General features: G+C 45.6%; 4 protein-coding genes across 8 annotated transcripts in view; 2 read left to right on the plus strand and 2 right to left on the minus strand.

The window, feature by feature from the left end:
* Window positions 1-8486: 8486 nt before the first annotated feature.
* Window positions 8487-13380, minus strand: oxsm (3-oxoacyl-ACP synthase, mitochondrial). The gene is made up of 2 exons (XM_056298865.1): window positions 12212-13380; window positions 8487-9439 (listed from the first exon to the last, which is right to left on the minus strand). The coding sequence occupies exons 1-2, from the start codon at window positions 13207-13209 to the stop codon at window positions 9034-9036; spliced, it is 1404 nt and encodes a 467-aa protein (XP_056154840.1). The 5' UTR covers window positions 13210-13380; the 3' UTR covers window positions 8487-9033.
* A 316-nt stretch (window positions 13381-13696) lies between these two features.
* ngly1 (N-glycanase 1) lies at window positions 13697-24982 on the plus strand. 2 transcript variants are annotated; one of them, XM_056298430.1, is made up of 12 exons: window positions 13697-13854; window positions 14094-14208; window positions 16628-16837; window positions 17052-17214; window positions 17414-17633; window positions 20498-20619; window positions 21637-21782; window positions 22986-23096; window positions 23194-23379; window positions 23639-23824; window positions 24012-24189; window positions 24465-24982. In XM_056298430.1, exons 1-12 carry the CDS (start codon window positions 13754-13756, stop codon window positions 24638-24640), a joined length of 1914 nt encoding a protein of 637 aa, XP_056154405.1. In that variant the 5' UTR covers window positions 13697-13753; the 3' UTR covers window positions 24641-24982. The 2 variants fall into 2 exon arrangements, with proteins under 2 accessions (XP_056154405.1, XP_056154406.1); XM_056298431.1 differs by having other exon boundaries at window positions 17181-17214.
* Window positions 24983-25628: 646 nt separating this feature from the next.
* top2b (DNA topoisomerase II beta) lies at window positions 25629-60572 on the plus strand. Of its 4 annotated transcripts, none has more exons than XM_056298251.1 (36): window positions 25629-25952; window positions 27766-27960; window positions 28204-28294; window positions 29809-29872; window positions 39417-39562; window positions 39660-39757; window positions 40174-40386; window positions 41032-41205; window positions 41292-41393; window positions 41503-41640; window positions 41793-41931; window positions 42659-42816; window positions 43671-43796; window positions 43913-44023; window positions 44146-44251; window positions 44358-44467; window positions 44943-45035; window positions 45439-45553; window positions 46167-46288; window positions 46588-46736; window positions 46916-47147; window positions 47821-47955; window positions 48086-48286; window positions 48469-48664; window positions 48767-48858; window positions 49057-49212; window positions 49323-49406; window positions 49701-49895; window positions 53496-53637; window positions 53812-53967; window positions 55862-56060; window positions 56198-56280; window positions 56809-56904; window positions 59660-59791; window positions 59891-59979; window positions 60100-60572. In XM_056298251.1, exons 1-36 carry the CDS (start codon window positions 25911-25913, stop codon window positions 60256-60258), a joined length of 4839 nt encoding a protein of 1612 aa, XP_056154226.1. In that variant the 5' UTR covers window positions 25629-25910; the 3' UTR covers window positions 60259-60572. The 4 variants fall into 4 exon arrangements, with proteins under 4 accessions (XP_056154226.1, XP_056154222.1, XP_056154224.1 ...); XM_056298247.1 differs by having other exon boundaries at window positions 25779-25952; window positions 59663-59791; XM_056298249.1 differs by having other exon boundaries at window positions 25779-25952; window positions 27802-27960.
* Window positions 60573-64965: 4393 nt separating this feature from the next.
* LOC130128303 (retinoic acid receptor beta-like) overlaps window positions 64966-65576 on the minus strand; it is an 81515-nt gene continuing 80904 nt past the window's right edge. Inside the window, exons 4-5 of the mRNA XM_056297944.1 lie at window positions 65396-65563; window positions 64966-65213 (exon numbers count right to left, since the gene is read on the minus strand). Of these exons, the coding sequence (XP_056153919.1) occupies window positions 64966-65213; window positions 65396-65563 (416 nt within the window). The remainder of the gene's footprint in view (window positions 65214-65395; window positions 65564-65576) is intronic.

The raw sequence follows: 65576 nt of genomic DNA on the forward strand, positions 1-65576 counted from the left end.
GAGTTTTTATTATGAATGCAACATAATCTCTCCGAAACGTTAAGACATCAACGCTCAAAAAATACATCTTTTTTTTTACAACCATTACTGACCACCTACAGCTTCACAACACATGCAGGAGTCATATTAAGCTGTCACACGCAGTCAAAGCGCATATTAAAATGTCACACAATAATCCCAAATAGAAAAAGCAAATCCATGAAAACCAATCGGCTGAAAGAGCCGGCGGCTTTGCAACACACAATCCTACACAGTAAATAAAGACGTGTGACTATCACTGCGGACGTAGTCCTGATGCCTATTGTACTATTTCACAAACATTAATTGTGGCTTCTTCAGATATACTCCGCTCCCGGTGTGGCAAGCTGGTGGCGAGAATTCACGTTTGCAGCGGCCTCGGCCAGGACCGTCCATGCAGGGTCTTTGTCCACGTCTGCGTCTGTTTGTTTTGTCTTGGTTTGATGGCTGGGAGAGCTGGCGCTGGATCGGCTGGGGGAGCTTGGTCTGCTGTGTCTCGTGGGCCCAGAGACCACGGCCCTGCCTGGAGCTGTGCCCGAAGAGGAAACACCGAGGGCGGTCTGACAGGATGTGGAAGCGGGGCAGGCTAAGCTAACTGCTAGCCCATGCAGACAGGCAGTTCCGATGGCACCAGGGGCGGTCTGGCAGCAGCCTCACCTAGCATTGACTGTGTTTCAGTGCCGTTGTGTGGAGTGTGGGGAGGTTATCGAGCGTGTCTGGGTGGGAGAGCTGGGATTGGATCGTCCGGGGGAGCTTGGTCTGCTGCATCCTGTGGGCCCAGAGACCACGGCCCTGCCTGGAGCTGTGCCCGAAGAGGAAACACTGAGGGTGGTCTGAGAGGATGTGGAAGCGGGGCAGGCTAAGCTAACTGCTAGCCCATGCAGACTGGCAGTTCTGACAGTCATCCTGGCTGGCGTTCGTTCTCCTGGACAGTGGCATTTTTGGACTGTGTTGCACCGAGTGGACTGTGTTGTTAACTGTTTGTGTGTTTTTGTTTTTTGCTTTGTTCTCTCTGTGTTTGTTTTTGGTGGTGTCGTTTTTGGGAAATTTGGGATGTGTGTTTTTGTCTTCTGTGTCGCACTGCCGTGGGCTGGGGGACACGGAATTTCGTTTCTTTTGTGTACACAAGTACATGAAAAAAATGACAATGACTTGATCCTGATCCCTGAAATGGGTTTATTCAAATGGGTGCCATGATCAGTAGTCGCAGTGTGGTTACCTCCTTCCCCAGAGTGAAAACGTTTGCTTGTGTTTCGCCAGTATTTGTACTGGGGATGCATCACGGTGCAAAACGCTGGGAACATCATCTCCAGCTGTACCTGGTGTGCGGTGCAGGTTTACTGCAGCTCTGCTTAATAATACACAGTTTATTTGTGCAGACGCTGCAGCCGCGCTGCTGCAGGTGGTTCAGAGCGCCGTCCCGTGAATATCTATGAACCGTCCAAATGCCGGTCTTATTCCTATGCGTCGCTGTTTCAGGAAAAACGCCTCTTCTCCTCTCCTGTGAAATGAGCACATTCAAGCCACCCGAGAGGATGGAAAAGATGAGTTTCCATACAAGCACATTGGATGAGACAGGAATAAGGACCGGCCAGCTGAGCTGGCATCTGAGAATCCTTCATCGCCTCATGAGACGTCGTACTTCCTCACATGAAAAAAAAAAGCAGACGTTGGAGGCCTCTCTGGTGGCTCTCACTCCTCCCTTCAAATGCTGCAACACTTCAAGGCAAATGAAGATGTGTTCTGATAGCTATCCCGACAAAAGGGTGTGCAGTAAAAAAAAAAGGTACTGCTATCCTCATTAGCGCTCATTGCCCTCAGAGGGAGTAGCTTTTAAGATGAATCAGACATATTTACTGGGCTACTCAGCTGATAATGAAACCCATTATTTAGCTGTGCACGGTTTTAACAGTGATGGGACACACATCGTGCTGCTAAGAGATGGAGGAGTATGTTAGGCGATCTATGAAGCGGCCCGATCAATAGTCCTGTCTCCACAGGGGAAGTGGTAGTGACCTCCGAGAGGAGTCGGAGCTGATTTTCACATCGCCTGTCACATCACAGCAGACAGACGGCAGCGGAAAATCCATCCGCTGCAGTGTTATGTTAGCTCACGTGAGATTACAAGGTTTAAGGACATATAATGTGGAAAGGGTTTCTGACGCCCAGATGTTTTGCAGCCTGCACACGAAGACAGATTGGTGGCCGGGCCTTAACTGCAACAGCATTACATTTAGAAGAGTACGGCGCATAGGCCACAATGCAGTCCCAACGCACAAAGAATGACATGTTTTAAAATCAGCTTTTAAATCAGCTGATTTACGTCTGTCAAAAATCACAACCGCAAATACAGTGAAGCGGTGTGGGAAGGCGGCGGCACGAACTTACGTTTGCGGCGGCCTCACCCCGCACCGTCCATGCAGTGTCTTTGTCCAGGTCTGTGTCTAAGTTTGTCTTCGTTTGATGGCCGGGAGAGCTGGTGCTGGATCGTCTGGGAGAGCCTGGTCTGCTGAGTCCGGTGGGCCCAGGGACCACGGCCCTGACCGGAGCTTATAATGAAAGCGTTTTAATACAGCATCTGCGTGTGGATATGCAGTCACCAGGAGTGGTTTATCCCGGATGTTCAGGCTAAGGAATGAGTCGGTGGTCTAAACATGGCTCGAAAACCCATGTATGAAAAAAGACGAGTCCCTGGGGATCGCTCCTCTTCCTCACCGATTACCGCTTTTCAGGGTCTTGTGTTCATATATGAGCCACATCTTTCTTCTCTTTTTTTTTATATTCCCTTGGTTGCCTTATTATTTTGATGCACAAGGCAGCTCAGCGGTCTCATGGTTACCTGTTAAATGGACGCCTCTGTTCATGCTGCAGTTTGTCTTTAGACGGACCGCTTTAGCAGTGGCGAATTCAGCTCGGCAAGGAGAGATGTTTGTTCCCCTAAGTTCACTGACCTACAAAATAATTCATTTTGTAGGGAGCTTGAGTCAATTATCATCTATTCTCCACCCCCCCCCACACACACTTACCGACAGTATAATAGCTGAGATAATGTATTCTTGTGTCCTTTATTGGAAGTACTGCTCATGTAGACCAGTAGCCCTACAGGCTGCTGCACTGAAAAATCCCACACCAGCCACTGAGGACAGTGTACACCAGGGGTGCCCAACTCCAGGCCTCGAGGGCCGCAGTGTCTGCGGGTATTTGTTCCAACCATGCACTACACCACCTAATTTAACTAATTCCTTTCCCTCCTTGGTCCAAGAGGTGAGCTAATTAGTTAAATCAGGTGGTGTAGTGCATGGTTGGAACAAATACCTGCAGACACTGCGGCCCTCAAGGCCTGGAGTTGGGCACCCCTGGTGTACAGGAAAGACTTACAAACTGATTTGCTGAAAAAGCCCAATAAACAGACACACACTGACAAACTCTTAAAAATCTCTCATGTCATCATCAGCCGCTCCTCCGGGGTCGGGTCGCGATGGCGGCAAGCTAAGCAGGGCCCTCCAGACCTCCCTCTCCCCAGCAACGCCCTCCAGCTCCTCCTGGGGGATCCCAGTGCGTTCCCAGGCCAGATTGGACATGTAGTCCCTCCAGCAAGTTCTGGGTCTACCCCGGGGTCTCCTCCCAGTTGGACGTGCCTGGTAAACCTCCACAGGAAGGCGCCCAGGAGGCATCCTAATCAGATGCCCGAACCACTCAACTGGCTCCTTTCGATGTGAAGGAGCAGCGGCTCTACTCCAAGCTCCCTCCAGATGTCTGAGCTCCTCACCCTATCTCTAAGGCTGAGCCCAGACACCCTATGGAGGAATCTCATTTCAGCCGCTTGTGTCCACGATCTCACCCTTTCGGTCACTACCCAAAGCTCATGACCATAGGTGAGGGTTGGAAGGAAGACTGACTGGTAAATTGAGAGCTTTGCCTTCCGGCTCAGCTCCCTCTTCACCACAACGGTCCGGTACAACGTCCACATTACTGCTGATGCTGCACCAATCTAAATTCTTAACAATGTGAGGGAAAATGTCTTTTCAACCAGAGCAGTGGTGCAAAACCGTTTTGGATGGACTGAACATGGACAGCAAGCTCATGCAAAATCGGTGAAGCTCCTGGAAGTCAACCTGGGAGCGCCGTAGGAAAGGGAAGTGCAACATATTCTAATATGAGTTTCTTAGCGACCTCAATTTAGGACAGTTTATATCAATACACTGAGTTCATGTACGACTATCTGCAAAGTCTTTGAAGGTGTCAACACAATTCGCAACTTGTCAGATTAATCTTGTGGAAATCTTCCATGACTAATAAAAGTTGTTGTAATCTGATTTCATCATCGGTTGATTAATAACCATGCCCTTTCCAACCTCTCTGAAGACTTGCTGATGTCAAACTCCTTTTATAGCTTCACAGTTGACTGACTACATTTGCCATCAACACCGATTGGACGTCCACATAAGAACCGGTGAAATTACCCTTTAAGACTCTTGTTTGTAGAGTGAGCTGGCTAATCATACATATATTAATCGACGATTAACCTACAGCCCCTCGTGTTAATTTACACATGAAAAAGACCGTCGAGGAGTAGCAACGACTGCTGCTGACACACATATCCCACTTTATTCCCTGCAATCACACAGTATTGGCAGACTGTCCTTGTCGTCCGGGGGGTGCGGGGTCCTGTTGCATGGCGGTACGTCACATCTCACCTGCTTCAGACGGGAAATGACCGCCTTTGGAACGAGAGCCACCACACGCCGGCCACATAGGGAACAAAACACGAGCTCTAATTTTAGAACGTGGTGATAAACCCTGTTCCCCTGTGGGGCTCGGGTGATATCAAAGGGAGCGCGTGCTGACTCTGTTGCCATGGTGAGCATAATTCAGCTTAGACGTCTCCTCGTTGGAAGGCATGAATGTAAAAAAAAAAAGAAAAAAGAAAAAAAGAAAGAGTAACTGTGAATCAAAGTCATCGTGATTAATGGGAATCCAGAGCCTCTGCTTGGCGGAGGTACTACTGATAGATGTGTGGGGAGGGGCAGGAGCAGGGAGGACGGGGGGGAGGGGGGGCTTTGGCGAAAAGGGCTGCACCAGAGGTGGGGAGGGAGTAGCTGATCAGCGAGTAGCCGTGGACTCATGCTAGCTGAGAGAAGAAACCACAGTGTAGTGTGACTGACTACACTGCCCATCGCCCCGTTGGTGACCGTCATGTTTCACATCTCACTACAGATGCCTGTCCCGGCATGTCTGCACCGTTCTAACAACACTTCTTCTTTTTTTTGCATGTGTGCAACCTTGCATACATGCCATTTCAGAAACCTTGCCATAACATTTATCAGAGAAAGCCATTTAGTAATGGCTTTTTCTGATAAATGGCCCGAGTCTGCATCAAATACAACCAACAAGATCACTGAAAACCCACAATGAGGGTGTGTTGTACCCCTTAGAGGTCCCAGACTGCAAGAGCGCTTTCATCAGCAGCAGAGCCGCCCTCGGTTTAGCCTCCCGTTGCCTAACATGATTCCATCCCGATGCCTGACGCCAGCTCTTTGGCCACTTCGTGTGGGCCGAGTGGCACCGACGGAAGACCTCACCCCTGGCACACAACTACAGTCAGTCTGGACATGATTCCCAAGAACTGGAAAGCAAATTCAACTCGCCACAAGAGAAACAGAGGCTGTCCACCTGCGTAAAGAAGTTTGCCAAATGTTCTTGATGGTTATGTCTGAGATGAGACGACAGCAAACCCCATCCTTGCGATCTTGAGCCAAGTAGCTCTGCTTTAGCTTTTCCCGAACCTAAGTCCCCGACCAGGGGCCTCATTCATCAGTCGTTCGTAGGTACGAATTTGTTCTTACACACCCATGGGATTTTTTAGCTCTCAAGATTGCCGGACAGGCGGCAGCAAAGCCTGATGGCTTATTTGTAATTGCATCCCCCCAACATCTATTGCCTACCTCTTGCAACGAGCAATCACCCAGGCCTGCGAAGACATCAGTGTTAGCCAGTCGGTGTCTAAATTCAGGGGCTACCCAGGCGCTACACTGGTCTCTGAGACAAAGTTCAGGGCAAAAAAAGCTCCATGGGTGCGTAAGAACACATTTGTACCTACGGACGATTGATGAATGAGGCCCCAGGTCATTGAATCCTGGCTGTGTGATCAGAAGAAGATAACCAGGCATAAAGGGTTCAACATCTGGCTCATGCGTTGTGGCATCTTCCTCTGCCTCATCTGGGCTCCATGTCTCTGATGGCTTCGGTGCTGGCAAACTGTCATCATGCGGCCCTGGTGTCACGGCTGAAGGCAGGTTGCGGTATTCAGTAGATTTCTCATTGTTAGTAGAGAAGCAGATACGCCGGTCAGACAGAAGTAACAGTCCGTCACATGGTCCTTCTGTTCTCGCCACATCATTGGGACTGCGCATGGCGTTGACGTCAGAGTACCTCCGAGCCAAGCTGTCAGGTTGACTGCACATGTTGCACAACAAATGTGAGGAGCCCAGATCATAAACTAATTAATGCATTACCATACATTAATTAGTTTATCATTAGTCTGCATGTGAACATGCTCAGGGCTAACACCTTATTTTCAAAGACTTAACTTCCAGCACCAGGTTCTAATGCCCGCTGGTGAGAAACCCCTAGCTCGTGACTGTCTTGATTTGGTTTGCGAGGCCCTTGAAGCTTAGGAAAACTCGATAACAACGCGGCTTAAAACGACATCCTTCTCTGACACACACACCGGCACATCTCGAGGTGGCCAGAGAAATGTTCCTGGGTAAAAATATTCCCTACTGAGATATGGGGGCATTCCTCTCTAACCTGGGAAGGGCTCCAGGACTCATTTATCCCTGTCAAGATGATTTCAAATTAAAAATGGATGAATAATTGATTTATTCATTAGCGGAACATGATATCTATAAGAAGTAATAAAACATTACCTCTAAAAATGGCTATGAGGAAGATATTCCCCAGTGCTTCATCATCTTCGTCTCGGTTGCATCTTCTGTTAAATTTAGTCATGTCGGTACAACTATTCATCACACGACACAGCGAGGAAGAGCCGGCTATGCATGTGCAGAGAAAGTTGCAGGTCTTTGAAGGAATGTCTGCACGGAGCGATTTGGAGCTACTGTGTGCAAATGGCCGACACCGTCACTATCTACAGAGAATAAAAAGCAGACATTAGAGTCATCAACAGACCTCGCGCTGTGTTCACACGGTCACCACACGCCTCCCGAAGAGGAGGAGGAGGAGGAGGAACCCGGCCCTCTTTCAGTATGGAAATTGACCCATCCCCTCACTAGACTGTTAATCCCATTACTTTCATCCCATATCTCAACACAGAGAAAACGTTTTCTTTCCAAATAACCTCCTCTTTTATTTGTCCCAGTGCTGTTGTTCCAAAGTTACCTTCCACATAGTATGTATGGTTCTCATTTATGACCCCACTTAAATAAGAGGTCAACAAATCTTAAAAAAGACAAAGATACATCCATCATCCATTATCCAAACCGCTTATCCTGCTCTGCTTATCGTGAGTGAACGTGTGGTTACAGCAAAATGAATTCTAAACAAATAAGCACATTAAAAAAGGGGAGGTTGATAACAACGGGCCAACATATGAAAAATAACCGGGCGGCACGTTGGCTTAGTGGTTAGCGTGGTCGCCTCAAAGCAAGAAGGTCCTGGGTTCGGGACCCGGGGTAGTCCAACCTTTGGGGTCGTCCCGGCTCATCCTCTATGTGGAGTTTGCATGTTCTCGCCGTGTCTGTGTGGGTTTCCTCCCACCGTCCAAAGACATCTAGGTCAGGTGAATCAGCCACACTACATTGTCCCTAGGTGTGTGTGTGTGTGCGTTGGCCCTGTGATGGCCGGGCGGCATGCAGGGAGACACCCTGGACAGGCCGCCAGGCCATCACAGGGCCCACACACACACACCTAGGGACAATTTAGTATGGCCGATTCACCTGACCTACAGGTCTTTGGACGGTGGGGGGAAACCGGAGCACCCGGAGGAAACCCACACAGACACGGGGAGAACATGCAAACTCCACACAGAGGACGACCCAGGCCGGGACGACCCCCAAGGTTGGACCACCCCGGGGCTCGAACCCAGGACCTTCTTGCTGTGAGGCAACCGCGCTAACCACTGTGCCACCGTGCCGCCCACAAAAGAAACAATTACTCTGAAATAGGAGACTACGGCACAATAAAGGAGATCAACTACATGAAATAATAAGCATCATAATGAAAAATAACAAGGAACCAGATTCTGTCTCTGGTAAAATATAACCCGTCTGAGGAAGTCAGCGATTGCGCTACAGTTGTGCAACACCTATCAGGCCTATCTTGTTTGCAATGACGTTCGACGTACAGACATGTATGACTCATTGTGAGCTAGCGCCACCTGCTGGTGCACTGTACTGCACACTGCACCATGGAGAGGTGAAAGTAAGCACGTTTTCATTCCAGCCTCGCGTTGCATCACCATTTCACCTTATTGGTAAAATCAGCAAGTAGTGTTTAGTTGGAATGAATACCTGCACATACACAGCACTCAGTGGCACAAGGTTTGGAGACGGTTGTTATGGAAACATATAACAGTGGTAACTCACCATTCTTATTAAGCATTATTTAACGACTGGTGAATGTGAGTTCAGTCGTGATGACAAAACGTTTCAATTTGGTATTTCCCAGGTATTTCAACTATGTTCATGCGCCTTTTCCGAGCTGTATTGGTTGATACATAAATCTGGAATTTCCATCGCCGTTTCCATCACAATGTCGAGTCTCTGTCGCGACGGTATTTACACATATAAACACAGACAGCCTATTCTTTTTCAACACAGAGGATTCCTGTTGAGCAGTCACACCCTGTCTTACATCGGGCATTAAGTCCATAATTTCTTGAAAACAGGGTGTGCAGGACGACAACAGACAGGCACATCTACTCCACCTCCGTACAAGGCTCGACACCTCACGTGTTACCACAGGGTTACCACCATGTACTTTCTTCGTACACTGTCATTCCATACTGCCGAGACACAGCGAGGCATTAGTGCCACCGAATCCAAACGAATTGGTGAGGGCGATCCGTCGGCCCGGCGACCTCCATTGCTGTGCTGTGTGGGGAACATAATTGAGGTCAAACTCCGGTTCGGTGTGGTCCAGGTTGAGAGTGGGCGGCAAGACCCCGTGGTAACAGGCTAGCGCAGTGAAGGCCGCCTCCAGGGCTCCTGCTGCCCCTAGCAAATGCCCCGTGGCTCCCTTGGTGGAAGACACAGCAAGATTCTGGGCATGTTCTCGGAAGAGTCTCTTGATGGCAGTGTTCTCGGCCGCGTCCCCTAATGGCGTGGACGTGGCGTGGGCGTTCACGTACGTCACGGTTTCTGGTGGCACGCCGGCATCTCGGAGAGCTGCTGACATACACCTGCATGAAAACAATGTGAAAATCCGTTATGATCATCACCACATATTTCAAGTTCAAGTTTCACGTTATTATCACACACGTTTCCTCCGGGTGCTCCGGTTTCCTCCCACAGTCCGAAGACATGTAGGTCAGGTGACTCGGCCGTACTAATTTGTCCCTAGGTGTGAATGTGTGTGTGTGTGTCGGCCCTGTGATGGCCTGGCGGTCTGTCCAGGGTGTCACCCTGCCTGCCGCCCAATGACTGCTGGGATAGTCTCCAGCATCCTGTGACCCTGAGAACAGGATAAGTGGTTTGGATAATGGATGGATGATGGATGTAAAAATGACCATGTACTTTCAAATGCAATGAAATGCATGTGCCCTGGCTCTCCCAGCCCTTACCACTACATATAAGGAAATAATAACAAAAATAAATAAGAAATTGGAAATCTCACAAAATAATAAATCACCGAATTTATGTAAGGCGCCTACTGTGCATTACTCTGACGGCCTGGGGTAAAAACTGTGTTTGAGGTGGCTGGCCCGAGCTCTGGTGCTCTGTAAGCGTTGTCCTGAGGGAAGGAGGGGAACAGACCATGTGCTGGGTGGATGGTGTCCTCCATCATACTTACGGCCTTCCTTCTGCAGCAGGGAGTGTACATGCCCTGAAGCTGTGGCAGTGCTGCTCCTGTGATCATCGAAGCCATTTTTACTATCCTTCCTAGTTGTTTGTGGTCCTCTTCAGTCAAGTTGCCAAACCACACCAGTATGCTTCCAGTAAGGATGCCCTCTCTGGTGGTCCGATAGAAACTGACCAGGGTTTTTGCAGACAGTCTGAATTTTTCAAGACAGCTCAGAAAGTATAGTCTGTGCTGTGCCTTCTTAATGAAACTGGTGTTCAGAGACCGGGAGAGGGAGTCTGAGATCTGAATGCCTAAAAATCTGAAGTTCTTCACAATTTCACCAGGGACATAATTGATGGAACCTGGTGTCTGGACGGTTTTGGCCTTCTGAAATAAACTACTTTCTCCGTTGTTTTCTCAACATTTAGCCCACATAGCAAAATTGCTGTGGCCCGGACCCAGGGCTCAAAATTAACTTTTTTCCTCAGTGTCCCACAACTGTCCCGAATTCTACTTTGTATTGTCCCGGATATAACCAACAGTGTCCAAATTTTAATTCTTGTCGTCGCCCCCTCAGTTATGCAGAATACATATAATTTGATCCTTTTTTGTCACTTAATCATCACATCATGGACTCTGGTCCACCATATAAGTTTAAAATACTTATTCTAAACATATGAATATTAGTTTCGGGGGTCGGCAGTATTGGGGCTTGCATCAGGGGGCTGTTTATTCAACCACCTCAGCATTTCTTTCTTCTTCTTCTTTTAACTGTGGTTGATGATGGTCTATCGCTCTGGCTCTATGAATGCAGCATTGGCGCGAGTCAAGCAGCAGCCACTGGCAGAGTGGATGACGTAGAATGCGTTCTATGATTTGCACGAACAGGCGATTGACTGCCCTATCGTGAGGTGCCGCAAGAACGTAAGCCTTCTGTAGTTTCGCCGTTCACATGTTTTTATTAAATTATTCAAACGACAAAGTAACGTCTAGATACTCATAATTAATGACTTTGCAAATAACACCTATTTCGAAGTTTACTTTGACATTTTTTTTCACTGTCCCGGAATTGTCCCCGACAAAATATATTTGTGTCCCAGTAGGATTTTTTATGGTCCCCGGGACATCGGGACATCGTTAATTTCGAGCCCTGCCCGGACCCGTCCCACATCCGACACTTCATCCGGCCCACATACTACGTGGAATGATGGCACTTGGGCTCCTGTTTGCCAGATCTGGGCCAGAACCAAGTCATAGCAGTGCTGCACGTGCCACATATTTGCCAAAGGTGGCCCATATTATTTGTTATATTTGGGCCATATTCATCATTTACCACATGGGCCACTTCAGGGTCACATCCAGATTACATGTTGCCGAGAGCACCGCATCTTTACCAAAAAAGGCCCACATTTGATTTGGCATATTTGGGCCATATTTGCTATTAGACATGTGGGCCACTTCAGGCTCACATCCATTTTGTCAGGGCCAGAGGAAGACCATCAGCGCCGCATCATTGCCTTAAGTGGTCCATATCCGGATGCTATCTGGGAGGGAGAGGTTATTATCTTGACACCATATGGTCCCTTCACCTCCTTCCTATAGGCATCTTCATTGTTGTCATTTATCAGTCCAATTACTGTGGTGTCATCTGCAAATTTCACAATGCTGTTATGATATTTGGCAACAGTCATGTGTGAACAGACTGTAGAGTAAGGGACCAAGGAAAAAAGACTGCGGCGCTCCTGTGTTGAGAACTATGGTAGATGAGTAGCTTGTACCTGCTCTCACTGTCTGAGGCCTGCCTGCCTGTCAGAAAGTCACACAACCACTTACAGATGGAATTACATAGCTCAAGGTCCCTAAGCTTTAACAGCAGTTTAGATGGTACAAGGGTAATAAATGCAGAGCTATAGTCAATAGACATTCTGACATAGGTTTTTTTCCCCCTTCAGGGTGTTTTAACACAGTATTCAGAGCCAATGACACAGCATCTTCCACAGATCTAATTGACCGATAAGCAAACTGTAGCATATTATGTATGTCTTAACTGATTTTTCAAAGCATTTCATTATCATATATTTTTCAACACAATTTCCAACTTGTCACTTTTAGACAACAGACTGTAGCATGTTAATTGGTTTTGGTTTCTGTGTTAGCGTGTATGAATTACCGAAATGCTCCATCTCCGTTTGCAGTGGGTGCAGTGATGTGACTAGCATCCCCAGAAAGTCCGTAGCCAAGGACTTCTGCATATATCCTGGCACCCCTCTTCACCGCATGGTTGAGCTCTTCTAACAAGACCACTGCAGCTCCCTCACCCATCACAAAGCCCTCTCTTTCTGGGTGAAAAGGCCTTGATGCCAGCTTGGGGCTGTCGTTCCATTTGGTGGCCAGGGCACGTGCCCTGGCAAAGCCAGCTATGGACAAAGGACTCACACAGGACTCTGTCCCCCCTGCAACCATAACAACTGCATCCCCATGAGCGATAAACCTGGCAGCATCACCAAGGGCATGAGCTCCTGTGGTGCAGGCTGTGGACACGGCATGGTTGGGGCCTTTCAGCTTGTGTTTTATGCTGATATGGCCAGCAGCCATGTTGACAAGGATGCGAGGTACAAAAAACGGGCTGACTTTGTTATACCCCTTGTCTCGGAAGGCAACAGATGTGCGAGCTATCTCATCTAGCGACACCATGCCCATACCCACAGCCACCCCTGTAGTCAGCTGTTCCTGTGGCGTTTCGGGGTACCACGCCGAGTCTTCCAGCGCCAGCTGAGTAGCTCCAATAGCCATCACTGTGGCTGGTGACATGGCATTGATCTCCCCACGAGAGGCAAACCGCTCCTCCTTATACCGACCCTCCTCGTCTCCCCTGGGCACTAGCGCTGCGACTTTGCAGGGGACGGTCTTGTACTCCTCTGGGTCAAGAGCAACGATCCCACTTTCCCCCTTGATCAAACGGTTCCAGGGAAGAGCTGTCCCTACGCCCAGAGGGCAGACAAGTCCTATGCCAGTCATCACAACCCTTCTCCTGGGCACCCCGGAGCAGTAGTGCCTGGATTCTCCGCTCTGGCACATACACGCGGTCTTGTGCAGAAGCGTCCAGGCGCACTGGATTCTCAACGGGACTTCTGTCCAGCGCGTTAGTGACCGACAGGATACGGTCATTTTGATACCACTTGTCGGGGTTAGAGTTCGCCTGACCTTTGTACTCAGCCTTCTTTTATTCAACAAGGGCTCGGTTGAGAGGGGGCGAGACGGAGCAATGCTGCGAGCGGAGACTAGTTCAAGTTCGTAACTTACACGGTAAACTTGCAGTCCGGTAATAAAGAACTAGTAACCGGGACTCTTCTGCTCGATTTACACGCACGCCCACCGTGAGCCCACCATGGCTCTCGCAGTAGGCAATACTCGCGAACGCCTGAGCTATTCAGTTTGTCGATGGCTTTAACCCCAATTAAATATACGTCGAAAACACGGGAAACACAACGCTGCTCTCGTGAAGCCAGAGTCTTACAGAGAACAAACTCACGACGGCTACGTCACGCGTTAAACCGCCAGGAATCGCTCAGGCTTCGGCGGGCCAGCTGAACGAAGGACCCCCGCTGACGACATTTAAACCCAAGCTCGTCAGAGGGAAGTCCGTTCTGTGAAGGCGACCGTACGCGACGCCAAGGCGAAGCGACTCGACAAGTTTGCCTCTCCGAGAGTCATGGTTGTTTCGCCGGGAGTTTCGACGTTGTGCGAAAACCCGGACGAAGTGTTCTTAGACGTCGCCAAGCTGTTGCTCACTTACGCGGACAACATTTTAAGGTAAACGCAACCGTGCTAACGTAGCATTAGCCGAGCTGTCGCGTTGGTAGCGTCGCGGCGCTCGAACACCATTATGCAGATGGCAGCAATTGTAATAAAGCATCAGTGACAAGCCATGCCGACCGAAGCTAATTATCTAGTGGAGGCCTCTCACCTCGCGAATCAGACCGTGATCCTATTGGGGATTTTTTTTTTTTAACCGGCATCGTTTGGTGTTTTTTTTTTTTTTTCCCCTCTAGATATCCAAATGAAGAAAAATACAGATCTATCCGTATAGGCAATCCTACGTTCTCCACCAAACTACTGCCGATCAAAGGTGCGGTGGAATGCCTCTTCGAGATGGGTTTCGAGGAGGTAATGAAGCTACACTTGTTCATTAGTCTGACTCGGTGGAAATGGCGCGTTCAGTCCAGCATTCATATGCAAGTCGTTGGTGACAAAAAGTACACACGCACTCACCGAAGCTTGCTCCCGGGAAGCTGTACCAGTTAAACGCTGTTACACCTCCCTGGCAGCAAGATTCAGCAGGTGACGTCACTTCCCCCCCAGTACTGTATAGACCAGTGGTTCTCAACCTTTTTGGGGTCCTGGACCCCCCTGCGTATTTTTGATCTACCCTGAGGACCCCTCCACCTCATCTTGGGGGAGGGGGGGTTGCAATTTGATAGAAACAGTAGAAACTGCATTTTAAATTGCATTATAGCATTTATTCACTCTTTGGGGCAAAAACAAGAGCTTTCAGTTGTAACTTAGATATAGTTAACAAAACAGAATTCTTATGCAGTAACTTTCAGATATATGTAACAAAACAGAATATGTATTCAGTAACTTTCAGATATATGTAACAAAACAGAATATGTATTCAGTAACTTTCAGATATATGTAACAAAACAGAATATGTATTCAGTAACTTTCAGATATATGTAACAAAACAGAATATGTATTCAGTAACTTTCAGATATACACTACCGTTCAAAAGTTTGGGATCACCCAAACAATTTTGTGTTTTCCATGAAAAGTCACACTTATTCACCACCATATGTTGTGAAATGAATAGAAAATAGAGTCAAGACATTGACAAGGTTAGAAACAATGATTTGTATTTGAAATAAGATTTTTTTTACATCAAACTTTGCTTTCGTCAAAGAATCCTCCATTTGCAGCAATTACAGCATTGCAGACCTTTGGCATTCTAGCTGTTAATTTGTTGAGGTAATCTGGAGAAATTGCACCCCACGCTTCCAGAAGCAGCTCCCACAAGTTGGATTGGTTGGATGGGCACTTCTTTGAGCAGATTGAGTTTCTGGAGCATCACATTTGTGGGGTCAATTAAACGCTCAAAATGGCCAGAAAAAGAGAACTTTCATCTGAAACTCGACAGTCTATTCTTGTTCTTAGAAATGAAGGCTATTCCATGCGAGAAATTGCTAAGAAATTGAAGATTTCCTACACCGGTGTGTACTACTCCCTTCAGAGGACAGCACAAACAGGCTCTAACCAGAGTAGAAAAAGAAGTGGGAGGCCGCGTTGCACAACTGAGCAAGAAGATAAGTACATTAGAGTCTCTAGTTTGAGAAACAGACGCCTCACAGGTCCCCAACTGGCATCTTCATTAAATAGTACCTGTTAGAGCCTGTTTGTGCTGTCCTCTGAAGGGAGTAGTACACACCGGTGTAGGAAATCTTCAATTTCTTAGCAATTTCTCACATGGAATAGCCTTCATTTCTAAGAACAAGAATAGACTGTCGAGTTTCAGATGAAAGTTCTCTTTTTCTGGCCATTTTGAGCGTTTAATTGACCCCACAAATGTGATGCTCCAGAAACTCAATCTGCTCAAAGAAGTGCCCATCCAACCAATCCAACTTGTGGGAGCTGCTTCTGGAAGCGTGGGGTGCAATTTCTCCAGATTACCTCAACAAATTAACAGCTAGAATGCCAAAGGTCTGCAATGCTGTAATTGCTGCAAATGGAGGATTCTTTGACGAAAGCAAAGTTTGATGTAAAAAAAATCTTATTTCAAATACAAATCCTTATTTCTAACCTTGTCAATGTCTTGACTCTATTTTCTATTCATTTCACAACATATGGTGGTGAATAAGTGTGACTTTTCATGGAAAACACGAAATTGTTTGGGTGATCCCAAACTTTTGAACGGTAGTGTATGTAACAGAATATGTATTCAGTAACTTTCAGATATATGTAACAAAACAATATGTATTCAGTAACTTTCAGATATATGTAACAAAACAGAATATGTATTCAGGAACTTTCAGATATATGTAACAACACAGAATATGTATTCAGTAACTTTCAGATATATGTAACAAAACAGAATATGTATTCAGTAACTTTCAGATATATGTAACAACAGAATTCTTATGCAGTAACTTTTAACAATGCAAACGGGAGCGAGATCTCTTATTAAAATACAATAAATTACACTTGTGAAACAGATGTAATTAGAGAAAAAAGTCCTGTTACCCTTTATAGTTTAGGTAGATAAAGGTCTCAGTCACATTTGAGTAAAATAATCCTATTTCTATAAATGTCGTAGGATCTTTTTTTTTAAAGATATTTTATTTTCACGGACCCCTTGCAATTACACCACGGACCACTAGGGATCCGCGAACCCCCGGTTGAGAAACACTGCTGTATAGCATAAGGATGATTTGTGGTCACGGTGTCTCCGAATCAAGTAACTTAATATTAAGTAAGTTGATGCCATAGCCGTGACAGAAAAACGTGAATCTACCTTCTTTTTTTTTTCTTCCAGGCTGAAACCCACCTGGTCTTTCCAGGATCTGCATCAGTAGAGCAACTGAAACTCATAAGAGAGTCTATTGCAGCAGAGAGGGACCAGAGACTCTGTGGTGGGCAGCCAGAACAGCTTCCTCAGCCAGCCAGTTCGTCAGTTTCACCCCAAGAACCTGCTGCTCCCGCAAGCCTACCAACTATGCCATCCCCTTCACAAGTATCATCATTGGTAAAGATGTCCTCATTCTGTTTTTGATGGATAGTAAAGTGAATAAGACCATATTTCTTGATTATTCTCTCTATAGTATTAAAGTATCGATATCTAACTTCCTTTTAATGTGCAGATACACTGACACATAACCAGTCGTCTTTTTCTGTTCCAGCTGGTCGTTTATTAAAGTCTGAAAGCATAGTGTTTAGCCGCTTTTTTCCCCTCTTATCAGGAGAGCAGCATGAGCTTCTTTGTGACTCTCCAAACCAATTTCCAACACGTCATGCTGTATGAAAACGCGGAACTGCAGGAGAAAGCCCGGGTCTTAATTCCTTACCAGGAACTCTCTTATGCTGCCCAGGTGAAGTTGAAGCAGGCGGAAGAGGTCGATCCAGGTACAACTTGTGCATGATACTCCACCAATCAGTCATGACAGTTAAGAAAAACTAACTTGCCAGTGAAGTATTGTCCCTTTGCTTGTGGAAATTTTTATTTAAATATAATTTTGCTACTTAACAGTGGAATAAACTAATGTACAATGCATTTAGGATCGCCAATGGTGGTGATTTAGTTGATTTTGTGTGTTATTTTTAGAATGCAAATTTGGAAAGGAGGATTTGCTGGTGCTTGAGTTGCTGAATTGGTTCAAAAAGGACTTCTTCTCATGGGTGGACTGCCTGCCCTGTAGCCACTGTGGAGGTCCAACCCAGACTTCTGGGGCTCTGAGCCCTACCGCTGATGACCTCCGTTGGGGAGCACAACGAGTGGAAAGCCACTATTGTCAAACCTGCCAGCTCTCTACCAGATTCCCCAGGTGTGTTTGCATGTGCTCGTGTGTGAGTGTGAGAATATTTTACCATACATACTAGAGATGTGTGTTGCACCCATTAAGTGGGGGTGGTACGCTCTTGTCCACTGATTATACATTCTGGTTTAAGTTATATATTTTAGATGCTTGGTGAACCAAATATATACATTTATTTTGTATTTTTGCTACCCTGTCAAACTTATTGGCTAGGTTGACGTTTTATTCATTTGAATTTACAAAGTGATCAGTAGAAAACAGGTGTAGTATAATGGCTGGCACATCTGTGGTACCCGGTGGGCTTATGTTTGGTTCGGTCTGTTAACGTGTATTTCCCCTCAACTCTGTTCATTGTGGTAAAATGGGGTCCCCTTTGACCCTGGGGATGCATGCAGTAAGGGGAGCTGATTAAAACGGCGGTCACAGGATGTTTGTTGCGGTGAACTGAATAAAAGTCTGTAAACTAAGTAAACATTGTGTTTATTAGTAATAACATTAATAGCAGAGGATGGTTGCTAGTTATAAAGTTCTGCCGAAGTCTGATGAAGCCCGGCGATACGAATGCTGGAAAAAGGAAGTTAATATCTGGATGCGGGTTACTGAACTCGACAAAAAGAAACCAAGGCCTTACCGTTGCTTTAGGGCTTGAAGAAGAGCCAGGGAAACGGCCATGGAAATATCCTCGGAAGAATTGGACAGTGATAACGGTACGGCAGCATCGTTAGTGAAACTGGATGGCGTGTTCCTGAAGGAGGAAAAAGATCGCGCATACGAAGCCTATTCTCATTTTGATGGCATCACAAAACACGGTTCTGTTTCCATGGCAGACTATATTATCGACTTTGAACAGCGATACAACTGGATGAAAATGTATAAAATGACACTTCCTGATACTGTGTTAGCTTTTAAGCTGTTAGACACAGGAATCAGGAATCGGGAACACTTTGTATTTTCACTTCATGTACTTGCGCACATGAAGTGAAACGAAACATCGTTCCCCCAGCCCACAGCAGTACAACATACAGAGAAAAAACACATTCAAGAACTACAAGGACACACATATTCAAACTAACACATATATCCAAACCAAAATAATAATAAAAAAAGTCGCTGTCCAAGTGAACAAACGCCAGCCAGGATGACTGTCGGAACTGCTGGCCTGCATGGGCTAGTAGTTAGCCTAGCCTGCCCTGATTACGCATCCTGTCAGACTGCCCTCCGTGTCTCCTCCTCGGCCGCAGCTCCAGGCAGGGGCCGTGGTCCCTGTGGCAACCGGACGAAGCAGACCAAGCTCTCCCAGCCAGACACCTTTGACACACCTCCCCGCACTCCACACGACATCAAAAACACCTGTCAATGCCAGGTGAGGCCGCCGCCAGATCACCCTCGGTGTTATCGGAACTACCGGTTTGCATGGGCTAGCAGTTAGCTTAGCCTGGCCCGCTTCTGCATCCTGTCAGACCGCACTTGGTGTTACCTCCTCGGGTGCAGCTCTGGGCCCACAGCGTAGCAGACCAAGCTTTCGCAGCCGATCCAGCGCCAGCTCTCCCAGCCAAAAATCGAAGACGAAAATTTCGACGCAGACGTGAACAAAGACACTGTGCTGACGGCACTGGGTGAGGCTGCCGCAAATGTGAATTCGTGCCGCCATCTTCCCACACCAGAAGCAGAAGACACTGCTTGTCAAGATGAGAAAAACAGGCAACTGGTATTGACAGCGTGCACAGAATTAATGTTCTCCTCTATGAAATCAACACTAAAAAGAATTTTCTGAGGAAAAACGTAAGGCTCGTCAAACAGAATACAAGTGAACCAGAACGTGGCGTTCACAGAACAAAGACCGCAAGGAGCAAACGGAATACAACGCCACAGAGTGGACAACAAAGGCAGCCATTACTGGGTACAAATCCATTGGATAAATTCGGTAAGAGGTGAAGATGTGCCGTTTGTCAGAGCACATTCCATTGGGCTAAAGACTGCCCCCACAGGAAGAGTGAACAAGTAAGGCTAACTGAAGATGTAAATGTAGTGGAGTGTAACGTCACGTTGTTTATAAAGGCCTCCATGTCTGACTCGAGAGGTTTTCCTGACTGAATCCTTGGGATCAGCTATCGCTGACACTGCTTGTACTCACACAGCGTGTGGAGAGAAGTGGCTGGAAAGCTACGTTAATGATCTCATCCAAGATCAAGTGAAACAGTTGTTGCAGACCAGTTCAGAGTTGGAAATTTAGTATAGTCCACCGGAAAAGTGAAACTACCCGCCAAAATAGGACAGACACGATCTTGGTTCCCATTTTATTTACCCTATATATGCTCCCTCTTGGGCATATAATTAGTAGTTTTGATGGTATCTCCTATCGTCGCAGTTCTGGCTCCAGTGGACTCATTACGAAATTTTAATTTCGATTCCACTTATCTGTCCCTAAACAAATTTAAATCGCGCTAGTTTCAGTAGCAGGACCTGGCTGTCTGTCTGCAGCTGCGTCTGTAGTCATGTGAGTTGAATGCATGCATGTCTTCGCGTCTCCTAAGCTACACACTGGTGCGCTTTCTGGACTGGACAACGCTAATTTGCCCCTACACGACATCCAGATCCCTGAGGTCCTCTGATAATATCTCCTACCAGGCTCCAAACCAAGGGGGGGGGGGCTTTCACAGTAGTTGCCCTATTGTTTATTTTACGTAATCTCTGTTTATCTTTTAAATATTTTTATTATTTTTTTCCCTTTTCTTTAATTATGAAGCACTCTGTGACTGTCTATAAAAGGTGCTCTATAAATTTATAAAAACTTACTTCCTTACTTATGTGTGTCAGTAACATTTCATGAACCCATCCTGTTTTTGTTTTCACCATGGTTACCGCCTCTTAAGGTACAACAATCCCGAAAAACTGCTGGAAACGAGGAGGGGGCGCTGTGGAGAGTGGGCAAATTGTTTTACCCTTTGCTGCAGAGCTCTCGGTCTGGAGGCAAGATATGTCTGGGACAGTACAGGTATGCATTTGTAAAATAGCTGTGGTCCGTGTATTTTTATTTTAGATCTCTGAGCAAATGACAAGTAGCATTTTATTTCCAATTATTATTATTACTACTATTACTACTACTACTTTCGGCTGCTCCCGTTAGAGGTCGCCACAGCAGATCATCGGTTTCCATCTCTTCCTGTCCTCTGCATCTTCCTCTGTCACACCAGCCACCTGCATGTCCTCCCTCACCACATCCATAAACCTCCTCTTTGGCCTTCCTCTTTTCCTCTTCCCTGGCAGCTCCATATTCAGCATCCTTCTCCCAATATACCCAGCATCTCTCCTCCACACATGTCCAAACCATTTCAATCTTGCCTCTCTTGCTTTGTCTCCAAACCGTCCAACCTGAGCTGTCCCTCTAATATACTCGCTCCCAATCCTATTCTTCTTCATCACTCCCAATGAAAATAGCATTTTATTTCCAATATCCAAACATATCAAAAGTATGCATTTGAAGGCGTCCGGGTAGTGTAGCGGTCTGTTCCGTTGCCAACCAACATGGGGTTCGCCGGTTCGAATCCCCATGTTACCTCCGGCTTGATCGGGTGTCCCCACAGACACAATTGGCCGTGTCTGCGGGTGGGAAGCCGGGTGTGGGTATGTGTCCTGGTTGCTGCACTAGCGCCTCCTCTGGTTGGTCAGGGCGCCTGTTCGGGGGGAGGGGGAACTGGGGGGGAATAGCGTGATCCTCCCACGCGCTACTTCCCCCAGGTGAAACTCCTGTCAGGTGAAAAGAAGCGGCTGGTGACTCCACATGTATGGGAGGAGGCATGTGGTAGTCTGCAGCCCTCCCCGGATCAGCAGAGGGGGTGGAGCAGCGACCGGGTCGGCTCGTAAGAGTGGGGTAATTGTCCAAGTACAACTGGGGAGAAAAGGGGTGGGGGGAGTATGTATTTGTATTTCTCACTTTGACATGAGTATCATTTGTGGAAAAATATTTTAAAGGCTTTCTGAAAAATTAAAGTCTGTTTCTGTGCTGTTTCAGACCATGTGTGGACAGAGGTTTACTCGGTCTCCCTGTGTCGCTGGATACACTGCGATTCGTGTGAGAACGCCTGTGATAAGCCGTTGATGTACGAGATTGGCTGGGAGAAGAAATTAGCCTATATTCTAGCTTTCTCCAAGGACCAGGTGAGGCATTACCTGTGTATACGTTGGTATGGAACAGTTGTGTTCAGCATGGAATATTTAAATGTCTACAGTAAATATTACACTCGCAAGCACTCATTCTTTAGACACAGTCATTAACACTACAACGACCAAGGCCGTCATTTTGGCGGTTTTGGATTTTCAAAGTGGCGGCACGGTGGTGCAGTGGTCACCTCACAGCAAGAAGGTTCTGGGTTCGAGCCCTGGGGTAGTTCAACCTTTGGGGTCGTCCCGGGTTGTCCTCTGTGTGGAGTTTGCATGTTCTCCCGGTGTCTGTGTGGGTTTCCTCCGGGTGCTCCGGTTTCCCCCCACAATCCAAAGACATGTAGGTCAGGTGAATCGGCCGTACTAAATTGTCCGTAGCTGTGTGTGTGTGTGTGTGTGTGTGTGAGCCCTGTGTGATGGCCTGGCGGCCTGTCCAGGGTGTCTCTCCACCTGTCGCCCAATGACTGCTGGGCTAGGCTCTAGCATCGCCGGTACCCTGAGAGCAGGATAAGTGGTTCGGATAATGGGTGGATGGATTTTCCAAGTTTAATAACTTTGCGGGGGGGATATGGGGGAAGAAAAAAAAAGATACAGACCTGCCGCTGCGTGAATGCTACTAAAATTGCATATATTTGCATTAAAATGAGTTTTAGATGAATTGAAAAAGAATAAAAAAGTTATGGTACAATCTACCTAAAACGACCATGAGCCGTCAACATGGTCTCGTAATTTGTGCGTGATTGTGCGTGTCATGTGACTATTTATAACATGTGTTGGTCGCATCATTTCCTTCGTGAAGTTCATTGCTGTGTCCTAGAAACACACTAGCGTCCTCCAGTGCAGAGAAATAGTCTAAACTTGGTTTTTGATTATGTCCAACATGTCTGGTTACAGACGCCGTTAGACGCACCATGACTACCACCGAGGCATTGCAGTATTTACAGACGTTGGACAGCCGCCATTTTAAGTTGTTTGAAAAATAGTATTAAAGTTGTTAAAATGTTAATTTTGGTGTCAGTTAATTTCCTAACAGACATAATAACATATGTAATGCATTAATATCTCAGTTGGGTATTTATCTTGACACAATATAGAGTTTAAAAACCAGCCGTCATTTTGACGGCCCATGGTCGTTTTAGGTAGGGGTGAAATCCTGGTCGTTCTGGTGTTAAGATGCTTTATTCTCTTTCAACGATGCAGGTGGTTGATGTGACCTGGAGGTATTCTTGTAAACATCCAGAGGTCTTGTCCAGACGGACCAGGGTCCAAGAGGCCTGGCTGCTACGCACCATTAATGGGCTCAATGCTGTGGTATGTTTCAGCCTTTTAGTCTTAGTGAGTCCGGCAAGTCTTTGTATCTATAGTGATGTAAATGTTCTCACGCTGCTGCATTGCTGTGTTTCTGAAGAGACAACAGTCCCTGAGCCCAGAGAGGAAAAACGAGTTGTTGGAAAGACTGCTAGTAGAGTTGGTGGAGTTTATATCTCCCAAAAAACCCAAACCAGGTGAGCTCGGCAGCCGCATCTCTGGATCCCTGGCGTGGAGGACAGTGAGGGGGGAGACTGGGGGGACTGTATCAGGGACCTTATCACAGGTACTACATTTCACCTACAAGGAGCTAAGGTTCCCCTCTCTAATTGTACCTCTTTACATTCTTTTGTAAGCGTTGGATGCATGCTTTTTTAGTCTTCCATATTCTGTCAGCAGCTTCAGTTTGAGTTGAATTATCCTCCCCTATATGCCTCCACTGATTTTCAAAGAGCAACTGATGCCCTTTTTAGCTGTGATAGGGCCAAGTACAGAACAGTAGAACTTGGCTGAAACAGTGTGTATTGTTTTTATTTTGTTCCCAGGCATCACAGTATGTCTTTACTCCCACTGAGAAAGAGAAAAGTGAAAGGTTATTTCATCTGCGATACATTGCCAACAAGGACCAGTACTGCCGAGTGTCGAACAATAATGAGGTTATTAAGGGCTGGGAGCTGTGTGTATGGAGGAAGGAGTCAGTCTGCAGGAAGGTGGAAAATGACTGGCAGATGGTTTGTATCACTGATATTTTGCTCAATTTTTTATATTAGTGAAAGTCAAAACTAAGTAAATGAATCAGTGCATCTGCAGTAGTAGTTGAATACATAAGAATAAAGTTCAGCAGTGCTCTCAGGATTATTCAGCCTTAGAGAATCTAATGACCATCAGCTGTCTTTTCTTTTTCTTTTTTGTGCTCAGGTGTACATAGCCCGAACAGAAGGATCCTCACTAGGAAGAGTCAGCTGGAAATTCAGCTTCGCTCCTGAGAAAATGAAGATAAAGGCCATGTCAGTCATGGCTAGTGGCCAGACGTTTCATTCTGGCAAAGTGTCCTGGTGTTTGAGATCAGGCCAGAATACTGCAGAGTTTTCTGGAGGTATGATTATGTGATAGTGAGTTATAAAACAAAACCATCTATGTAATTGTTGTTTGAACAATGCAGGGGAATTCTTCAGCTACCAGGAAGAATTGAAATTATTCCGCCTTAGCCAGTAATGTAACAATGGCATTTATGCATGGCACGCCATCTCCTAGTTCCCCTGTGCATGCAGAATTTAGCAACATAATATTCAACATGCCGATTCTCGTTGCTTTGTCATTTGATGCTTCCTGAGTGACGGTGTTTTTCCTCCCCTATATTTGAACACTCAGATGGGAGAATGCAGTCATTCCCAAGTCTTTCCGGCTCTTCAGAGATCATCATTGAAGCAGAACTGAGTGGAGGGGAAGGAGAGTCGTCATGGCAACACTCTCAGCTGTTCAGACAGAGTTTGAACGAGACAGAGGAATCCTCGTTCGAAATCCTCATACACCTAGATGATGCTTGATGACACATTTTAGTTAGTCAAGAGCTGGCTATGTAAATCTGTTTCATTATTAAGTGCTGTGATTAAATCAGGGGTAAATAGGACGGATCGTTGTTTTTGGGCTTGTATGATAAAGAAATAAGCGCAGTTAGGTTTGTTAAAATTTTCCAGGATTTACTAATGATCAGTAAATGCAGCTCTGTACTTTGTCCGTCACGAGAGGTGTATATCTTTGTTCTCAAATTTACCGAAACGTTGTGCTTTCAGACGAGTGAAATCAAAGTATCAATGCTGATGTAATTGGTTACATGCAGTCTGTTGAGTACATGCAATTTTAATCATAAAGATTGTAAACCATTGAAAGTCTAACCGATTTTTTTTTTTTTAATATATCTATATATATTCAGCTTTTACGTATCTGTGATGTCTACAGACAATGTGGATTTCCTCACAGAGCCACAGCTCAGCTCATGGCTGTGTTCTTGCTGGTGAGGTTTAGGAGAAGTTGTGTGACCCATGCATTTCTGTCAGTGCTTGTCTTGTCATCTGAGATCCCTCACGTCAATAACGTTTGTCCTGTTTTCATAGGAGTGCAAACCCGCATATGCAATTGATATAATAAAGATATTTTTCTCCAGGCTTTTCTTGGTCGATCACAATTTAAAAACCGCCATCACTGACGCCGTCATCTGGCCGCTGCCCGGCGGCGCCCTCTAGCGGCCGCGGGTTGCAGGCGGCTCTCAAACCCGACCTTCCCATTGGCTGGCGCGCCGGCGGGTTTGAAAGCGGACGCGAGAGCGGTGACGCTCGCTGCGAAGATCCGCCATCGAAGTTGCTGATGGCGGAGCCGGATGGGGGGGCGCAGCTAAGCTACCTTTTATCTCCCCAAAGTTAACCAGCGTTTAACTTATACGTTGTTGTTTTTTTTTCTTCTCTCTCGTTTAGACGGTAAATTTCCCGACTATTTATTTCCCGCCCTTTTTTTTTGTACAGCATTTATATCTGAGCCGCTAGCTCCGTTAGCATCGCTGTTGGAAGTCGAGGCCTAGTCTCCCCACCGCCGGTCGATTTTAACAATAGCCGCGGTCCACCCCTCCTCCTACTGCCGCCGCGGCTGTTCTCATACCTATGGAAGATCGCCTTTGACGTAGGCCGGGAACACGACCATGGGAAGCGGACGCTTGTTAAGGGCGTAGAGCGTGTGAAGAAGTCGCCGGGTTACATTTCGCCGCCAGCCTCGAAGCCGTTCTGTGAGCCGCGCCGCGCCGAGACGAGGGGCCACAAAAGGAAGATGTCCAACGGCGCAGCGGGGAGCGGGGCTCTGACTTGGGTGGTAAGTTTAAACCCCCCCTTCCCCCCCGGGTACTTTAACCGGCGCTACCGAGCGGGTCATCACCGGTAGCAGTAACTCCACACAACGCTTATAAGGCGTTATGTCGTTTCTACGGACGTCGGGTTGTTCGGGTTTTTTTTTTTTTTTAAATGTCCAACAACACCTAAAGCGGTTAATTTGCCCGTCCGTCGATAAGCCGCCCGGCACCGGGTTTTCCCCGTCTAAACCCGGGGCCGTGGAGGAGAGTCCCCGGCCCGGCGGCCGCTCCCCGCGCCCAAGTGTCGTCCAACTTCGCCGGTGTTCTGACGATCTACGCCGCCTGGTCGGGGTAAAAACGCTACCGTAGAAGCGAATCGATATCGGGGGTCTGACCCCCCTCCCCCAACCGTAACCCCGCCGCCATGCGCGGGGGGACCCCGAGCGGCGTATCTCTCGATAGGTATCGACAGAACACCGGCTGACGACGTCGGGAGGCCAGAGACAAAGAAGCAGGAGACCCCCGGGGTGGTGTTGGGGAGGGGGGTGGGGGGGGTCTCCTAACCAGTGCCCGATGAGTCTGAGTGCATTGCATAGTGGAGCGCACACGATTTTTGCCTTTTGGCTTTTGAGTTGGAGTTACTGTAAATGATACCCGCGTTGCTGTGTTTTCAATCTACTTTTTCTGCCATTCAGTTGCATCCCACAGTTCTCTACCACTTGCTTTAACTGATTTCCAGTGACTAACTGAAATGAGACCGTGGCTACAAATCAAAATACAGTTTATTGCTGGAAAAAAAGCAACCTATGTTGTAACTACATCCTCTTGACTTATTTAGTTTGCATCAGAATGTCTTTACGCATGCTCAGTAATCCAGGTGAGGAAACTGCAGCATGTTGAACCAGCTCATCTGGACCAGGGATGGACAACATGATCCAGAAAGGGCCGGTGTAGGCGTAGGTCTTTGTTCCAACCAAGCGGTTACACACCCAAGTCTACAAGTCAAGGTCCTTAGCAAAGACTATCGGTTGACTAATAGAATCAGATGTGTAACTTCTTGGTTGGAACAAAGACCCGCACCCACACCAGCACTTTCTGGATCATGTTGCCCATCAATGATCCGGACAAGTTTACTGGGAGAAATGTTTCATCACTCATCTAAGTGACTTTTTCAGTCTCAAATGACTGCAGGCATCCCCACCCTTATAAACAGAATTGTAGCATAATGACTGAAAACGAACTGATTCAACTTTATGTGATTTGCATCAAAATGATCCCAACTTGCTTAGGAGAGGCAACATATCTAAAGCTCAGTTTACGCATGCAAGAAAAAGAATGGCCTCTTACTGCCCGGCCTTCTGTTTTTGTTGCTTATACATAGTTTGCATCTAAACTTAGCACAAAAAGTAAGGAAATTTGTGTTTGGTAGATTAATTCTTTGTTGTAACAATGCTTCTTAGCAATTAATCTTATATCAGGCAGCTGATTGTCAGCACCTGGGGTACCAGAAGCTGAAAACAAGAGCCAATAGCAACAGCAAAATAAGCTGTTTGGCATTGGCAGAGAAGATTTGGCAAGATTTTCATGGGTGCAACCGACATACTCAGCTCTGCTGCTCATCCCACAAATGCATGTTCCTTACAAATGTGGCCCCATTTAAAAGGGAAATAAACAGGCTTTCCAACGGTGTAAGATTTATTGTCAAGAAGCATTGTTACAACAAAGAAATAATCTACCAAACACACATTTTCTTACTTTTTGTGCTAAGTATATTTTGTTGGTTATAACAGAATCACCCCAAATTTAACAAAGCTATGCACATGTGTCTAATAACAGACCCTCTTTGAAAAAAACAATGCCGCCAAAAATGAGGAGGCAAATGGCAGGGGCAACGGTGGCAAAGGTGACGGGGCCAAGAAGGAGAGTTCCAAGAAGATGTCAGTGGAGCGAGTGTACCAGAAGAAGACCCAGCTTGAGCACATCCTACTCCGTCCAGACACTTATATTGGCTCTGTGGAGCCAGTCACTCAGGTCAGTCCAAGGGAGACACCCGCCTGTTAATGGTACTACAGCCTCTGAAGTGGTTGGTGATGTTGTACACTTGATGTTAACACCATATAGTTGCCACCTGTGAATGTCACAACAGTGTATCCTCTCAAATACACATTTTCATCCTCTTGGCCATGACTACTTTTTTTATTATGGCTTTTACTGTTAATAATGTAGTTTTCCATCCATGCCATTAAAGCTTCTCTTATTCTTCCTGTTTTGCAGCAAATGTGGGTTTTTGATGAGGACATAGGAATGAATTTGAGAGAAATCACCTATGTACCTGGACTGTATAAAATCTTTGATGAAATTCTCGGTAAGTAGGTCTACAATGATGGTTTAGCATGGATGTCTTGATGTTAACATCAGTGGTCCTTTGCCATGTAACTCTTATCCCTGATTTTAGTGTCAAAAGATTATTACTGTCACAGTGTTATGACCGTGTTGTAAACTAGTGTCTGTTGAAGCTGGTGCTCAGTTTTAAGTGATCAGTGGTTGTAACGGGCTGCCCTTTGAAGACTACTAGCACTTTAATGAACCTGCTCTTGTTTGCCGTTACTTTGCATTCTAACCTTGCATCAGTCCTTTGTCAGGAATGTCAAAAATCACTTTAGTTTGTGTGGCTGTTTTTGGTTTGTCTAAGCATTCTGTCTCCGATTTGTTTATTTGCCTTCATGATTGTATTTGATCCATTCATACAAGTAATTCAGGAGGAAACCCGCTTCTTCTTTCTATCTGGTTATTATGAGTGTTTTCATATAATCACAGAGCAGACAGACTCCTATTCCTCATCTTGTGAGATGGAATAATAAAACAGCTAGCAGAAAATATGTGAGAATACAATTGGTGGTTCAAAGGCCCGAAAAATGACTTACAGGATTACCTCAGTGTTTGAACACAGATTGCGTTTTAGGAAATGTTAGCCATTAATGTGTCATGCTAACCTATATTCACAAGTTAGGTTTGTGCTCCTTGGACTGTACCCTAAATCAATCAATTTAGGGTACAGTCCAACTAGACCAACCTTTCTGCCGTGGACAAATCATATGGAATTGTGTGTCGGCAATTTGAACTTCCAAAAAAAAAGGAAAGAACAGTGTTGAAAGTACTCTCAAGCCTCCTACAGACTGTGCGATTTGGGCCGTCTCAGATGAAAGATGACTAAACGTCGTGGCTCCAAAACGGTGGTCCTACTTCGCACTGTGAGAAAGTTCAAAGACGGCCGTTATTACGGTCTTGCGACCAAAGATAAACTGGGACAAAAGTCTGACAGTGTCAGAAATGTAGGATGACCATCTCACAATGTGACTGCTACTACGACCTACGTCTACTAACCAACCAATAGAAATGCAGCAGGAAATGACACACAGATCAACACCACACAGAACCTCTGCTGGCGCTAAACACAACCAACCAGACTGTTAGCATCTGTGACCCAAATGCGATGGATTCAACAAAACGAGTAAAACGAGCTGCGGCGACTATTGAAAGGACTCGATTCCTGCTTAGCGTCAAGTTGCTCTACCAGTGGTGTATATTGATCATGCACGCTGATGTGCCACGCACGCTGATGACGTTTTTATGGACTTACGTCATAGCCTGCAACTTAGTAGGTGTTATCACGGTACAGTCTACATACATCACACTTGATGTTGTACCCAAGTTTATTAGATCCATAATCACACAGTGTGGCTTGCAGTAAACTTGTAAGATTGCTAAAATCACACAGTCTGTAGGAGGCTTTTAAGAATACAGCGAGTAAGTTACGATGACAGGCATACTTGGCAGTGTAGGGGCTTTTATTTTGCCATGTGTTTTTCTACCCTACAGTTAACGCTGCTGACAACAAACAAAGGGATAAGAATATGTCGACCATAAAGATCACCATTGATCCGTAAGTGCTTTACTTTACCAGTCATATGTCCGGCCTATATCATTGCACGAATGTCTCCTCGGGGACTCTTTCTTCAGGTTTCTTCTCTAAACTGTCTCGGGTAAAATACTGTTTCCTGATTTACATTCGAAGGACAGATGATAACATCTACATTTAGCAGTTCAAGATAAAGGTCTTAAGTTAGCCAAATTTTAACAACATTTAAATAATACCTTACCAGCAGTCTTTTTTGCATGGTGGGGTGGTCTGGGGCTGAAGGTGGTAGTGCTACATTACATTACGCCACACTCCAGCTTCACAGCCGGTTCAGAGTTAAGTTACATTGCCGGTGTATTGCCTTTCTACTCTGCTCATGGTTTTATTGGTCTGACGTGGTGTAACTCACATGTCGGCAATATGATATTGTATTGTTGATACAATATGATATTGCATATTGGTGCCTTTGTTGCCCCAATTTCATACAGACAAAATGGGTTGATCATAATGTGTGTTTTAGCCTGGAAGGAGGAAGCATCGATTTTCTCCCTCAAAACAGTAACATGATGTAGTCTCACCTTTTGTTTAATTTACTGCTGGGGCAATTAGTTTTACCACTGGGGGGGGCATTTTTAGTTTAAAAAACATGTAATTAAAGTTTTACTTCCTCTTTATGAGAATTTGTTTGTTGTATTACTGTTCATTTCAATTTAATATTATCATTTTGTTTTTGTTTTTTTTACATGTTGAAAATAATCACACTTTGAAAATGATAATTGAAAAGGGCTAAAAGAAATAAACTTTAATGTATTTAGCCACAATTTATTAACCGTGCCTTGTTTAATCGTTGATGGCTCATATATAGTGGAGGTAGACGGAGCGTTTTATCAATGGAAAGCAGGGGACACACAGAGGAGAAGCAGGAGGAGACAGCCGAGCCATGCAGAGGTGATGGATCAAGGAAAGCTTTAATGAGTCTGCGCTGGGCTCAGAGCGATCATTTCATATGCAGTTCACCCTCAGGCTGGCAACCGCATCCACGTCTGACTGCTTAAACAGGGGCTGTGTCCTTCAGAGGAGGCTCCCAGTGTGCCTCACGCGCCACTCATCATCCTTACTATAGAAAAGGATATCACGGTGCCTAGGCCTCTGGTTTAATGTGGTTTTCTAAAGATGCTAAAGCTCCTGTGCCTCCTGTGTCTATATGTGACAGCACTTATTTGGCAGGTTGGTACCTTTTCAACCATTGCAACACTGGGATTATATGATGTAGACCCCCCTCCCCCTTTTCTCCCCAATTGTACTTGGCCAATTACCCCACTCTTCTGAGCCATTCCGGATCCTGCTCCACTCCCTCTGGGCTTGAGACTACCACATGCCTCCTCCGATACATGTCGAGTCACCAGCTGCTTCTTTTCACCTGACAGTGAGGCGTTTCACCAGGGGGACGTAGCGCATGAGAGGCTCCCACTATTTCCCCCCCAGTTCCCCCTCCACCCCCGAACAGGCACTCCGACCAACCAGAGGAGGCGCTAGTTCAGTGACCAGGACACATACCCACATCAGGCTTCTCACCCGCAGACACAGCCAATTGTCTGTAGGGATGCCCGATCAAGCCGGAGGTAACACAGGGACTCAAACCGCTGATCACCTTGTTGGTAGGCAACGGAATACACCGCCACGCTATCTGGGGTATATTTTTTTGATAGCTCGTTTTAATTGTGGGATAGTTGAAGTCACTCAAGATGGGATGGAATGACTCTAGCCTTAACATATATGCATCAAGAGGCAAAACTGAAAGCATGTTCAGATGGGACTGTTTCTCAGGAGGAGTTCAGATTTTTTTTGTGTATCACAGATATCCCCAGGGATATTAATCCAGTCCAGATTGGCCATGTCTCTGTTTTTCATGCACCACCTCAGCGGGGATTATGGAGCAAATTACCTAGTGTTTTTTATTTTTATGTTAATCTCAGGTGCTCAAATTTTATGCTGTCCAGATTGAAACCCATGCGTTTTAAACATTTGTTTTCATAAATTTATTTTGATCACTATCAGATACTCTATGTTTAATTTTTACATTATTCTACAGCATCTCCATCCATCCATTATCCGAACCGCATGAATATTAAAATTGCTCTGACTGCTGAATATTGTAGACTTTTTAGTCGAGACATTTTAGAACAGTCTTTGGTGGTCTATTCCATTGTCTACCAACACGGGGATCGCCTGTTCGAATCCGTGTGTTGCGTCCAGCTTGGTCAGGTTATAGGGACTATAGACACAATTGGCTGTGTCTGCGGGTGGGAAGCCGGATGTGGGCATGTGTCCTGGTCGCTGCACTAGCGCCTCCTCTTGTCGGTCGGGGCGCCTGTTTGGGGGGAGGGGGAACTGGGGAGAATAGCGTGATCCTCCCACGCGCTACTGATGAAACTCCTCACTGTCAGGTGAAAAGAAGCGACTGGCGACTCCACATGTACGGGAGCAGAAATGTGGTAGTCTGCAGCCCTCCCCGGATCGGCAGAGGGGTCGGAGCAGCAACTGGGATGCCTCGGAAGAGTGGGGTAATCGGACAAGTACAACTGGGGAGAATACATGAAAACACAAGACGTCTTGTGTTAAAATTATATCTCAAATATTTGAGAAATCAATCTCATCCAAGTAGGACTTAGCACTGCAATCTGACATTTCTCCAGTAATAAATCATAACTATCCATCTGCGCTACACAATACTGCCATCCTTACCATGGTTGGAGACACTCCCCAGCCTCCATATAAGAACAGTAATCATGGATTACATTTATATAGGGCTTTATCTAGACCCCCAAACCACTTTACATTGAAAGGGGGAAACTCATCTCAACCACCACCAATGTGTAGCACCAGCTGGGTGGTGCATGTGTAACACGCACTAAGGGCCAAATGTAGCACAGGAATGCACAGGCACAATTTCACACTATAATATCAGTCAAGGTAAATCTGTACAGGCTGCATCTGTTGGCGATGGTAACGTTAGGTACTCTCAAAGAGGACCGAATAAACAAGGGCGAGGTTTTAGAAAAGCAGCATAACAGTTAACATTTATTCACAAACCAAATACCGGTATTAAGTGTCACGTGCGCTTGTATAGAAATAACAAAATAAACTGAGCAATAAAAGGAAAAGGGGGGGGGGTCTGTCTGTGTTCAGTCAGTGTCCATCTACCCGGGTAGTGTGAGTTTGTTTTGCAAAGAACTTATCTGAGTAGAAGAGACACGCGTGTGCTCCTTTCCCCGGACACACGATGGCGCAAAAGCTGAGAAGCCGCCGCCTCCTCCACGCGTGCTGGCTTGCACTCTGCTCTACGAGGCTCGCTGGTTTGGGCTCTGGCTCGCCATCTTGTTTCAGAATCCACTTGTACCGTCTCCCCCCCCCCCCTTCTCGCCGCTGAGCAAGGGCACTGGCAGCAAGTGTCAACGCCTTCCTCACATGGCCTGTCCTCTACCTCCAGCGCCTCGCCGGAGTGGACAGATTAAAGTCCTCTCCAAAACACCACGCTGACAAGAGGGCTCAAGACCACTGTCTGTGTTGAAGCCTGGTGGAGTAGGGTAAAACTGGGAAATAAACACGCAACGCATACAATGAAATACAACGAAGCGATAAACTGCCACAAACGACCTGATTGGCAGGAAAAAATACAGTCCGTCTATAACTGCAAAATACAAGTCAGCTCTTACTTCCAAGCGTTCATGCTAAATTAACATCCGAGTTCACATACACCCCGAACACTCAGTTAACAGAAATAAACGTTGCGATGTAAATTACACACCAACAATGCCTTCAAAGACCAGCTTAAAGTCGAAAAATTTGTAAAACGCGAAGGGCATCATCGTGCTCTCCGAAGAGAACAGCGGACGCCTACTGATGACGTCATTAAAAGGGACAGATTCGCGAACGTGTTGCGGTGAATTACTAGTCGCCGGGAGATGGCGTCAAAGGATAAACCCACTAAAGAACACGGTCAACTGGCAATAAACTGCGTTCAATCAATCAATCAGTCAAGTTGCGTTACATATAAAGCGGTTTTCTAGCTGCAACAGCCACTCAAAGTGCTCCCCCTTTTCCCCCCCAATTGTATCCGGCTAATTACCCCACTCTTCCGAGCCGTGCCCGTCGCTGCTCCACCCCCTCTGCCGATCCGGGGAGGGCTGCAGACTGCCACGTCTTCTCCGATACACGTGGAGTCAGGGTTATCTCCCATTACAAATAAGTGGGACTGGGTTTTATGCGCCAAAAAAAACGGAAATTTGGAAAACAGGCATAGAATTTAAATTGTATAGTATTGTAACGACCACGAATAAGTAGACTCGCTAGGCCTTGGCTAACTTATCGGACCCTTTAGTCGACTGGATAACGTAGTTGCCCCTGGTGCGGGAGACACGGGTTCGTGCCCCGGCTGTGGTGGTACCAGGGCTGTCCCCCCCCCCCCGAATTCGTTACGTTGGTGTCAGAAGTGGGAGGGTGAGACCCTGAGGCCATCGGAAGCGCTTCCCGAAGGAGGGACAGTAACGTGCAGTGAGGTCCATGGCTGGGTAGGCAGAAGGCGGCGAGCCAGATGGTGGGAGGGAGACAAAATACATCCCGTTCACAAAACGCGAGGCAGGTTAGCGATGTGCCTAATCAAGACACTGTAAGAACAGACTACGCATGCGCAAAACTCAGAAACCGTTTGCTTTGATTCCACACGCCAGAGAGGCACAAGCAGACTCTGCCTCAGCAGCCTGCATTCATGAATGCTAGCTTTGGGAGCAAGCAATCACGAATAGGGTATGCCTTTTATTGATAAACAACAAGTTTTACATGATTTTTTAAATTATTTTTTACAGCAATCTTAACAAATTAAAGTTAAAAAATAAAACAAAAAATAAATACATTTTTGTAACTATCATGATATTTCACCCCCCCCCTTTATTAGCCTGGGTGAGGCACTGCCTCCCCTGGCTGCACATCACTGAGGAGGGGGGTAGTGTAACGACCACGAATAAGTAGACTCGCTAGCCCATGGCTAACGGGTCGAACCCTTTAGTCGACTGGTTAACGTAGTCGCCCGTGGTGCGGGAGACCTGGGTTCGCGTCCCGGCTGCCCCCGAATTTGCTACAATATATGTTGTAAATTGTACTGGAAACAGAACAACAACTCTGAAGACGGTTAGTGTTGTCCACAGGTTTAATAATGTTGGAAGTTGTGGAACTACAAATAAAAACATATTTCTTGAATTACTGGAATGTACTCATTCAATGTCCTTTACATGAATAAGTTGTTCACTGCAGCACTAAATAACATGAAAGCTCACCGAATACTAGCAGTGCATAATAAAACAGTTAGCTTGCCATTACAGAGCACACGTGTTCCTCCTTATGTTCTAATTAACTGAACAATATGGTGACTAAATGGCATAAACTTAACAAATATCTAAATGTAAGTAAAAGATAAGTATCAGAATAAGACTATACATACAGACGTTGCCACGAAAGGTGAAAGCAGATATAAATGGATTGCAACGAAGTCCGTCAACATGTCTCAATGGAAATACACATACTTCCTGGTTGTTTTAACTTCCTGTGTCATGACACCTAAAACTGTATGCAAACTGCATTACTAGACTCCGCCACTAGATGACAGAAAATTACTAAATATTATGACTAACAGCACATTCCCCTACTACCACTTTAACAATAAACTAGAGAATCACAAACGTCTATTTAGGAGGTAGAAGTAGAACAATTTCTGACAAAGCTCGCAGAAAATGCTTAGTCCCATCTTTCCAGGAGACCTTAATCTCTGCCTTGCCCACATTATTGTCTTTGCTGGGGAAGACCTGGGTGACTATTCCCAGGGGCCATTCATTCGCTTTCAGCCGCTGATCTTTGAGGAGCACGATACTTCCAGGCTGCATGTTAGTGAATGATTGATGCTAGATTCAACGGGGTGTAGACACGGAAGTAGCTGTGATTGGCTGTTGCATCGGTCAATAGACAGCGCGGAACCTTGAAGCGTACTGACTTGAAACAAACAATGCGCACTGAAACATTTAGCTAGCTAGCTTACAACTGGCCTTAACATTGCCAGATCATACTGTAATGATAGCTAACATTAACACTAGCTAACAATGGAAATTCAAAAAGAGTTTAAACCCTAACCCTAACCAACAGCCAATCACATCTACTTCCGTGCCTATAGATCTGTTGGATCTATCATCAACCTTAGTGAATGGAGGTTCCATGGACAGATGATCAGCTGGCAGGTCGGCCATCTTTTGTGTGTCAGGGCTACCAAGGAGTTTGCAACAGGTGACACAATGGTGGATAATGCTGCTCACACGTCTCTTCACACCTACAATCCAGTAGCCAGCTGTACAGATGGCATCTTTTGTGAAGAGGCGTCCCTGGTGTACAATCCGTTCCAGGTAGTGTCTAACCAACAGGGTTGAGATGTGGTGTTTACAGGAATGATCAGAGGGTTCTTTTCTTCAGCCTCAAGCTCTCCTTCCCTCATATGACCCCCAACTCAGAAGATTCTGTGCATCAATGAAGGGGTCCAAGGTTTTGAGAGGATTGCTTTGAGGAATCTTCTCACTCTTTTTTTAGGCAAGCCAGTTCTTCAGCGTACGCCTACTTGGACTGACTGAGCTGCTTAGGTGTGTGTGCTTCTTGACACAAGTGCCACCCTTTGCAGTCATTGCTCTCTCTACCTGGATGGCTATGGTAGCTGTGAGAGATATGACTGAGATTGGCAATGGTACGATTCAGAGACCGCCATGAGGAGAACTTGGAGAAATGCTGAGATCCAAGCTGTTGAACAGTGGTCTGTATGTTAAGGGTGGAGATTTGAGGATGGACTTAAGCATCCATGTTTGGATCGACAAGCTCAAAGATGTCAGGTTCAAGGGTGTTGGTGAAGAAAGTGTTCACACTGAGTGGCTTGTGAGCACTCCCCAAACAGGCATTGCCCATAACCACCCATCGTAGGTCAAGTCTCTTAGTGTCGGGAGCATCTGGAGGACCACTGACATGTTTACAAACCTTGTGGAGTCCGATGACATCATGGCCAAGCAGGAACATGATGGGAGCATTGGGCTCCAGTTCTGGAATGAGGTACAGTACAGTCATTTAGCCAACGCCTTTATCCAAAGTGACTTACGGGTGAGGATGAAAGAAGTCAGCACTGGGTGTTGGAATCTCTGTTCTGTTGTCCGGTATCTCATTGCATTCCAGCAGTCTTGGTAGAGTTTGAATTGTTTTACCATCCAGTGACTCTGTGTAGAAGCGGGAGGCTGTCCTGCCCATGTTCTCAGTCACCCCTGAGCAAGTCTTCAGAGATTATGATGCAGTGGGGCCTTGGGTGTTGAAGATGTCAAAGAATTTGGAGCGAGCAAAAGATCTATTACTTTGTTCATCCAGGATAATTTATACCAGGAGTGGCTAACCATGTGCCATGGAGAGCCATGTGTATGCATGTTTTCATTCCAGTCGGACTCCACACCAGGTGATTTCACTGATTAGCAACCCTTCAGCCAAAGAGGAAGAATGTATCAGTGAAATCACCTGGTGTGGAGTCGGGTTGTAATGAAAACCTGCATACACAGGGCCCTCCATGGCACATGGTTAGCCACCGCTAACGTATACCTTCATCACCTTGTCATGGTGTCCTCCGGGATAAACTTTGGCTTAGAGAGTCTTTGAGCAGGACCTATTGGTGAGAGCTCCTCCACAGACCTGTGTGCACCGACTTGTGACCACTGGTGAGTCAGGAGTCAGTTTAACATCTCATCCGAAGGACGGCATCTCCTACAGCACACTGTCCCCGTCACTGCACTGGGGCATTGTGATTTAAAAAAAAAAAAGTTTTAGGACCAGAGGGAAGACTGCCTCCTACTGGCCCACCAACACCACTTCCAGCAGTAACTCAGTTACTAATAATGCAAAATCTTACAGATTGCAGTTTAAAGATGGAAAATATGCTCTAGGGGAGTGCAATCTTTCCCCACACTTAGATAAATGTTCTATCCAAAACAGGAATGTCACTGAAGTATACAAAACGCCATAACAGTTGCCAGGTTCAATATGGTATATGTGGCTATGTCTGTTCTGCTGTCATAAGGCCTAAAAAAAAAGTAATCTTAATGAGTCAACTGTTAGCCTTTTTGGCCTGTGACTGCCTATACAACAGTGTCACATGGGTTTAGGCTCTGTTATTTCTAGTGGGCAGGATGGCAAGAGTATCATATCACGATTTTTTTCAGGCAGGATCACAATCCATTATCTTATCACGATTCTTTTTCATGTTGGTTTTTAAGACTGTTTTGTAAGTTACTGAACAGTACAGCCAAATTCATCTCCCTATTTAAAAAAATGTAGCCCTACCTTGGATGAACTATTTTGAGCAGCCTTTTGAAATCCTTGTTTTCCACAGTTTTTATGGTAATCACATCCTTGGCCAGGTAAAATGTCAAAGCATTAGTTACCTCTTTCCAGCGCTTACTTGCCCTGTCATACGGAGAGTGCCTTTCTCAAAGCCTTCGTTAGAGTTGTTTGTTTTAGCCTTGTAGCCTCTTGTAGCTGATGCACTCACATGGGATCCCCTCACCTTTCGACTGTCAGCATGCTCTCTCGGGTGCTTTTTTTTGGGGTGATTAAAAAGGTTCATCGTGTTGCCATCCGACTTGTGAACCTTATTTTTTTTCTCCCCAATTATATCCAGACAATTTACCCCACTCTTCCGAGCTGTTCCGGTCGCTGCTCCACCCCTCTGCCGATCGTGGGAGGGCTGCAGACTACCACATGCCTCCTCCGATACATGTGGAGTCGCCAGCTGCTTCTTTTCACCCGACAGTGAGGAGTTTCACCAGGGGGACGTAGCGCATGGGAGGATCATGCTATTCCCCCCCAGTTCCCCTCCCCACTGAACAGGCCAGAGGAGGCACTAGTACAGGGACCACGATGCATACCCACATCCAGCTTCCCACTTGCAGACACGGCCAATTGTGTCTGTAGGGACGCCCGACCAAGCCGGAGGTAACACAGGGATTCGACCCAGCGATCCCCGTGTTGGTAGGCAACAGAACAGACCGCTACACTACCTGGATACCCCCGCAAATAACTGTTTGCGCTCTGTCGGTTTTGGAAAATCCAAACCAGCTCCATATTACCGATTTAATTCTTTTTACTGACCAACTCCCCCCATGTTGTCATCCATGCCGCTACGTTGCCAAATAAAAAGGGAGAGGGGAAGAAATCCAAGGCGCTATGTACTGTTTGCTATTATTGGTATATTGGTGTGTCTCTAGGGAAGGCACGAAACAGACTAGCAAATAGTGTGATTTAAGACTTGGCTGAAAAAACAACTTTGGATGTGTGTATGAGCCATAGCACTGCAGTTGATAGAATGTGCACTGTAGCACATTCTAACGATCTCTCTTTAAAGGCAGATCGTGGAGACATTTAATTGTTCATGATCTACTACTGTCATGTCGCACACCCCTAACATCCATACTTTAACCACTGGCCTTCATTCTCCCACTCCCTCCAGTGAGTCCAACACCGTTTCTATCTGGAACAATGGCAAAGGTATTCCCGTTGTGGAGCACAAGGATGAGAAGATGTATGTCCCAGCTCTGATCTTTGGTCACCTCCTCACCTCCAGCAACTATGATGATGATGTGAAGAAGGTCACAGGTGAGAAGACCTATGTTACTGAAATGACTTAAAATTATTATAGTCAGTTCTAAAAGAGTGTCTTTAATTAAGCATGACACTCTTATTTTTCTGATAGGTGGAAGGAATGGATATGGTGCTAAACTCTGTAATATCTTCAGCACAAAGTTCACAGTTGAAACTGCATGTAAGGAGTACAGACACAGTTTCAAACAGGTGAGTTTGTTCAGTCTGATGAACATCTGTTGAACTCATTCCAAGTTGCAAATTAAAATTCAATTAAGCCAAGAAGTTTTTGTTTTGTAGGGTGTTAATGACATGTAATCATATTTAAGGTAAGTTTGCAACTAGTAGTTTTGGTCTCTCTTCAGTTGTGGTTGAGGGTTGCCCCTTTGGGTTGTAATTATTTTCTCTAATTTTCTGATCACAGAATTTTATAGGTGGTGTCACATCACTGTTTTCTGGGATATACAGTAATTTCTGCTTGTACAATTGCAGTGCTCTTATTTTATAATTTTTTTTCTAATAACTAGTTCTTATGGACATCGGTTCAAATGAGAAAATAGAAGAAAAAAATCCACAGGCGTTGTTTTATATGTGTATCGCTGATATATGATGCTGTCTTTCCACAGACCTGGCAAAATAACATGACCAAGACTGCTGAGCCCAAAATTAAATCCTTTGATGGGGATGATTTCACCTGCGTGACATTCCAGCCGGACCTATCCAAGTTTAACATGGAGAAGCTGGACAAGGACATTGTAGCACTAATGACCCGCAGAGCATACGATATAGCTGGCTCCTGCAGAGGTGTCAAAGTCATGCTTAATGGGAAAAAACTACCTGTAAGTTTATCTGTGCATTTTTTGTCATTTTTTGAGTTTTTTTTTTTCTTTCCTCTTGCATAGAACTACTAGCTCCTCTGCTTTTATACACAGTGACGGGATGATATTCAGGAGCGGACAGTGTCCGTCTCAGCCTACTGTAGGCTATCACTCATAAAGAGCCTGACAGCTGTGTTGTTTTCTAATTTGAAATAGACTACTACTACTACTACTACTACTACTTTCGGCTGTTCCCATTAGGGGTTGCCACAGCGGATCATCCGTTTCCATCTCTTCCTGTCCTCTGCATCTTCCTCTGTCACACCAGCCACCTGCATGTCCTCCCTCACCACATCCATAAACCATTGGCCTTCCTCTTTTCCTCTCCCCTGGCAGCTCCATATTCAGCATCCTTCTCCCAATATATCCAGCATCTCCTCCACACATGTCCAAACCATCTCAATCTTGTCTCTCTTGCTTTGTCTCCACACCGTCCAATCTGAGCTGTCCCTCTAATATACTCGCTCCTAATCCTGTCCTTCTTCATCACTCCCAATGAAAATCTTCAACTCTGCATCTACAACTCTGCCACCTAATTTGAAACAGAACTGTAGGAAAATACTAGTTCCTGAACCTAAATTGTCTTCCTCTGTCCTGCCCTTGTAGGTGAGTGGTTTCCGTAGCTATGTAGACCTGTATGTGAAGGACAAACTCGACGAGACCGGTGTGGCCCTGAAGGTAGTGAATGAGTCTGTGAACGAGCGATGGGAGGTGTGCCTTACCATGAGTGAGAAGGGATTCCAGCAGATCAGTTTTGTTAATAGCATCGCTACCACAAAGGTATCAGTTAGTCTTTATTCCCTGCAGGAGATGGATCGCCAGTCTTTTTAACGGACATTTATAAAACTGAGGCTGTGTTTGTTCAGGGTGGCAGGCACATTGATTATGTGGTGGACCAGATAGTGTCCAAACTCATTGAGGTGGTGAAGAAGAAAAACAAAGCCGGAGTTTCAGTGAAACCTTTTCAGGTAGCATGAAGACTTATTTATGCAGAATTTTCTCTTTTAACATTACCTTGGTATCTTTTTTGGGGTGGCAGATCTCAGTTTTAATCCCCCTTTTGCATTCCTCCTTAAGGTTAAGAATCACATCTGGGTGTTTGTGAATGCGCTGATTGAGAACCCCACCTTTGACTCCCAGACCAAGGAGAACATGACTCTGCAGACCAAGAGCTTTGGGTCCAAGTGCCTTCTGTCAGAGAAGTTCATCAGGGCGGTAAGGGTGTTCAACACTTGACAGCTTTCTGTCACTCACATCATCTTGTCTAAACTCTTAAATGCATTTTAGAAATTTTCTCTTCTAATGAAGCTGATTCAGAAAGGTGCCGTTAAGTGTGAAAATATCGTTGTCCTTCTTATCTTTTAAAGGCGACCAACTGTGGGATTGTGGAAAGTATTCTCAACTGGGTGAAGTTCAAGGCTCAAACTCAGTTGAACAAAAAGTGCTCATCTGTGAAACACAGCAAGATTAAAGGCATCCCCAAGCTAGATGATGCCAACGACGCTGGTGCGTTAGCAGTGTGTTTTTGTTTAATGACTAAGTGCATTTGTGTAACTTTCTCTTGGATTTTTTGTTTCTGTTGCATGTTCGTGGATTCTTGTAGCATTATTGCCCTTTAAGTTGAATAAAACATGTAGATTTGCAATATTAAAATCATGGCCACTACAAACCAGTCCATTTGTTCAAAATAATATTTACCTTGGCGTTTGGGTAGCATAGCAGTAAATTCTGTTGCCTACCAACACGTGGATCGCTGGTTCGAATCCCCGTGTTACCTCCGCCTTGGTCGGGCATTCCTACAGACACAGTTGGCTGTGTCTGTGGGTGGGAAGCTGGACATGGGTATGTGTCCTGGTCACTGCACTAGCGCCTCCTCTGGTCGGTCGGAGTGCCTGTTCAGGGTGTGGAGGTGGAATGGGGGGAATAGCGTGATCCTCCCATGCGCTACGTCCCCCTGGTGAAACTCCTCACTGTCAAGTGAAAAGAAGTGGCTGGCGACTCCACATGTATCGGAGGAGGCATGTGGTAGTCTGCAGCCCTCCCCGGATCAGCAGAAGGGGTGGAGCAGCAACTGGGATGGCTTGGAAGAGTGGGTTAATTGGCCAACTACAACTGGGGAGAAAAAGGGGGGGGGGGAAATCCCCCCCCCCAAAAAAATACCTTGATTTAAATTTAGATTGTTCTTTTATGTTTATGTACATTCTGAAATGTGTCTTTTTTGTGTGTCCTCTAGGTGGAAAACACTCTTCTGAATGCACTCTCATCCTTACTGAGGGAGACTCAGCCAAGTCTTTGGCTGTCTCTGGGTTGGGGGTCATAGGGCGGGATCGCTATGGAGTGTTCCCACTTAGAGGCAAAATCTTAAATGTTCGAGAGGCAACACACAAGCAGGTTTGTAATCAGATGTAGATAGAATTGTATTATTGGTAGGTTATCAGTAACCTTGCCATGCCACTACGGGTGCTTACTTTTTATTGACAGTTTTGCCAGTACACAAGATCTACACTTTTTAGATCCCAGTAAACAATTTGGTTACCAGTCTGCTTTGCTTGTTGGCAAGGTAAGAACACCGATCAGGAAACCTCATCTGAATATTTAGGTAAGGAAAGGTAGGCGGCACGGTGGCGCAGTGGTTAGCGCGGTCGCCTCACAGCAAGAAGATTCTGGGTTTGAGCCCCGAGGTAGTCCAACCTTGGGGGTTGTCCTGGGTCGTCCTCTGTGTGGAGTTTGCATGTTCTCCCTGTGTCTGCGTGGGTTTCCTCTGGGTGCTCCGGTTTCCTCCCACAGTCCAAAGACATGTAGGTCAGGTGAATCGGCTGTACTAAATTGTCCTTAGGTATGAATGTGTGCGTGCGTGTGCGTGCGTAGGTATGAATGTGTGCGTGTGCATGCGTATGTGCGTATGTGTGTGTGTGTGTGTGTGTGTGTGTGTGTGTGTGTGTGTGTGTGTGTGTGTGTGTGTGTGTGTGTGTGTATGTCAGTCCTGTGTGATGGCCTGGCGGCCTGTCCAAGGTGTCTCCCCGCCTGCCGACGCATGACTGCTGGGATAGGCTCCAGCATCCCCACAACCCTGAGAGTGGGATAAGCGGTTCAGATAATACTGTAGATGGATGGATACACCAACTTGCCCTGCCAGTTCGAAGCAGGCTGCCTGGCAGTTTAGAAGTTCCAGTTCAGCCCTAAGAGAGAGACTGATCAGACAGTTGTAATATTGTGCAGATTCATATTCTGCTTTTTGTGAATAGATCATGGAGAATGCAGAGATTAACAACATCATCAAAATTGTTGGCCTCCAATATAAAAAGAGCTATGATGACCCTGAATCGCTGAGGAGCCTGCGCTACGGCAAGATCATGATCATGACAGATCAGGTGACCAATCTCAGCTCCTTGGACAACATCCCCATCTAATATTTGTACCATAGGTATCACCAGTAATTGCCATAAGGACAGTTAAACTGATCAGGTGTTGCCCTCCCATCTCACAGGATCAAGATGGGTCCCATATCAAAGGTCTGTTGATCAACTTTTTCCATCACAATTGGCCTTCCTTGCTGAAGCACACATTCCTGGAAGAGTTCATCACACCCATCGTCAAAGTAATTTGTAAACCTGTGTGCACACAAACACGCATCATCTTCCAAAAATGGCTGATTGCAGGTATCAGAGACAAGATTTCCATAGTTGAGAAAATCTGAGGTGCTGATTTTTGCCCATATAGGTAAGCAAGAACAAGCAGGAGCTGGCCTTCTACAGCATTCCAGAGTTTGACGAGTGGAAGAAACAGACAGAAAACTTCAAAACCTGGCACATAAAATACTACAAAGGTTTGCTCGTAAGATATATTTCACCCAAAACAGAGGATCATGAAGACGTCTGAATAGTCCGTTGGACCAAATAAATTCTCATAAGTGGCCTAAATTTGTGCTTTAGGATTGGGTACAAGTACAAGCAAAGAGGCGAAGGAATACTTTGCTGACATGGAGAGACACCGGATTATGTTCAGATACGGCGGCGCAGAGGATGATGCTGCCATCACTTTGGTGAGTTTGAAACCGCAGTTTCCCACCGTTTTCCAATCTCAGTACCTGAAGAACAGAAATCAATCATTATGTAAAGATCTCTGTGCTTAAGCAAAGTATGGAATTAAAAAATTGTGTTTTCAAGGACTGGTTTACTTCCATAACGTGAAATGTCTACGGAAGTGTGAGAAAAGGCATTAAAAACCCATTCCCTATTCTTTACATTTTACAGTTAAACTGGCTGCCTTAACATTTAGGTAGATCAGTGTGGTCGTAATCCATATTTCCCAATTTGAAGCAAGGCCGATAAAAACACGGGGAATCACCATATGCGATCATTGAACTAAACATGTGAATGAACACCGGGACATAACAATGGATGTTTGTTGGCGCTTCATGGAAAAACTTTCGAATCTGGTTTTTCAGCATGAAGGCTGTCTTGTTGTAACACGACCATATTGAAGGCTGAGATTTATTATTTTTTCCTGCGCTCCAGGCTTTTAGTAAGAAGAAAACAGATGACAGGAAGGAGTGGTTGACCAACTTCATGGAGGACAGACGCCAGAGGAGGATGCATGGCCTGCCTGAGGTGTGTGGGTTTACTTTGGGTGCTGAGAGAGCATGCGAACAAGTATGAAGCAGTGGTGAGAGTAAAGTAAAGATGTTTGTGTTGTCTCCGTTTGTGATTTGCATCTCTCTCCCGCTGTGGTAACACTTAGGGCAGAGGTTCAGAATCTCAGCTGAGGTCAGCATTTTGTTCCTTTGATTATCTGTCTTCTGATGATTTGCCCAGTGTTCCCCTGAATGCAGCTTTTTTTAATTTAGATGTCCTTAAAATACCAGTCAGCCTCAGTTTGTTGACATTTTTTAAAATACTCTGTTACCGATGTGAGAAGCAGGCCTTCCTCCCATGATGGCGCTGATCAGAGGCTACTGTGATGAAATACTAAGTCCAATACTAAGTTCAAGTCCTGTCTTTTTTGTTCCATCAGCAATACCTTTATGGGACACAAACAAGACACCTCTCTTACAATGACTTCATCAACAAAGAGCTTATTCTCTTCTCCAACTCCGACAATGAGAGATCCATTCCATCCCTGGTGGACGGTACGTACATCCATTTCCCTATGTGCCCCTCTCTGTATTGTTTGTTCTCCCATGTCTTTGAGTGGCTTAGAAGTTTAAATTTAAAAAAAAAGAAAAACCGACACATGGGCAGCACGGTGGCTCAGTGGTTAGCGCAGTCGCCCCACAGCAAGAAGGTTCTGGGTCCAAGCCCCAGGGTAGTCCAACTTTGGGGGTTGTCCCGGTTTGTCCTCTGTGTGGAGTTTGCATGTTCTCCCTGTGTCTGTGTGGGTTTCCTCCGGGTGTTCCGGTTTCCTCCCACAGTCCAAAGACATGTAGGTCAGGTGAACTGGCTGTACTGAATTATCCCTAGGTGTGTGTGTGTTTGTGTGTGTGTGTGTGTGTGTGTGTGTGTGTGTGTGTGTGTGTGTGTGAGAGAGAGAGATGGCCTGGCGGCCTGCCCAGGTTATCTCCCTGCCTGCCGCCCAATGACTGCTGGGATAGGCTCCAGCATCCCCGCAACCCTGAGAGCAGGATAAGCGGTTTGGATAATGGATGGATGGAAAAACACTGACACGTCCTTGGTGCTTTTAAATCTCCTGAAGTCATCTTTCTGAGCCTGAACTGTAGTGTCCCTTTTGTATGGCGTTTACAGGCTTGAAACCGGGCCAGAGGAAAGTGCTGTTCACTTGCATGAAGAGAAATGATAAGAGAGAGGTAAAAGTAGCCCAGCTGGCTGGTTCTGTGGCAGAGATGTCCGCTTATCATCACGGCGAGGTACAAAGATGAGCATCACACCTTCTGTCATCCAGCTCCTAAATGATCATATATATATGTAGTTCTCCAGACACTAATGTGTGTAACCATCATCTCATTATGGAAAATGTGTAGTTATTAGGCAAGCCAGGTAACTTTATATCCCATACTATTACATTTACTACAAGAACTAAAAGCAATTCAGGCTATATAGCAAGTTGGCTACAGAATTTCAACTGTAATCGAAAAAGAAACTATCAGGAGCATTACACGAGGTAAAAATATGACTGAACATGTCCTTGTTTGTTTTGTCCACATAGCAAGCCCTCATGATGACGATCGTGAACTTAGCTCAGAACTTTGTGGGCAGTAATAATGTGAACATCCTTCAGCCCCTGGGTCAGTTTGGTACTCGCATCAATGGAGGCAAAGATGCTGCCAGCCCTCGTTACATCTTCACCATGCTCAGGTCAGAAACTGGAAAGGATTACGGTTTGATTCATGCCTTGAAGGCCTTGTCCATCTTGGCCACAAAAAGACATGTACTGCTTAATAGTTGAAGGTATTGGTAATCTGCTCAACTATACAGGAATGATAACACCGTTGCCAATGTCAAACCTTTTAATACCCTTTTGTCACTCTCCTCAGTCCCCTTGCCAAGCTGCTATTTCCAGCAGTAGATTCCAACCTACTCAAATTCCTCTATGATGATAACCAGAAGGTGGAGCCGGAATGGTACATTCCCATCATTCCTATGGTCCTGGTAAATGGTGCTGAGGGTATTGGAACAGGCTGGGCCTGTAAGATCCCCAATTACGACCCACGAGAGATTGTCAACAATATCAACCGAATGCTCAACCACCAGGAACCCTTGCCCATGGTAATGACTCATTAAGACCAAAAATCTTTTAACTGTCAAACTTTTTTCTTTTTTTTTTGGGATCCCCCCCCCTTTTTTTTTTCTTCCCTCCAATTGCACTTGGCCCACTCTTAGACCACTCTTCCAAGCCGTGCCGGTCACTGCTCCACCCCCTCTGCTGATCTGGGGAGGGCTGCAGACTACCACATGCCTCCTCCGATACATGTGGAGACACCAGCCGCTTCTTTTCACCTGACAGTGAGGCGTTTTGCCAGGGGGACGTAGTGCGTGGGAGGATCACGCTGTTCCCCCCAGTTTCCCCTCCCCCCTGAACAGGCGCCCCGACCCACCAGAGGAGGCGCTAGTGCAGCGACCAGGACACACACCCATATCTGGCTTCCCACCCGCAGACACATCCAATTGTGTCTGTACGGACGCCCGACCAAGCCGGAGGTAACACGGGAATTTGATCCGGCATTCCCCGTGTATGTAGTCAATGGAATAGACCGCCACGCTACCCGGACGCCTTTAACTGTCAAACTTGAAAAATAAGTGTCCTCGTAACCTAGGTTTTGTTGATTTCTGATGTCTGAAACATCTAGGTGTAGAGGAAGAATCTGTTGGTCAAACCGTAAAGTTACAATTTAAAATAAAACTGATTCCTTTTCTCTTTGTCATCTCTTTCCTCCAACAGCTTCCCAGCTACAAAAACTTCAAAGGGTTGATACATGAGCTGGGTCAGAACCAGTACCTGGTCAGTGGGGAGGTTTCTGTTATAGACAAACACACTATAGAGATCACTGAGCTGCCAGTCCGCACTTGGACACAGGTATTCGCTTTACACCACTGGATGTCACCTCTCACTCTTGATTTTTTTGTGTATTTGAAAGATCATATCAGCCCATCTGTGTTTAGTGTTTTAATATACGGAGTAAGTGTTGCTTACATTGTGTGTCCAGGCTTATAAGGAGTCAGTGCTGGAGCCCATGCTCCAGGGCACAGAGAAAACCCCAGCTCTCATCAGCGACTATAAAGAGTACCACACTGACTCCACTGTCAAATTTATCGTTCGTATGTCGGAGGAAAAGCTGATCCAGGCTGAGGCAGCTGGACTCCATAAAGTCTTCAAGTTGCAGTCTAGCCTCACATGCAACTCCATGGTAAATGCAAATGCACACTTCAGTTCAAATTTGTGCCACATGGAATGTTTTTTTTGCATGTTTTCTTTTTAATCTTTTGTTTCTGGTCTGTGGTTTAATAGGATTTATAGTCGATAATGGAATTGTGGCTTATACAAGAGCAGTTGACTGATGTGTAATGACATGCACATGTTTACCTTTAGGTTTTGTTTGACCATATGGGTTGCCTCAAGAGGTATGACTCAGTCCAAGACATTCTTAGGGAGTTCTTTGAGCTCCGGTTGCACTACTACAAACTGAGGAAGGATTGGCTGTCGGGCAGCCTGGGAGCAGAAGCAGCCAAGTTATCTAATCAGGCACGCTTCGTACTGGAGAAGATTGAAGGAAAAATTTCAATTGGTGAGAGGATAATTAAAAGACTTGAAAGTCGATTTCTTATTTTGCGGTTTGAGGGTGGGTTGCATTAATTGCATGCTACACTAATCGTTTTTATTCTTACAGAGAACAAGTCCAAGCGAGACCTGATTCGAATGCTAGTCCAGAAAGGATATGAATCTGACCCAGTGGCAGCCTGGTCCAAGGCTCAGGAAAAGGTACTGTTGTATCATATAGATGTGGTTTTTACAGGCATTTACAGACACAGCAACAACATACCTTGATTGCTTCAAATACAGTGGAATCATAATTCCTTGTTGCAATATTAGTATTCAGCTCTACAGTCGTATGAGGCAGATAATTGTGTTTCCTGGTGGTTGAACCTGATTGGATCATCTGGTGTTCTCCTCTGACAGGCTCAGGATGAAGGGGACCGTGACGGCAACGAAAGTGACGGCTCTGTGGATTCTGGCTCCTCATCGGGGCCCAATTTCAACTACATCCTCAACATGCCTTTGTGGTGTCTGACTAAGGAAAAGGTTGATGAGCTCCTCAAACAGAGAGACCACAAGGTACTGTATATTCATAAGTGGATTTTTGGTTGTTTCTGTTCATGTTTGACAGTGAAAACTGAACTATATTTAGCAGATGTGTAGTAACAAACTGAGTGTGTGCTGTGCAGAGAGGAGAGCTAAATGATCTGCAGAGGAAAGAGTCTGAGGATCTGTGGAAGGAGGACTTGGCGGTCTTTATTGAAGAGCTGGATGTAAGTGCTCATATAAGACAAAGACTTGTAAGCATTGCATTGTTGAATCAGCACATACCACCTACTGGTCTAAGGATGCTTTGGTACGTGAGAACTCTAGTTTCATTTGTCTCAGTCTACTCTGGTTGAGATTACTCCCGCTCTCTCTACTTGTTTGTCAAAGAGTTGTCTGTTATGTGAATAAAACTGTATTTAGAATGTCAGAGTTGGCATATCAAAATGGATGGTGACTACTACAGGTAGATCATGTAGATGGACTCCTTTTGACTAATGTAGTCATGTTTTATTTGTCAGAATGTGGAAGCTCAGGAGCGTGATGACCAGAGTGCAGGGAGAGCCACCAAACTGGTCAAGGGTAAGGTGGGTAAGCCCAAGGTAAAGAAGTTGCACCTGGAGGAGACTATGCCCTCACCATATGGCCGTAGGGTGGAGCCGCCTACACAGCCCATGAAAGCTGATGCTACCAAGAAAATGATGAAAAAGAAAAAGGTAATACTCTCTTTTTTTAAGAATGTTTTGTGATACAAACTTTGGAAACTACATTGTAGAAGAATTAAAGTAAATCAGCAAAAACCTACACAGAAATGTCTAAAATCAATAGAGTCCTATCAGTGAATATGCACAAGGTCACACCAGATATGAAAACATTCTGCTCATTGTGGAGGAGCATGTTATCTAAGCAAAGTCATCCAAATTGTTGCACTCCAACAGCAATTGAAAACACATGCGGAAAAAAATGCATCATAAGTCTCCAATTTGCAACGTCATAGCTAAGCACATCCGTGCTCATAATGGGGTGCTAAGTTTCCCAGGATGTGTGGAAGCACACTGAAGACGACTAATGCAAAGCCAGTTGTCACTGGCATCTCTTTACTGTGACAGGTTTTTATGTCACTAATCAACAAATCCACTCTATAGCTAAGACATCTGCATATATTTGCCAAAATAGATCTAAGAGTAAGGGGTCTTTGCAGTTTCTGTTGTGTGAGTACCTTCTGTTGGTAGAACATGCCAAAGAAGCACCTTTATTTGGGTTGAATAGCTGTAGTATGTACAAACCCCAATTCCAATGAAGTTGGGACGTTGTGTAAAACATGAATAAAAACAGAATACAATGATTTGCAAATCCTTTTCGACCTATATTCAATTGAATACACTACAAAGACAAGATATTTAATGTTCAAACGGATAAACTTAATTGTTTTTTGCAAATATTCACTCATTTTGAATTTGATGCCTGCAACATGTTCCAAAGAAGCTGGGACAGGGGCAACAAAAGACTGGGAAAGTTGAGGAATGCTCAAAAAACACCTGTTGGGAACATTCCACAGGTGAACAGGTTAATTGGAAACAGGTGAGTGTCATGATTGGGTATGAAAGGAGCATCCCCGAGAGGCTCAGTCGTTCACAAGCAAGGATGGGGCGAGGTTCACCACTTTGTGAACAACTGCGTGAGCAAATAGTCCAACAGTTTAAGAACAACGTTTCTCAACGTACAAATGAAAGGAATTTAGGGATTTCATCATCTACAGTCCATAATATCATCACAAGATTCAGAGAATCCGGAGAAATCTCTGCACGTAAGCAGCAAGGCCAAAAACCAACATTGAATGCCTGTGACCTTCGATCCCAAAGGCGGCACTGCATTAAAAACTGACATTGTGTAAAGGATATTATTACCACGTGGGCTCAGGGGCACTTCGGAAAACCATTGTCAGTTAACACAGTTCGTCGCTACATCTACAAGTGCAAGTTAAAACTCTACCATGCAAAGCCAAAGCCATATATCAACAACACCCAGAAATGCCGCAGGCTTCTCTGGGCCGAGCTCATCTGAGATGGACTGACGCAAAGTGGACAAGTGTGCTGTGGTCTGACGAGTCCACATTTCACATTGTTTTTGGACATCGTGGACGTCGTGTCCTCCGGGCTAAAGAGGAAAAGGACCATCCAGATTGTTATCAGCGCAAAGTCCAAAAGCCAGCATGTGTGATGGTATGGGGGGGTGTTAGTGCCCATGGCATCATGGGTAACTTGCACATCTGTGAAGGCACCATTAATGCTGAAAGGTACATACAGGTTTTGGAGCAACATGTGCTGCCATCCAAGCGACGTCTTTTTCAGGAACGTCCCTGCTTATTTCAGCAAGACAATGCCAAGCCACATTCTGCACGTGTTCCACCAGCGGGGCTTCGTAGTAAAAGAGTGTGAGTACTGGACTGGCCTGCCTGCAGTCCAGACCTGTCTCCCATTGAATATGTGTGGCGCATTATGAAACGCAAAATACGACAACGGAGACCCCGGACTGTTGAGCAACTGAAGTTGTACGTCAAGCAAGAATGGGAAAGAATTCCACCTACAAAGCTTCAACAAGTAGTGTCCTCAGTTCCCAAACACTTACTGAGTGTTGTTAAAAGGAAAGGTGGTGTAACACAGTGGTGAACATGCCCCTGTCCCAGCTTCTTTGGAGCGTGTTGCAGGCATCAAAATTAAAATGAGTGAATATTTGCAACAAAACAATAAAGTTTATCAGTTTGAACATTAAATATCTTGTCTTTATAGTGTATTCAATTGAATATAGGTGGAAAAGGATTTGCAAATCATTGTATTCTGTTTTTATTTACGTTTTACACAACGTCCCAACTTCATTGGAATTGGGGTTTGTATTAAAAACAAATTTCTCTGCTCCATTTTATTTGTCATCTCCTAAAGCCTCCTACAGACTGTGATTTGGACCATCTCAGATGAAAGATGACTAAACGTGGTGATATCTTTGGTTGTGGCTCCAAAACGGTGGTCCTACGTCACACTGTGAGACAGGTTCAAAGAGGGCCATTATTACGGTCTTGCGACCAAAGGTAAGCTGGGACAAAAGTCTGACAGTGTCAGAAGTGTAGGATGACCATCTCACAATGTGGCTGCTACTACGACCTACGTCTACTTATCAACCAATAGAAATGCAGCAGGAAATGACGCACAGATCAACGCCTCACAGAATCTTTGCTGGCTCTAAACACAACCAGACTGTTAGCATCCGTGACCCATGTGATGGATTCAACAAAACTAGCAACAAAATGAGCTGCGGCGACTATTGAAAGGACTCAATCCCTGCTTGGCGTCATGTTGCTCTACCAGTGGCGTAGATTGATCACGCACGCTGATGACGTTTTTATGGACTTGCGTCGTAGCCTGCGATTCAGTAGTGTTATCATCGTACAGTCTACATACATCACACTTGATGTCGTACCCACGTTTATTAGATCCATATCACACAGAGTGGCCTGCAGTAAACTTAAAGGATTGCTAAAATCGCACAGTCTGTGGGAGGTTTTAGACCCCAATAGAGCTGTTATTATTTAATCTGAATTTCAAGGAGCATGTGGGGTTTAGGTTTTTACAGCTCATTTGTACTTCTTGAATGGGATTGTGTACATTTTAAGCTATGCTGAAATTGCCCAGACGGTAAAATGTCAAATGTGACACAAGATGCCTGTTCGAGGGGGACGGGGAACTGGGGGAATAGCGTGATCCTCCCACGCGCTACGTCCCCCTGGTGAAACTCCTCACTGTCAGGTGAAAAGAAGCGGCTGGTGACTCCACATGTATCGGAGGAGGCATGTGGTAGTCTGCAACCCTCCCCGGATCAGTAGAGGGGGTGGAGCAGCAACTGGGACGGCTCAAAAGAGTGGGGTAATTGGCTGGATACAACTGCGGAGAAAAAAAAAAGGGGGGGGGTAAAAAAAATTATAGAATGGACCCTCACGGGTGCTGTATTTTCTAGACCAGTTATATGCAAACGTAGCATGAAGGGCCATGTGTATACAGGTTTTTAACTCCAGTCTGACCCTACACCAGCTGAATTCACCGAATCGTCCTGTCTGGATGATGGCATGTTGATCAGTGATATCAGCTGCTGTAGTGTTAAGTGAGGTAGAAAACGTGCCGTCATGGTGATGTGATAGACTCCCGCTGTTCTAGAGGGTTAACGGGGAATCAGCTGGCTCTGATATTAAGTTATCACTAAAGACATGAAGATATCGCAGAAATCCATGATTAAAAAAAAAATCACGTGTGATTGTGTGTTCCAAGGGGGACTCTGACTTGGCGGTGAAAATAGAGTTTGATGAAGATGGTGTGGCTGCTGAGGGAGGCACAGGAGAGAACACTCTCAATTCCTCATCGCCGGCCAAGCCCAAAGCTCCACGTGTCAAAAAGGAGAAGAAAGAGCCAGGTTCACCCTCTCTTCATAAGCAGAAGCCTTAACTTGTCCCGTGGCATGTCAAGAACACTTAATGTCATTTTTTCAAGGCCGCACCAGCGAGTGCATTATGTATCAGTCGAGCTCTTTATTCTTGCTGTGCTAAAACCATCAACTGAAAACCGATTTGGTTTTCCGTGTTTGCAGGAACTCCCAGAGTGAGAAAACCTGCTGTCAAGGGAGGTGCTGCTAAGAGGGTGAAGAAGCGTAATCCCTGGTCTGATGACGAATCTAAATCAGAAAGCGACCTGGAGGACAGCGAGCCTGTTATCCCCAGAGAGACCAAGTCCCAGAGAGCGTCAGGTAGCTGGTTACCGTTTGACTATTAGCACTGAACTGCATTCCACATTGAGCGCTTCATCTTTAATATCGGGTCACTTTTTTTCTTTTAACCCAGACCCCATTAAAACATCATCAGGCACCATTTAAAACCGTACACACACAAACATCCCTTATCGCTTCAGTACTTACTACTTTGCTGAATCTCCTCACCGGGCTTTAACACAGCCCAAGCCTTCACGAAGAATTATATATCATTTTGAAAAAGTACAGTCACACATATCTTCATCCATTTTACGTCTATTCAAAATAGCAGCAAAATTGGCGGCACGGTGGCGCAGTGGTTAGCCCTGTCGCCTCACAGCAAGAAGGTCCTGGGTTCAAACCCCGGAGTTATCCAACCTTGGGGTCATCTCAGGTCATCCTCTGTGTGGAGTTTGCATGTTCTCCCCGCGTCTGCGGTGGGTTTTCTCTGGGTGCTCCGGTTTCCCCCACCATCACAAAAGACATGTATGTTAGGGCCCAGACACACCAAACCGACACAAGAGAGCTAGCAGTGATGAAGGCTGGCTTTTGCGTCACCTCATGTCGCCTGCGTCTGGGCCAAAAAGTAGCACTTGAACACACCGCAAAGACTACAGCCAACGTCCAACCAGCATGTACATTCTGCACCTGCGTGAGAGGAAAGCTTGAAATGTTCAGGTGAGATGAAGACGAAAAATGAGAAGCACCTGCTGTGTGTGGCCTCTTGACTTCATCGTTTGCTTGCTTTCACAACTTGCGTTTCTCTTCTTGTGCACTGATTCACTAAGCTGAAAAGCCAACCAGAGTGATCCCGCCACCGATTCAACCTGCTGAATCGGCTGAAAAGCTGCCGACAGGGGTCTGACTAGTGCCAACGGTGCGGGACACACTGCAAAAACCAGGGCCACAGACGCTCACTGATGGCCCGACATTGGCCAGTGGCTGACCGTCGGCCAGGTGTGTCACGGCCTTTAGGGTTAAATACTCCTGTCTGTGCCCCTGACCGAGGCATGGCAAGACGAACTGGAGTTGGTCCCCGGGCGCTGCACGGCAGCTGCCCACTGTTCCTAGCTACACAGCTAGGATCGGTAACATGCAGAGTGTGATTTCCCTACGGGGATCAATAAAGTATCTCAAAGTCAAAAAAGAAAAAAAAACAGATTTGATTTGAGACTACTTTTGCAGTTGATTGGTGCGGTACATTTCCAACCATCCATAAATTTCCATACTTGTGTGAGCGGACGTCCAATTGCCAGGTGGTCCTGCAACGTTAGCTACAGCCACAAGCTTCCTAAGTATACAAACCTGAATCATGTCAACCAGCAGTGTCGATGTAGCCCAGGTGCAACATAAAGTAATTTTAATGTGATAGCAAGCATGTTTTGTGACTTTGCAGCCACTATATTTCCAATGAAACATATTAAGACATGCCCTGTGATGGCCTGGCACCCTGTCCCAGGTGTCTCCCCGCCTGTCACCCAATGACTGCTGGGATAGGCTCCAGCATCCCTGCGACCCTGAGAGCAGGATAAGCGGTTAAGATACTGGATGGATGGATGGTTTAAGACATCTGATTTTTGAAGGCTTAAGTGGTTGCCTCATTGGATATTGTTGAAGCCCAGTGAAAAGACTCATCAGAGTTGTAAGTCTCTCCATAGCGAAGTGATCAGAGACATTTGTGTCTGTACATCTTTCAACGATGCCTGACAACGTTTTAATGAGGTCTGGGTTCACAATAAGAGAGCTTATCATTTAACCTCTAAACCTCTCAACGGTTCATTAGTCTGATTAGCTGGTGTTAGTAACATGAGTCTGAAATGGAGACAAGGGTTAAGGCATAGAAATCAAGAGCATACATAAACAAACTCAAAATAAACTCTCCTTTCTCTTTCAGCTTCCAAGCCCAAGTACACATTTGATTTCTCTGAAGAGGAGGAAGAAGATGAAGAAGAGAACGGTGATGATGATGATGATGTCGCCTCCTCGCCGGTGAGGTCTTGCAAGGATGAATTAAGTACTGCTGAGTCCAAGGACCGCTATAATGAGGACGATGAAGATCAAGAAGAGGATGCACGCCCTCCTCCCAAACAGACGTAAAAAATAAAGACAAAAAGCCCAAAAAATATTGTGATTACTGGAGTAACTTTGTTCCCCAGCGTCAGATCATTTAGAGTTGCATGTGAACTGATATGTTACCTTGCTCATTCAGCTCTATATTTTTCCACTGAAGGTCTGCACCAGCAGCAAAGAACAAAGAGCCTGCCAGCATCTTCTCCTCTAAGTCAGCCTTCTCTGAAAAAAGCAATGACAGTGGTGAGTACATGCTTGCTACTGATACCTCCTCTGATTCAGAATTACACATTATACATTACATGGTGGTACAGTGGTTAGCGCGGTCGCCTCACAGCAAGAAGGTCCTCGGTTCGAGCCCCAGGCTAGTCCAACCTTGGGGGGTCGTCCTCTGTGTGGAGTTTGCATATTCTCCCCGCATCTGCGTGGGTTTCCTCTGGGTTCTCCGGTTTCCTCCCACAGTCCAAAGACATGTAGGTCAGGTGAATCGGCCTTACTAAATTGCCCCAAGGTATGAATGTATGTATGTGTGTGTGTTTGTGTGTGTGTTTGTGGGCCCTGTGTGATGGCCTGGCGGCCTGTCCACGTTGTCTCCCCAACTGCCGCCCAATGACTGCTTGGATAGGCTCCTGCATCCCCGTGACCCTGAGAGCAGGATAAGCGGTTCGGACAATGGAATGGAACATTTCCCACCCTAAATACAGCATGCTTGTACTTGGAGCACTTTTGAGCTGAATAAAGGCAAAGGTTAAAAGTGAATTTGTCTTGCAGACGGGTCCAAGTTTGACAGTGATGATGACAATGGCGCAGTCTTCTCTTCTTACTCCAGCAGTACTGCGTTTGACAAACCATCTCCAACAAAGAAAGGTAATGCTTCACAATTCCACTAGAGGGAAGTCCAGTGCCGCTTTTAACAACAAACCTTCACAAGCCTGAAGGCCAGCGAATGAGGGCTGCACACTCACCACTGTCTAAGTTTGTAATGAGTACAGACATGTTGGTAAAACACTATTCATCTGTGAGGAGAATAAAGTTTATTTTCATTTGCACAGGGTCAGAGCCTACTGTCAGTGTCACAACATGAGGTGCATCTGCTTTGTGTGCTAGCAGCTTGACTTGTGTAGCGTATGCAGCTAGGACCAGTGACGTTATGATGAAGAGGGATGCAGTCTCCCTTGTTTCTAAAATGAAACCAAGTAAAACATTAGAATCTGACAGTTCTGCAGTCTGAAATCTGTGCTCTCAGCTGTACTTCATAGTTGAAGTGATCAAGCTGGGAAAATTGGGGTTAATCACAAACTGAAGAGGTATCAGAAAAGGTTGTTGATACACAGCAAGGTAAAGCAAGAATACACATTTGATAGTTCCATTCAGAGTAACAAGTGACTGAAGTAAAAAGGATATGTTGGGTAACGTTGTTGTAGTCTAGGGAAAACAGAACCACATGTCAAGTGACGGCTGATCCTGGTAGTGGAAATAATGAGTGTTACAATTCATCAATGGCGGCACGGTGGCGCAGTAATTAGTGCGGTCGCCTCATAGCAAGAGGGTCCTGGGTTCGAACCCTGGGGTAGTCCAACCTCGGGGGTCGTCCCAGGTCATCCTCTGTGTGGAGTTTGCATGTTCTCCCGGTGTATGTATGTGTGTGTGTATTGGCCCTGTGATGGCCTGGCGGCCTGTCCAGGGTGTCTCCCTGCCTGCCGCCCAATGACTGCTGGGATAGGCTCCAGCATCCCTGATAGCAGGATAAGCGGTTTGGGTAATGGGTGGATTGGATAATGGATGGACAATTCATCAAACTCTCCAAACAGGAAACCTTTTTAAACCTTTTTAGCTTTGGTGGCAGATAGGGTAAAAATGTCTGAACACTGGTTAGCAACTGCTCTCCCTTGTTTATCCGTCTCCATCTCTTTCCTTTCTTTGCAGGAAGCCTGAATATAGTTTAATTTCATTGAGATGCAGCTTGATGCCACTTAGCTACGTCTGTCTCTTCCTTTTGGACAATTACTTGTTTATAGTAACATTAAAGGGACGCCGTTCTATAGAAGTACACGAAGGAGTGATGAAAAAGGGCAGGATTAGGAACGAGTATATTAGAGGGACAGCTCAGGTTGGACGGTTTGGAGACAAAGCAAGAGAGGCAAGATTGAGATGGTTTGGACATGTGTGGAGGAGAGATGCTGGGTATGTTGGGAGAAGGATGCTGAATATGGAGCTGCCAGGGAAGAGGAAAGGAGGAAGACCAGAGAGGTTTATGGATGTGGTGAGGGAGGACATGCAGGTGGCTGGTGTGACAGAGGAAGATGCAGAGGACAGGAAGAGATGGAAACAGTGATCCACTATGGCGACCCCTAATGGGAGCAGCCAAAAGTAGTAGTAGTAGTAGTAGTAGTAGTATAGAACTAAACCTATAAATTATATGATCTCAAAGGACACCCCTGTGAGATGGGGGTCCCTCATTCCACCCCAGCCCATAATACTGTACCTTAGTGAAGGTTCTTCCAGAACTGTGTGTTTGAGTTAACTTACTGTCAAGTTCCTCAGTACTGCATGTGTGAGGGTGTTCTACTGTCTGAGGTCCTCAGTACTGCATGTGTGAGGGTGTTCTACTGTCCGAGGTCCTCAGTACTGCATGTGTGAGGGTGTTCTACTGTCCGAGGTCCTCAGTACTGCATGTGTGAGGGTGTTCTACTGTCCGAGGTCCTCAGTACTGCATGTGTGAGGGTGTTCTACTGTCCGAGGTCCTCAGTACTGCATGTGTGAGGGTGTTCTACTGTCTGAGGTCCTCAGTACTGCATGTGTGAGGGTGTTCTACTGTCTGAGGTCCTCAGTACTGCATGTGTGAGGGTGTTCTACTGTCTGAGGTCCTCAGTACTGCATGTGTGAGGGTGTTCTACTGTCTGAGGTCCTCAGTACTGCATGTGTAAGGGTGTTCTACTGTCTGAGGTCCTCAGTACTGCATGTGTGAGGGTGTTCTACTGTCTGAGGTCCTCAGTACTGCATGTGTGAGGGTGTTCTACTGTCCGAGGTCCTCAGTACTGCATGTGTGAGGGTGTTCTACTGTCCGAGGTCCTCAGTACTGCATGTGTGAGGGTGTTCTACTGTCCGAGGTCCTCAGTACTGCATGTGTGAGGGTGTTCTACTGTCTGAGGTCCTCAGTACTGCATGTGTGAGGGTGTTCTACTGTCTGAGGTCCTCAGTACTGCATGTGTGAGGGTGTTCTACTGTCTGAGGTCCTCAGTACTGCATGTGTGAGGGTGTTCTACTGTCCGAGGTCCTCAGTACTGCATGTGTGAGGGTGTTCTACTGTCCGAGGTCCTCAGTACTGCATGTGTGAGGGTGTTCTACTGTCCGAGGTCCTCAGTACTGCATGTGTGAGGGTGTTCTACTGTCCGAGGTCCTCAGTACTGCATGTGTGAGGGTGTTCTACTGTCCGAGGTCCTCAGTACTGCATGTGTGAGGGTGTTCTACTGTCTGAGGTCCTCAGTACTGCATGTGTGAGGGTGTTCTACTGTCTGAGGTCCTCAGTACTGCACGTGTGAGGGTGTTCTACTGTCTGAGGTCCTCAGTACTGCATGTGTGAGGGTGTTCTACTGTCTGAGTTTTTATTTGTGAATTTTAGCAGCTAAGAAGCCCTCTGATGCAGCTCTCAAACCTAAGAAACCACCAGCACCAAAAGCTAAGAAACCAGATAAATCCATTTGGGATTCCGACTCTGACACTGGGTCCAAGAAGCCTGCACCAGCACTGAAAGGTATGGCACAGACCACAACCGTCACACCTCTATGTTTCTGACTGTGGTCTTTCATTTCACTGACCTTTTTTTTTTTTTGATTTGGTTAACTTTTCACAGGTAAAGGCAGAGGGAGGAAGAGGAAGACATCTGGATCTGAGGAAGATGACTACAGTCCCATGAAGAAGGCAAGAAAAATTACCAGCAAAGTGAGTTTCCATTTGTTGTCACAAACTATTTTACACTTGTGTGTGCGTCTGTGAAGGGGACAGACACAATCATTTTACTTGTAGCCACAATAAATAACTTGTTACTCTTACCCTGCGCAGAAGTCGAAGAAGGCCCCGTCTGACGATGAGGACGGGGACAGCAACAGCTTGGGCATGATGGATGCTCCTACCAGAGACCGCCCAGGGAGGGCAAAAAAGGAAGTGAAGTACTTTGCCGAGTCGGACAACGAGGAAGACGATGACGACATGTTCGATTAGGCGACGGGTCACACACAGACACAACCTGCTTGTACGGAGTTTTCCCTGTTCCTTATTTCCCAGACTTTTGTACATTTTCCTGTTTTATTTTCTTTATTGGTGACGTTCAATGATTTTTATTGTGTAGGTGTTTTACACTTTTTATTACACATATGCAGTTTTTTTTAATTATAATTATTCTCATGAAATGGTATGTATTTGTCTGAAACAGCTTTTAGAGGTTTAGAACGCTGTGCTCTAGCACATTTTAATTGTTAAAAAGACTGTGTACCTTTTTGATCATGAACTTGAAAGTAAACATTGAAATGTTAATGGTTGGCTTGCCCTGGGATCCCTTGCTGATTTTACATCCAGTAGAAAGATAATAATAATAATAATAATAATAGTAAAAAAAAAAATCGGTAACACTTTAGTATGGGGAACATATTCTAAGTAAAAAAACGTAATTACTAGTGAATTAGTAATGATCAAGATGTCACTTTAGTATGGGGAACATATTCTAAGTAACAAAAACTTAATTTAGAGTAATTTAACACTATTAACACTTGTAGTTTTGTGTGTTGTTATGTAAGAACAGACCATATTCATTGAGTGTTAGTAAGGGAGAATAACTCTTCTTGTGGTACTACCACCTTATAAAGGCCATACTAAGCAAAGCATATTGAGATGGTACTACTAATAAGCCATAATTCTGAGGTTATAGAGGGAAAACTCATACTTAATGGCTTACTGGTTGTATAATAAGGCCATGCAGAATAAGGCATTAATGAGTACTTAATAATGACCAATTAAGAGCCAATATGTTGCTAATTTGCATGCTAATAAGCACCTAATTAATGGTGAATATGTTCCCCATACTAAAGTGTTACTAAAATTTCTATAACCCACTGCAAACAACTTATGAAACAACCTCAGGAAGTGGTAATCTGGAAACGTGCACACGTTAGTATTTTAAAATAAATATATTTTATTACTTTGCCAGGATAGTTCATGGTAAAGTTAAACAGTATATGAACATAAAAAGCATTATTAATGTACAAACAAAGACAATATTTAAAATGGAGAGCGAAAACGGATCAAGCTCAACTCTTTATGTAAAAGACAACTCCACGTGGTAGTGAGGGGCTGATGGAACATCACTGTAAACCTGCCCCCCCCCCCACCACAACCCTCATGTCCAGCCCGTTCTCCATCATGTCCCATAATAACACTACTATACAACACTGCATATGATCGGCGGTGTGGTTCTCGTATCAATGGCTGGGGGTGACCACAGCAAACCTGCGATGTTCAACAGCAACTCCTTGTTGGACAGGATGAAAACAGCAGAGCTACTTTCTTTTTTTCTTAATGGTTTCTATTGAGGTTCGTAGTTGTGTTCTCTGGCTCCTTGGGAGGAGGTTTCACTAAGTCGGTCTGTCACGGTGGCCAAACAGCTGTCGGCTGATTGATTGATTGATTGATTGACAGCGGCCTGGCGTCCCAGCAATAGAAAAGAAAGGAGCTCTGTTGTTGCCGGTGAGAAAGGGGATGAGGACGTCTTTAACGCCCGGGTGCTGAGGTGACTGCCAGGGCGGCTCTTTATCCAGTCCTACTTTTCTAAATGGGAGAGCACCTGCCTTAGTCAGAGCTGTGACTTTGAGTTTTTTATTTTTTTTAAGGGTTACAAGTTGATGCTCCCATGGTCAAAACATCGAGCGCTGTCACAGAGCTGCCAAATTGGAATGCAAAGCACACACCATTTATATAACATCTCCGCAGTGAGCTAGATAGTGGAATATTACAGTTATGTCGGTACAACATTCAACAGAAAAACATAATTCAGCATCGTGAGTGTTTCCTAAAGGAATAGAGATATAGTCCCTGCTGTGTCCGGATGCCCGAGGGCTGGCCGGACTCCTAGGGGTGGATATGGACATTCTTCGGCTGTGAAGGTTTTCCAGCTTCAAAAAAAAAAAAAAAAAAAAAAACCACCAAGATGCCTCCCTTCATCTCTCACCAGGAGAGCAAGACACAAGAGAGACCGAGAGAGAAAAAAGATTTCACAGAGATGCAAAGTGTTGCTCAAAGTCCATACTCCTGAACACTGCATATCATTTCTGTGTAACGCAAGACATTCACATTCAAACATGGTAAAAGATGGAAACAGGTCTGACTTCCCTTATATGCGTTTCCAAGTAGGGTCGAGATGCAGATGGGCACTGTAGTGTGTGTGGGTGGTGGGGTCTGCTATTACCCAGGACCCTTGACCTCCCTTGTGGTTGGGCCTTGTGCTCACTTGGTCTCTGAGAAGTTGAACTAAATCATCTGGTACATGTTCAATACCAGTTAATATGTTTCGGTTAGCCTTCATATTATTCACCTCTGATCCGAAACTAGCCGTTCAACATGTATAAGTGCTATAACTAGCGTTCCCTGTGTGCTTTGATAGAATAGCAATAGAATAATGAAAGGTTAACCCAATATCTGAGTTGACGGCCTTGTCAACCACAAGGGATGTGTGGACAAGGTGAGAAACTTGTAGCTGGATTCTGTTACAAGTTAATCTGTAGATAATGCTCCGTTGTATGGTAGAAAGAAAATCATCTGTGGCTTGAGGAGCACTTTTTTTTTAAATTATATACATCAACTAGACCGTTTTATCGTTGAATTGAAGATATGCCGTCTACAAAGTCATCCTGCTCAACAGCAGATGTGCCCAGAGAAAAGCGGGGCTTCTTACTTAACTGCACTTGTCAGCGATGAAAGGTCATCTGGAATCTCGTTTGCATCACTATAGCTTACACCGTCAGTCAGAAACAGGACGGACACCATCGCTCCATGTGGGGAGCGCACTCATGGGTCCAGCCATCTGCTTTCTGAGAAAATTAATGTACAATCGCTCCGACAAAGCAGATCGTTCGTGAGTAGTTTTTCTTACAGGATTGCAATGTCCCCTGTGTTCCTTTAATGTTTTAAAATAAAGACACTTATGTAGAGGAGCCGGATGGGGTCGGGATCTGGTCATAAGGGCTCATAAGGCTCACTTCGGCCCTGTTCGGAGAGCCCTTGTGCATTCTGAGTTACCCATTTATGCTTGAGCATGTTAGCGATAGATACACCTCAATTAGATTGAAAATGTCTAGGGTTTTGGACTGAAAATATTTAGGAAACTGGACTGAAAATGTCTAGGAAACTGGACTGAAAATGTCTAGGAAACTGGATTTAAAATGTCTGGGAAACTGGACTGAAAATGTCTAGGGAACTGGACTGAAAATGTCTAGGGAACTGGACTGAAAATGTCTAGGAAACTGGACTGAGAATATCTAGGAAACTGGACTGAAAATGTCTAGGAAACTGGACTGAAAATGTCTAGGGAACTGGACTGAAAATGTCTAGGGAACTGGACTGAGAATGTCTAGGAAACTGGACTGAAGATGTGTAGGAAATTGGACTGAAAATGTGTAGGAAATTGGACTGAAAATGTCTAGGGAACTAGACTGAAAATGTCTAGGGAACTGGACAAGTTCTTATGTGTAAAATGTCCAAGATGCCTAATGCAAAAAAACATAATAATAATAATAATTTAAAAAAAAGACTGAATCTAATTCCCACAATTTAGTTCCATAGTTTATCATAAAGTGATTGATTTAGTTCACTGAAACTAATCCCAAGGAACTAATTAGCTCAACGGTCAATGTGAGTTTGAGTTTGTTTCACAGACTTTTTAGATTTTCCTACGACAGACTCGTTTTAGTAGACGCGTGCGTTTCATTTGGTCTTGCGGTTAATTTTGAGAATAAAAGTTGCACAATCACATTTTAATCTAATAAGTGTGTATCCATGGCCTATACAGCTGTGACCGCCCACTTTCACATAAACAGCTGAAGATGCTCGGCCGTGGATGTGGGAGTGACGCTCTGCATTCTGCCGGAGTGGATGTCGACCCAATCCATGTACGCGTTCGGCACACGAACTTACAAAAAGACAAGAAAACAGCTTTAAATATAGGAGCAAATATAAAATATTAGACCTCCATTATGTCTATATGCAAGAACATTCTAGATAACTGCTTTCGAGGACTTACAATTTAGCCCCCACTTTTAAACATTGATGTATCGCCTCAAAGATTATATTTAAGACAATGAAAAAAAAGCACCACAAAATTCATCATAGAAACAGAGCTCTAACCATACAATGGTATGTACAATGTAAGCTAACAATACGAGATGGAACGAGAGAGAGAGAGAGAGAGAGAGAGAGAGAGAGAGAGAGAGAGAGAGAGAGAGAGAGAGAGAGAGAGAGAGAGAGAGAGAGAGAGAGAGAGAATAAATCAATTATCAAACTCCCATCATGCAGGAAAGGATTTACACAGGCGACCTGAGGAGTATCATCTGTGTGTTACGGCTGGTCTGGGGCCTTAACACCACAGTCCCTGTCCCAGAGACATGTTCGCCAAATAAGAGCTCAATTTGAGAATTATACACAATGCACTGGTCCTTTGAGGCCTCTGTGTTCTTTTTATCAGGGGGAAATGAAGAGATTTTGAGGGCCAGCGAGAGAGAAACAGAGAAAATAAACCAAAGGGTAACAGCAGAAGAGGCAAAGTTGGGCCTGCCAAGGGATGGTCCACCTCGCCTTCTCGCTAACATCACACTTTGTTTGTTTTGTTTGTGCAAAGGAATGTCTCAGAGATTCTGAAAGGGCCCCAGGTTTTCTCGGAGGGCCCTAGGGTTTCTTACTGGGCGGCGTGGGTGTGGTTTCCTCGTCGTTGTCAGAGGCCTCGGGGGACTCTGGTGGGACGCTGTCCTCTTTGGGGCTGCCCTTGCTGCTGGGGCTGCCCCCCTCCGCCAAGGTGCCGCTGCCGCCACCGCCACCCTGTCCATCCTGGCCTTCTGAGTTCTCCAACATCTCCTGGATGAGTGGAGGCATAGAGCCCGGGATCTCCATCTTGAGTGAGATGACACGTTCCGCACCTGCAGGAAAGGACCGCGAGGGGAGAGAAAACACCATCAACATCTTCGGAGGCAATATACACACAGGCTGGCAGAATAACACTGACCCTTAACATTCTAATATATGAGGGTATGAATTAAGGTGGACATCGACCGTCACATTGCTGTGTTTAAACGATATGGGATGAGGCAGTGCTTCCTACCTTTAGCGCTGATGCTCCGCAGGTCAGTGATTTTCATCAGGGTCTTGGGGAACATGTGGGGCTTGCTGGGCCGACGCTTCCTCACGTAAATCTTGAGAGCTTCCAGCAGGGGCTCCTGGAGCTTGTCCACCTTGGAGGGCTCCTCAAGGTCTTGACGGTCTGAGCCACACACACACACACA

Source organism: Lampris incognitus, chromosome 18 (assembly GCF_029633865.1).
Source record: "Lampris incognitus isolate fLamInc1 chromosome 18, fLamInc1.hap2, whole genome shotgun sequence".
NCBI classification, from domain to species: Eukaryota; Metazoa; Chordata; class Actinopteri; order Lampriformes; family Lampridae; genus Lampris; species Lampris incognitus.

Excerpts from the sequence above, each read along its gene's own strand:
- top2b (XM_056298251.1), top strand. The coding sequence starts at position 25,911 with ATGTCCAACGGCGCAGCGGGGAGCGGGGCTCTGACTTGGGTG. Across the intron at positions 39,563-39,659 it reads TGATGTGAAGAAGGTCACAG|GTGGAAGGAATGGATATGGT; the intron begins GTGAGAAGACCT and ends TTTTTCTGATAG. Across the intron at positions 41,932-42,658 it reads AGATGATGCCAACGACGCTG|GTGGAAAACACTCTTCTGAA; the intron begins GTGCGTTAGCAG and ends TGTGTCCTCTAG.
- ngly1 (XM_056298430.1), top strand. The coding sequence starts at position 13,754 with ATGGTTGTTTCGCCGGGAGTTTCGACGTTGTGCGAAAACCCGGACGAA. Across the intron at positions 16,838-17,051 it reads CTTCACAAGTATCATCATTG|GAGAGCAGCATGAGCTTCTT; the intron begins GTAAAGATGTCC and ends CCCTCTTATCAG. Across the intron at positions 17,215-17,413 it reads GGCGGAAGAGGTCGATCCAG|AATGCAAATTTGGAAAGGAG; the intron begins GTACAACTTGTG and ends TGTTATTTTTAG.
- oxsm (XM_056298865.1), bottom strand. The coding sequence starts at position 13,209 with ATGACCGTATCCTGTCGGTCACTAACGCGCTGGACAGAAGTCCCGTTG. Across the intron at positions 9,440-12,211 it reads AACGGAGATGGAGCATTTCG|GTGTATGTCAGCAGCTCTCC; the intron begins GTAATTCATACA and ends GTTTTCATGCAG.